At 39.5% G+C, this 72089-nt stretch overlaps 5 protein-coding genes and 1 long non-coding RNA gene across 7 annotated transcripts; 5 read left to right on the forward strand and 1 right to left on the reverse strand.

Annotated features, from left to right (window-relative positions):
* Nucleotides 1-750: 750 nt before the first annotated feature.
* Nucleotides 751-6233, forward strand: slc25a53 (solute carrier family 25 member 53). The gene is made up of 2 exons (XM_002940409.5): nt 751-825; nt 4509-6233. Exon 2 carries the CDS (start codon nt 4604-4606, stop codon nt 5453-5455), a length of 852 nt encoding a protein of 283 aa, XP_002940455.1. The 5' UTR covers nt 751-825; nt 4509-4603; the 3' UTR covers nt 5456-6233.
* Nucleotides 6234-13535: 7302 nt separating this feature from the next.
* Nucleotides 13536-15533, forward strand: LOC100488065 (cyclin-O protein B-like). Its single transcript, XM_002940400.5, has one exon. It carries the CDS (start codon nt 13583-13585, stop codon nt 14915-14917), a length of 1335 nt encoding a protein of 444 aa, XP_002940446.3. The 5' UTR covers nt 13536-13582; the 3' UTR covers nt 14918-15533.
* Nucleotides 15534-20538: 5005 nt separating this feature from the next.
* On the forward strand, nt 20539-23605 carry tmsb15a (thymosin beta 15a). The gene is made up of 3 exons (XM_002940401.5): nt 20539-20646; nt 22008-22112; nt 23413-23605. Exons 2-3 carry the CDS (start codon nt 22013-22015, stop codon nt 23451-23453), a joined length of 141 nt encoding a protein of 46 aa, XP_002940447.1. The 5' UTR covers nt 20539-20646; nt 22008-22012; the 3' UTR covers nt 23454-23605.
* A 10417-nt stretch (nt 23606-34022) lies between these two features.
* On the forward strand, nt 34023-37650 carry rab9b (RAB9B, member RAS oncogene family). The gene is made up of 2 exons (NM_001079211.1): nt 34023-34095; nt 35904-37650. Exon 2 carries the CDS (start codon nt 35925-35927, stop codon nt 36528-36530), a length of 606 nt encoding a protein of 201 aa, NP_001072679.1. The 5' UTR covers nt 34023-34095; nt 35904-35924; the 3' UTR covers nt 36531-37650.
* A 3212-nt stretch (nt 37651-40862) lies between these two features.
* On the reverse strand, nt 40863-64983 carry plp1 (proteolipid protein 1). Of its 2 annotated transcripts, none has more exons than XM_012968520.2 (7): nt 64846-64983; nt 57190-57376; nt 54399-54663; nt 52325-52493; nt 51690-51763; nt 50925-50990; nt 40863-42191 (listed from the first exon to the last, which is right to left on the reverse strand). In XM_012968520.2, the coding sequence occupies exons 1-7, from the start codon at nt 64847-64849 to the stop codon at nt 42039-42041; spliced, it is 918 nt and encodes a 305-aa protein (XP_012823974.1). In that variant the 5' UTR covers nt 64850-64983; the 3' UTR covers nt 40863-42038. The 2 variants fall into 2 exon arrangements, with proteins under 2 accessions (XP_012823974.1, NP_001027507.1); NM_001032336.1 differs by lacking the exon at nt 40863-42191 and adding an exon at nt 46693-48500 and having other exon boundaries at nt 64846-64889.
* On the forward strand, nt 49911-51167 carry LOC116406555. The gene is made up of 2 exons (XR_004219562.1): nt 49911-50089; nt 50902-51167. It is a non-coding gene; the product is annotated as an uncharacterized LOC116406555 (long non-coding RNA).
* Nucleotides 64984-72089: the final 7106 nt, after the last annotated feature.

Below are 72089 nucleotides of genomic sequence, written 5' to 3' on the forward strand. Positions count from 1 at the left end.
TATAATTCGATTGTTTGGCCCCAGGGCCAAACGATCTAATTATGATTTTTTTTAACTACACTTTCCCCGATATCGCCCACCCGTAGGTGGGGATATCGGGTGCAGATCTGCTCGCTTGGCAATCTCTACACCCTCCCCGATATCGCCCACCCGTAGGTGGGGATATCGGGTGCAGATCTGCTCGCTTGGCAATCTCTACACCCTCCCCGATATCGCCCCGATATCGCCCACCCATAGGTGGGGATATCGGGTGCAGATCCGCTCGCTTGGCGATCTCTACACCCTTCCCGATATCGCCCACCCGTAGCTGGGGATATCGGGTGCAGATCTGCTCACTTGGCGATCTCGCCAAGCAAGCGGATCTCAGCGTGTATGGGGACCTTAACCCATAACACATAGATATGTAAATACAGGAACAGGAGCACTATACTTGCAGCTGGAGACAGGCTTTCTAAAATGAAAAACTGACTTTTTCAACAGCATTGCATAAATACATATGTTTTATACATTATATAATAACCCAGAAAATATACTAACATAATATATGTAAATATGTTTTCTATTTTAGCGCACGTGCTTTGCAAAGGTTTTTTTTAAGGTTTAGCAGTGAAATAGGAAATTGCTGAATTCTCTTACTGTGCAGTGTACAACAAAAGGATGACAGACCTCCGCCAATTTGTTACGTGGGGAGGGGGGGGGGAGTGATGCTAGCATGCTCCACCAATCAATAATAGGGAGAGAATAGGGGCTGGTTTGTTAGAATAAAATCTATTTCAAGAGGAGCTGGTAGCAAAGAGGACGGAGGATGCAGAAGACAATACAGAGGTGAAAGCATTTACATTGAATGATTATTGTATTTATATGAGAAGGGCTTTATTTTAAGAATTTATCTCTTTTTCCCTGAAGCTATTACAGTTCTATAGAAAGCTGGCAGATAGACTGTGTAACAAGGGTGTTAGCACCCTGGCATGGTGAGAGTCAAGGCTCACTACCAGCTATTTGCATAGTATTCTAGATTGTAAGCTCTTTTGGGCCTGGCTCTCTTCACCTCTTGTATTGGTTACTGATTGCTTTATATGTTACTCTGTATGTCCAATGTATGAAACCCACTTATTGTACAGCGCTGCGGAATATGTTGGCGCTTTAATATGTTAATAATGTTAATAATAATATTCTAGGTAAAAGGGGATAATCCCTAATGGGACAAAATAAAATGTATTCAAACCTTAACATCACTGAAATATGATGTTATATGGGTCTAATAACAGGAGCATGCTAACATGCCCTAGTCTGGAATTGAGCTGCTTATATGTAACACATTTACCTGTGCAGGCTTCTGTTAAAGATCAAAAATAAAGATCTGTATTATATTAAAATATAAATGTTATTAACATTCGAGCAGTCATTTTACCCCCTTTCCTGTTACTTCAAAGTGCTGTAAAATGAAAGTGAAATTGCAGTTTTGTTTGCCTCATTAAGAACACAATAGCACAAGGGGAATCACAGGGGATGCAGTTACACCAGACAGAAGAAATAAGTCTAACAAGCAGCACCCAACACCAGTCATTGGCATGATACATTCAGTCCAGGAAACTGGGACTATAAATCCCAGCATACTCCAAAAGCCAATCAAGGTTAGCTGCCTAAATATCTTTATGGGGAGTACAGAAGGCTCAACTACAAGACATAAAAGTTCTTGCATTTGTGAATCAATATTTGATATTGTTCAGTTAGCGACAGGAGGATCCTTGGTAAGCAGGGCCCTAGAGGGCCAATTAGTCCCAAGATTAGCAAGGGCAGACATGTGTCTTCTCCTCTGGTAGGAAATTAGACTGGAAAATTAACTAGAACAACTGGGGAATTATAATGCAGAGTGACTTGATAGCATAATATAATATAATTCTAATCCCTGAAGAGATTTATGACTGTGCCAAATTCAGTCCATGTGGAAGAAAATGGGGTATTACTGGAAAAAAGAAGAGGAATACACATTATAAATAAGTGAATAAAGCTATTGTAACTTGATTTCATATATTATAACTGTAGTATATAGTATACAGGCTGTCTACCTGGATTGTGCATGGATGGAAAGGGAAACAGAACTTTCTATAAAATATTTTTTTAAGTGTTGTTATAGTTTGAGTGCTTATTATACTGTTGTGGTGTTAAACTCATTTTTATTGAGATATAGAAGATAATCATAGATAGAGATGGTTGACAATCGGTGATGTAGCACCAAAACAAAGGAAAAGCACACAGTAAAGTAAAGCTGTTTAATAACATGTAGAAAAATAGGACATCTCACAATATCCATAAATATGCTCCATAACAACTGAAAACAGAGGTGTGTCCAGTAGTCCCAGGGGTCAGAATTACAAAGTGGTGCTGGCAAAATGCATTTAGTGAGGAACATTAGTGGTAATGGAAGGACTATTTCCGACCCAGCCAGAAGGCAGACAAGGTTAAAAGCAATATATATTTCCAATGCATGCTGTTTGCCACTGCGTACCCAGTAGGAAGTGCTCACCTGTTGAAGTCTGCACATTATTTCAAGATAGCTGGGGTAATTAACTAAAAACAGCACCAGGTCTGATAATAAATCATAGCAAATAATTAGAAAAAATTCAAAAAGGTGTCCGTGTTTACTTAATATTCACATCAATGTGGTCTTCCTACTTGGTATTCTTTAAGGTTCCTGGAAAGATGGGGACCCAGAAAATTGCACAATGTTGATACCAAATGTTTTATGTTTCTTTTGCAATTTCACATTGCGTGTTTGTCTGGCTATAGAGAGAGGAAGCTGCATTTGTGGTGCAGGCACATCCAGTAGTTATATCCTCTATTTGGCCATGTTTGTCCTCAAACCTTCAAGTCCAAAAAAATATAACATCTATACAGCCTTTAACTCACAAACTTGTCAGTTCTTAGGATGGGTACATTTGGCCAAATCTGCCAGCTCAAACCACAACACACACTTGACTCCAGCTAGCCAATACAAACCTAATCCAATTGTATAGTAGTTATTTTTAGATCACATGGGAGAGCCCATGAATCTGAGAGATAATTTTACATGTATGGTACTACAATCAGATGGGAGTCTATATACTGGGTAACCTGGGGTATACCTGTAGATGGGAGTCTGTATACTGGGTAGCCCAGTGTATACCTGTAAATAGCAGAACCGAGCAGCGAAGCCATGATTGCTTGAATGCAAGGTTTTAATGAAAATAAAATAACAGAACAGCAACTTGCGCAAGGTGAAAATAGAAACAAATATACAGGCCAGTGACAGTAGAAATCAGCAGACAGAAATGGAGTCCAGTAATTGGGTCGGTAGTCAGGACAGGCAGCTGGCAAGCGAGTCGAAGATCAGACCAAGCGAGAAATCCACAAGAACAGAGCTAGGAGGGGCACAGGAGTACAGGAACTAGGCAGAGAAAAAGGAACCAGACAAGGACTCAGGAACTAGGAACCAGATGGGGGTCTCAGAAACAAGAACACAGGAATCACACGATGGCTAGTGCTCAGTGATCAAGCCAAGAGCAATGGCCAGGGACAGGTTTATAAAGGGACTTAATAGAATAATGAGTGGCACATGGGGCTAATGAGGTGGGCAGAGGAAAGAAAGCAGACAGCAGGAATACAAGAGATACATAGGTAGAACCGATCAGGACCAGCCATAAGAGCCTCCAGTGATTCAGTTGGTAAGTACACAGTCCCAGAAAAACATGCACCAGAGTTTGGATCCCAGCTTTTCCTGGCACTGCACATGCTCAGTGTTATGTGGTGAGAAGGTAAGAACAAACAGAAGCACACCATCCAAACGATCAAAAGCCCTGGGTGCTGGCAAAAACAATAATAAAGAAGCAGAAAGCCGCACACACAGTGACTTTGCAAAAAGATTTATTGAAAAAGATCCGATGTTTCGAGCACTAACGGTGCTCTTCCTCAGGGACAAACCATCAGTCCCTGAGCAAGAGCACCGTTAGTGCTCGAAACGTCAGCTCTTTTTCAATAAATGCTTTATCTTTTTGCACAGTCCCTGTGTGTGCGGCTCTCTGCTTCTTTATATATATATATACTGTATATTGCGGGTCGATCCTTGAGCTCAGGTAAGTGAGAGCAGTTATTGTGAATCAGTAGAAAAGAAAATGGGGAGCCAAAGAGAGCAATGATAGCAATAGTTTAGGTCTTGCTAAAAACTTATGTGCTTCACAGCACTTTTATGACACAGTGTTGTCAGCATCATATGTTTCCCTTTAACTAAGATCAGTCACATTAGCGGTCACAATAATTAATAATGAAAATGGTTTAAAACAAGTGTAAAAATATAGTCATGTTTGATCATGGCGAGGAAATAACAGAGTTGGACTTGCCTGCTGGGATACCAGTATTTTCCCTGGTAGGTTTTAGTCTGAGTGGGCCCTTTCTGAAGCAGAGATCATTTTTTCTACCAAAATTAAAATAAGATGCAGGTTTTTAATCCCATGTTTTCGTTTTCCTTGCAGTCTCAGAGCTGATGGATGATCTGGAATTACCAGTCAATTAATGGACTAAGGCAAAACACACATTAATTCTTACTTCAGAAGTAGCCATTTTAGAAATGGAGGATGGAAATCATCCCCGTAGTAGCACTTGGCATGGCAGCAGTTATTCAGTTGGGGCAACCTCCACTTTCCTGTCTACAGTCCTCACTTTCCCTATCTACAAGACTATTTTCCGCCAACAGCTTCACACATTGACCATCAGGGAAGCTTCCCAACAGTTGCTAAAAGAAGGATTTGCACATCTGTACCGTGGTCTAGCACCACCACTTGTGGCAAAAACTGTACAGGGTACCCTGCTGTTTGGCACCCAAGCAACATTCCAAAAGTCACTGTCTGGCAATGGTAAGGTGGGGCATTGGGATCGCTGCCTTTCAGGACTCATGTCTGGAGCTTTGGAGGCTGTACTACTAGTACCTTTTGAACGCATACAGAACATCTTGCAGGACGGGCGCAACAACGCACGATTCCCCTCTGCTAATTCTATTCTACAGGAATTCCAGTCCTACAGCACTCAAAATAGATTTACATTTGGGCTTTACAGAGGATTCTCTGTCATTCTTGCAAGAAATGCCCTGGGCAGTGCCCTCTACTTCTCCTTCAAGGAGCCACTGAGAGATGCACTAAGTTTAGATGGTGTCCCAGGCTGGGTGCCCTCCTTGGTATCTGGATCTGTTAATGGTGCTCTCACCTCATTAATTCTTTATCCCCTGAGTGTTTTGGTGTCTAACATGCAGGCAGGGGTGGGGAAGGAGCTGCCAAAGACAAGGGAGGTGGCAAGGGCAGTGTGGTTACAATGTGGGGGCAATGTCTCCCTCCTATACCGTGGTGCATCCCTCATCATCCTGCGCTCTTGTATCACCTGGGGAGTGACAACTGCCATTCATGATGTTTTGCGTGGACAGAACTGATGAGAGAAATGGAAGCAATTTGTTTTTCTTCTTAAAAATTCACATGCTTCACAGCATTTTTATGAAGCAGGGTTCTCAGCATCGAGTTTCCCTTTAAATAAGATCAGTCACATTAGCATTCACAATAATTAATGATGTAAATGGAATGAAACAAGGGTAAGCATAAAGTCATGTTTTATGATGGTGAGGAAATAAACATACAGTGTTGGATACCTAGATTTTTCCCAGTGGGTTCTGACCAGAGTGGGCCTTTTCTGGAGCAGACAGCATTAACTCTTTTCTTCCTTTCCCAGGTTCTGCTTGTGATTTCTTTTCTTTCCAGCACAGACAGATAGGATAGAGTCTGTTACATTTCATCAATTCATCTCTCAAAAATGGGGATTTCAGGAAGAAGAAAACATTTTAGGGCTCTAACTGGTGGGCCCTTGGTGCAACAATTTACACCATTCACAAACATTAACTAATAAAAGTTATGTCACATCCTAATGCCCCATTTGCCCACATGGATGTTAAATTGCACTGGTAAAATGCAGGCAAGCTGCTGCACCATATTTTTGTAGTCATTGTGAGTGCAAATTAAGTCATTTCAAGTGATCCACTTGGGTCAAAAAGGATGTTAGTTGGGTCAAAAAGGATGTTAGTGTGCTCTTAGCACCTTGTGCATGGTTGTGCACAATTCATTAAAGCCAGCTGAAATGGTGCATTGGTGTAGAGTGCATTTAGGCACAAGTACCTTTAAGGAGAAAGAAAGGTAAAAACTAAGTAAGCTTTATCAGAAAGGTCTATGTAAATACAGCCATAAGCACTCACAGAAACGCTGCACTGACTTCTCTGTCAAAAGATTTCTTGTGTCTATAATTCATGTGCCAGAGACACACAGCTCTCTGCTCTCTCCTGCTCCCCCCTTCCTCAAGAATGCTAAGAACTCACCCCCCCCTTAGGAATGTGGATCTGAGCCAATCAGCAGGAAGCTGACTCATAGTCTAACTAACTGAGCATGTACACTTGGTCTGGGTCTCAGTGCAGGAGAGAGGCATTATGGGAACATTCTTTAGCTTGAGATTAACTCTTTATTACCTTTCCTTCTCCTTTAAGAATTTAAGCCTGCACATTTCTGTGTGCATTATTTGCAAGCTGCACTTGTTCATGCAATGATAAATCAGTCTTTAAAGGGTGTGACAATCCATGCTACAAAGTGATGGTAATTTTAAAGCTGAGATGAATACAAAGGTTTGAATTAAATGTGGCCTTATAAGTATATTTTGGGCAATACTATCAATTTCCCTTTGTTAGATGCTCCTTATAAGCTAAATCCTCCTTATAATACTATTACATTCCCCCCAGACTTTTAGGGGTTATTTTAAAGATGAGATGAATACAAAGGATTGAACTTAATGTGGCCTTATAAATGTATTTTGGGCAATATTATCAATTTCCCTTTGTTAGATGCTCCTTATAATCAAAATCCTCCTTATAATACTATTACTATCCCCCCAGACTTTTGTTTTCTTTACATTAGTTTGGGACGTTGTGGGGAGGGGGGTAGGTATTAAAAAAAAAAAAAAAAAAAAATTCTAATGAGATAAACTGTAGCTGAAGCCATTACTTAAAAACAATGAAGTGGGAAAATGGAAGGCCATTTAATGTTGGGAGTCACCTATACAAAGGTAGCACTGCCATTTTTTACTGCGGCATGCTGGGAGTTATAGTGCTGTTCTGCGCAAGGGATTGCCGGGCATCACAGTGCACTTCTATTCTAGAGTGCAAAGTATCATTTTATCCTGGAAGTCACAATGCTGTTATATTTTGGGTGCTGTCTGGGATCTCAGTGCTATGCTATGCTTGTGGTCACTGTCATTTTTCTTTATGAAGTATGCTGAAAGTAAGAGTGTTGATCTTTGCCGCAGATTGCTGGGAGTAAAACTGCTGTTGTGCTATGCTGGGGTTGTTTGTAATCAAAGTGTTATGTTCCAGATCACAGCATACTTTTATACTATGCCACAATGCCATTATAGTATATGCAGTGTTTGCTAGTGCCATTACATGTTGTGGGTCACTGGGTCATTTCCGGCACCCCATGTGTTAGACAGAGGGCATGTTTTTTATTTGAAATAGTTACATTTGGGGCAACTGCTGCTTGTAGGACAACGTCATTGTTTCAAGCATTGAGTCAGTGCCTGTAACAGTGTGTCAGATTCTCAAGCATTATGTAGTGCAATTGCAGCATGAAATTGCTACCAGCAGTACAGCCATAGAGTATTAGTGTCTGTCCCGCCCTTACATAAATCCCTTAAGCAATATATAAAACAATATGTATGCATACCGATTTTCTAGCTTTAAAGAGAAAGGGTCATTATACAGGAAACTGACTTCTAAGAAAATATTATTGTGGTTTTTTTTTTTGGTTTTTTTTTTACTCAAGAACACAAACATGGTACATATTGACTGTTGCTTTACAAGTGATATGCCTCAAAAGCGGGAGTTACCAAAATACAGCAGGCATGAATAAAAAATTGCTCATGCCCTTTGTGCGTCACATACCACAGCCCATTTGTTTGATGCATTTTAACCATTGGATGACTGAATATCTTTAAATGACCAGAGTTAACCTCTTCAAAACTGACACTGTTATACTCAGGAAAAATAAATGTTTATACCTTTGTATTATTATAATAAAGTGTTGATGTTTTGATGCTAACTGTGTACACTTCTGTAAAAATTTTAATCTGGATGTTGGTTTTAGGTCCCTCATTAAAACGTGCGATTGATATACAACGTTTATCGTAAGACAACTAAAATCTGAAAGTGTATGGCCAGCTTTAAGAATGCTCAATAATTATTTTTCTAGTCAACCCAAACATCTATATAGTATTTCTCATACAATGCTACATGATCACTGTATGGGCAGAACTATTTAGGCATACATTTGTCCAGTAGTAAAAAATGCTAATTTCACCACCAAGTTTCAAAATGTCTCTGGATGAATACGAGATGAATTAGAGCACTTAAAGACAGGCCCGATCCCTGCTAGGGTGTAAACCCCTGAAACAAATGTAAAATTGTTTAGAGCACTTTTCGAAGCATTCGTGCGATTTTCAAGTATTCAACGATCCAAGGCACGCTGCCTATAAGCTGTGGAGAAGTTGTTACAATTTGTGACAATGTTTTAGTCCCTCCTCCCGTGCCAGGATTTCAAATGATGCAAAAAGAGAACAACTGTTTTGCGGCTGCATATAAAAATGGCATTTATTCATATATAAAAATTTACAGATTACAGAGATAGATATATTAGGGGATTCTTTGTCATGTGTGGCTTCTTCACATATTTTGGTTCAGAAGCCAGAGTTCCTCTTTAATTTCCAGCTGACTTTAGCCAGTCAGTCAAAATGACCAGCTGGTTGCACTGTTGTTCTAAATTCTAAATATTAGAATTTAAAACTTATCTTACAAAACTAAAAAAAAATTTTTAAATTGGAGAGCCAACTTCTTTAAATACAGGCCCCTGGATGCACTTTCAATTTACAGGTTTTACTGTAAGTTCTTTGTGAATGACTAAAGGTAATGGACGACAAAGGAGATAATAGTGTTGTACCTACTGTATCTACTGTGCCAAAATCTGTAGTAGTAACCTGTACCACTGTACCACTTTATATTTCAGTGTTGTCTATCACCACATTGCCCCATATATGTTGCGCCCTTTCCAGAGGTACACTGCCCTACTTTAGCAGATAAGCCCTTTTTGGGGCCCATCCACACAGGCACCAGATATTTTTCAGGAATCTGTAACTGGGCTCATTGTTGTTAAATTAAGCTTTTTCTAGGTATAACATATTTCTACAAATCTATTTCACTTGTGTTTTATAGACACCACAGAATTGGTAAGTCTTCTAATACAAAGGAACTGACTCTTGTGATTCTTGGTGGATGGAACCTAAGAACTTATGAAGCTGCTTGGAGTAGTGAAACATCCTCAGTGATAACCAAGCGAGTCCAGGCACTCTAGATTTACTTCTACTTTATACTGAAAGATATAATTATATCATTCAAAGGTGACTTTTGACTTTCCTTCTCCATTAAAGGGGTAGTTCACCTTTAGGTTAACTTTTAGTGTGTTATTACTGAATACCGTTTTCTTAGCAACATTTTAACTGGTCTTCATTTTTTACACATTTTAAATTATTTGCCTTCTTCTTCTAACTCTTTCCAGCCTTCAAATGGGGGTCACCGACCCCAGCAGCCAAAAAACTATTGCTCTGTGAGGCTATAATTTTATTTTCATTGTGACTTTTTATTACTTATCTTTCTTTTTAGGCCCTTGTCTATTCATATTCTTGTCTCTCTTTCAAATTAATGACTGGTTGCTAGGTTAAACTGGAACCTAGCGACCAGATAGCTGGAAAAACTGGAAAGCTGCTGAAAAAAAGCGAAAAACAGCAAATAATAAAAAAATTAAAAGCAGTTGCAAATCATCTCAGAATAGCACTGTCTACTAAAAGTTAATTTAAAGTTGCACAACCCCTTTAAGCAGAGCAACATCACAAAACATGCTTCCTCAGGAAATGTATTTTTAGCCAACTGTAACTAGTAAAATGACCAGCAGGTAGTGCTGTTGTTTTAAATATATTATATTATCGGTTTTAAAAACGAAATCCTGTAATGTTTAACTGCAAGCATGAATGGACACGTGAGATGCAGAAAATCAGTACTGAAGAAACAATGGAGCAACTAGTAGCCCAACTGCTATCCCCTTCAGCCTTAAGGTCCCCGTACACTTTAAGATCCGCTCGTTTGGCGATGTCGCCAAGTGAGCAGATCTTCTCCCGATATCCCCCACCTACGGGTGGGCGATATCGGGAGAATCCAGGCTAATTTGATCGTTTGGCCCTGGGGCCAAATGATCCAATTAGAACGACAGGTATAGGCAAAGTCGGTTCGGGGTCCGCATCAACGAGCCGACGCGGTCCCCAATCCGACTAGATTTTTAAACCTGCCCGATCAAGATCTGGGCGATTGCAGACCAGATATTAATCAGGCAGGCCCGTCGGTAGTGCCCATACACGGGCCGATTAGCTGCCAAATCGGTCTAAGGGACCTTTACCGGAGCCTCAGTCTGCTGATGAAGGTCCTCTGCCTGCTCTGCCAGAAGAGACAAAAGGAAGGAAATACCTGCCCTGTAGCGCTTACAATCCTAGTGAAATTTTTATTCTACTGTAAATGTACAAATATGATGCCTAGAGGCCTGAGAGAGTTGACACACTCGAAAAAAGGCAAGGAAAATACATGGGGCACTTAGACAGACTTTTTTTCACAAGTTAGTACTATTTTCTCCAATGAGAAGCACTGTCTCAAGGAAACAACATTTCTAACCTTGCCTAACATTTTGGCCTCCCAGTGGGGGCTTGTTCCTTATCTGAGGGGGACAGAATTTGGGTGAAAGATTAATACTGTATATGCTGTAAAATACTGTACTAGCACATTTGTATTTACATGACAACATGATGCAGCAGGTCAGCACACGTGTGCGCCAGAGGCATGGCTGCTCACTTTTCATTCGCTGCTGGGTTGGAGCAACAGCTTGTTCAACCTACGGGTAAAAGAAACAGCCACTTTATTTTAACATTAGTTAAGAAAACACAATGAATATACATGACAAATATTCTTATTGTGCTCTATGGTCACAAAATCAGAAACTTGCTTTAGATTATAGATCCCCGCCAGCCAATGGTTTGTACTTTCCTTTGCAAGAACAAAAAGAAAAAAACTATTTTTTCAGAATCACATTAGGGCATTGCACATTGTTTTAGAGCACAAAAAAATTAAACATTTTCTGAGGATAGAGTTTTTCTATAGCAACTTTCAGCAGAGAAAATGGAGGCACCTACACTAGTACCATTGCAACTTATTATTCTGGCTCAGGAAGTTTCTCCCAATAAGGCAGGAACAAAAATAAAAAAATCAAGTTCCTTGTGATGCATGATACCCAGAAATGCTACTATGCCTCACACCATACAAACCTGCATCAAACGAGAACCCGCTTATATTTATTGAGTGGCCCATTTATATCTGTGGGCCTATCAGACTGCAGAGGATGAGCCAGACTCCCTGTAACACCAGTTATATGCAGACTGATCGGGCCCTGAACAACCTTGATCTTTTCTTGATTTATTATTTTTTTTACCTTTTCTCGCAAGTGACACATCTTAAATAACATTTCAGTCTTGTGCATTTCTTAGTTTTAACTTCAACTTTCTCAGACACGGAAATAAAATTGTTCTCGGTTTGCAAACCTGTAGCTTTCCACTGAAAGTGGTTACTAATATAAGTGTAAAAGTTCTCCAAATCCACTGATAGATTTTACAAATGATGTGTAGCTTACTGGCACTATATGAATAAACGATGGTGATCCTGGCGTGTATTTTCTTTCAGGTCCCAAAATATTTAGGAAAGAAAACGCAAGAAAGAAAATTGATAAATTTACAGGGAAATCTCCACCTACAAAGATTTTTTTTTTTTTTTTTTTAAATCTGCCCCTAATTGTCCATTCTGAGTTTCCCTTTTCCTTTCTGAGAACTTTCTTTAATGCTTACAGTACTTCTGACTTATCTTTTGGTGAAGTGTCAGCTTTTGAAAAATATGGCCGGAGGTGAATAATTAGGACCACCATATGGGGTTTTTGTAACTAAAAACCCTGGCTCTTGTTAATACATCCACATACATAGATAGTAAATTATTAGGGGTCCAGGGAATGCGCACTGATAAATCCCCCTCTTCATTTGTATGGGTCTCTTAAGGTGGCCATACCCCTTGAGGATTCATCCGATCACTTGGCCTTTGCACCAAATGATTGGATCACATTGCCGGAATAGAGGCCTTCGGGAAGAGGGTTTTTAAACCTGCCCAATCACCATCTGGCTGATTTTCTGCTAAATTTCAGTCAGGTAGACCTGTCAGGGGGCCCCATAACAGACTGTTAAATTGCCGGAATGTCAGCAGCTTTTATCGGCCAGTGAACGGCCTCCTTTAGATAGACCCTAGTTGTTTGCACAGTGATTCTGTATATTAGTATATTGGGGTGACTCTGTATAACAGCACATTGGCACTCTGTATATTAGCATATTGGGGTGTCCCTGTATAACAGCACATTGGCACTCTGTATATTAGCATATTGGGGTGTCCCTGTATAACAGCACATTGGCACTCTGTATATTAGTATATTGGGGTGTCCCTGTATAACAGCACATTGGCACTCTGTATATTAACATATTGGGGTGTCCCTGTATAACAGCACATTGGCACTCTGTATATTAGTATATTGGGGTGTCCTGTATAACAGCACATTGGGCACTCTGTATATTAACATATTGGGGTGTCCCTGTATAACAGCACATTGGCACTCTGTATATTAACATATTGGGGTGTCCCTGTATAACAGCACATTGGGCACTCTGTATATTAACATATTGGGGTGTCCCTGTATAACAGCACATTGGCACTCTGTATATTAGTATATTGGGGTGACTCTGTATAACAGCACATTGGCACTCTGTATATTAGCATATTGGGGTGTCCCTGTATAACAGCACATTGGCACTCTGTATATTAGTATATTGGGGTGTCCCTGTATAACAGCACATTGGCACTCTGTATATTAGTATATTGGGGTGTCCCTGTATAACAGCACATTGGCACTCTGTATATTAGCATATTGGGGTGTCCCTGTACTTGATTTGGTGAGAAAGAAATACGGGATAAATGTGGGACAGTTAGCACTCAGCTACACAGCGAGCATATATACCCTGACATATATCTGCTATCAGTTTATGGGAAACTATTTGTAAATTTAAAATCAATATATGGATCATTTTTGCATTAGATAAGCTTAGATATCAGATTTTCTGAAAGCAACTGAGTTTTATTCACATATAAGAGAAAAAGGCTGAAGTACAAGGCAAGGCACTAGAAATAAAAGAGAAGTTAACTGACAGAGCAACCCAAGGATTTGTACTTCAGATTCAGCCAATCAGCTGTTCACATGCCCAGCCAATCAGTGAAGAGCAGAGGTGACTTGTGGTTAACAGATCCTTGGTCCCAACAGTCTTATGTGACAGTTGGTGAGAGAGGAGCTAAATGATGGAGATTCTGAGCGTTGGCAAGCGAAAAAGAAGAAGAGAAGAAGAGCAAGAAGAGGAGATCATTTCCCCTGGGTGCAGCCCTGAATTCAAAAGGGCCAAGCCCCAGGGTGATCTGCGTGGGACCAGCACCCCTACAGCTGAGGAACCGGTGCCAGAGGGGGAGCCATGGAACACCCTGACCAACCTGGCTGATGCCCTGCAGACCTTCAGGGAGTATGGAGAGGAGTGTTACCTCTATAAAAAAGGCCTGGAGGGAGATTATCAGCTGGAAAACTTCCTAGAAAATCAAAAGGAAATAAATCCTGCATCCTGGAACCACATCACCACCCTAATGATTAATGTGCACAGGTACCTGAGATTGGACTTTCAGACCCTGTGCCTGGGTATCAACTTCCTGGAGCGGTATGTGTCCTGCACTCCTACTGACCCCGACACCCTAACAAGAGTGGGAGCCACTTGCCTCTACATGGCTTACAAAGTGGCTGAATTAAGGTACCCCCTCCCCCCCAAGCTCTTCCTACCTCTGTTTGACTACAGAATGACACCAGCTGAAATGCGTCACCTGGAGAGAACCATCCTAAGGAAGTTGCTGTTTCGCCTGGGGGTTCCAACCATCGATTTCTTTTTGGAGCACTTCTCCCTGTTGAGACTGACCAACCAGGAGGAGTGTTCCCCTGCCCAGCACACAAGAGCAGCCAAAAGCCTAACAGCTGCCCGAGGCATCGCAGCACTGTGCCTGAACCAACATCATGAGTTCTACAAGCACAAACCATCTCTCATGGCACTGTGCTGCCTCAATGTGGCAGACAAATTGTTTCATTACAACAACCCTGTCAAAGTGGCCCCCACTGACTACCCAGAACACCAAATTGAGGAGTGCATGGAAAAGATCTGCCATCTAGTCTCTATAGGCCGCTACTTTTTACATCCACTGCTGCCAGGAGTTTATCCAGAAATATTTCCAGCATTTAATCCTCCCACCACAAGGCCTGCAGCAACACCTACCAACCAACATCTACCTGAAGGCAGAGAGAGAACACCAGAGGTGGCATCAACATCCAGGGACACAGCAGGTTCCCAGCACTTAGAGATGGCAGAAAGATCCAGCCATTCTCAGGACATGGAAGGGGCCGGTTATGTGCTACACAACACATACTGGCCTACTGATCCATACAGGCAAGTATACATGCACCCCTACATGCCAACACCTCCATACTGGCACCCATACATGCCCCCAGATTCCTACTGGCACCCATACATGCCCCCAGATTCCTACTGGCACCCATACATGCATACACTGCCATATGGATACGTATTTCCTTACTGGTAGACACACAGGCACACACTGAGGCCTACATGTCCATACTACTTACCATTTAATACAAGTGCCACTATTGGGGATCACTATTTCTGGTAAGACCATGGGTGGGGTGCAATTTGCCTTTCCATCCATCTATAGTGACATTGAGCCCAGGACATTCAAGTTATGATTGTATTAGAATGCATTCATGCTCATCTAATCTCACAGATACAGACAGACATTTCTAAACTGACAGATCCTCACATTACGTACTGATGACTGATATTCAACTGACAGCTTTAGTTTTTGCCAAAATCCAAGAACATGTTTCCCTACAGACAGACATCAGGATTTGCAAGCGGTGTATTGATCCTGGGAGTAATTCCGATTGCCATTTAGGAGTCAGGAAGGAATTTTTGCCTCTAGTGAAGCAGATTGGCCCAAGCTTCTCTCTAGGTTTTTTGCCTTCCTTGGGATCAAACAGCCCTATGTGGTGGGGTTACCAGACCCTCTGGTGATGGGAGGACACGTATAGAAGGTGCATTTATATTGCAGCGTGCAGCTCTTTCTATATGTGCCCTCTGATTTCCAGTGATCTGATAACCCTACAGTGAGCATCACATTTCATAAATTATATTTTTAATAAAGCTGTTATCTTCACAGATTTAACATAAAGTTGTTGTCTGCGTCATTATTTATGGGTTCTGAGTACTACAGGATAAAGTCAGATTTAATATACTGAAACATACAGGGAGAAGGAGTATGAGACTGGATAAAATGAGGAATGAAGAAATAATAAAATACATAATGATCATAATATCACAGTCTGTGTATTTTTCAAGCTGTTGTCTCTGCACTCCAGTAGGATATTCCCTGTATGTATAGTTTCAGTGTGTGTAAAAGCTAAAAGTATCAGTGAGGGGTTACCATGCAGCCATTTCTTTCTGTATGCAGGACAGTACCCAGAATGCATGAAACCCAATGCAAAGGCTTCCATAGGTGCCAATGCCATGATGGTTTCCCAATCTGACAGTTTCCGGCACTTGTAGGCCACCTGCAGAAGGGAACTCGGCAGTAAAGGATTTCCACTAGGCCAAGGAAAGCCTGCTTTACTGGGCAGTGCCTTAATGTTGGTACCCCTCCCCCCCAGGGAAAGAAATCCCTACATTTTTCATGGGCTGGTGCCCTCTTCTGAAAAATCTGCCCAAGCTCCGCACCAGCATTTACTTGCCTTCTACTTGTCCACACAGGGGCTTGGGCATATGTGCCTGTGCACTTTCCGGGTTTATGTATGTATATTTTTTATATAGTGTTGTTTAAAGGAGAAGGAAAGGCTAAGTCACTTGGGGGTGCCAAAGTGAAAAGCCGACTTTTTTGTTAAAGCGCATGAAGACAGAAGCAGTAAGAGGAGACACTCGCTGCAGCTACCCCGGTCTGGTGTGGTTTTCTCTTAACAGGGGCACCAGCCCGGGGTAAAAGGTAAGTGATTAAAGTCATTGCCTAACAAGGGGGTGCCTAACATTTTGGCGCCCCCAAGTGACTTAGCCTTTCCTTTAAGGACGTAGCACAGAATACAAAATTGAGGAAAAGAAAATTCATACCCAGCATTGATTCTGAAAGGAAGTTGGTACTCTGTTCATGCAGGATATTCCTTACCAAACCTGATAATTCTAGCAGACAGTTGTCATACATAATGCTCAAATTTTTCTGCTAAGTAGGGCAATGGAACATTTTTTACCCAGGGGGGCTGCCGAGTGCCCCTAAATGACATCTCTGCCCTAGGCCTACCAGTGCCTATGTATAGCAAACTCTTTCATTTTTGTATAATATTCCCCTATGTTTGCCAGCATAAAGTAACCTTAAAGTATACCTGGTAAACTACCCAAAAAATGGGTGAAATGGTCACCAGTCACTTCAATACACAATACACTATATCATATCAAATATCCAAATATAATTAAAGTTCTATTTAGGACATTGAACATTGGACTTAATAAACCTCAACCTCACAACTGAACTTTAAAAAAAAAAAAAAAAAAAAAAAAAAAAATATATATATATATATATAAAGCAAGAAAAAAGAGCTGCACTCACCAGGACTTGGCAAAAATATAGTAAGTTTATTTAAGCAAAGAGATCCAACGTTTCGAGCACTAACTGTGCTCTTCCTCAGGGAAGGTTTTTTCCCTGAGGAAGAGCACAGTTAGTGCTCGAAACGTTGGATCTCTTTGCTTAAATAAACTTACTATATTTTTGCCAAGTCCTGGTGAGTGCAGCTCTTTTTTCTTGCTTTATATTTTTTAGCCAGCACCCTGGGCATTTGAATTTCAATAGGGTGTGCTCCGTTTGTTCTTGCTATATATATATATATATATATATACAGTGGCTTGCAAAAGTATTTGGCCCCCTTGAACTTTTCCACATTTTGTCAGATTACAGCCACAAACATGAATCAATTTTATTGGAATTCCACGTGAAAGACCAATACAAAGTGGCATACACGTGAGAAGTGGAACGAAAATCATACATGATTCCAAACATTTTTTACAAATAAATAACTGCAAAGTGGGGTGTGCGTAATTATTCAGCCCCCTTTGGTCTGAGTGCAGTCAGTTGCCCATAGACATTGCCTGATGAGTGCTAATGACTAAATAGAGTGCACCTGTGTGTAATCTAATGTCAGTACAAATACAGCTGCTCTGTGACGGCCTCAGAGGTTGTCTAAGAGAATATTGAGAGCAACAACACCATGAAGTCCAAAGAACACACCAGACAGGTCAGGGATAAAGTTATTGAGAAATTTAAAGCAGGCTTAGGCTACAAAAAGATTTCCAAAGCCTTGAACATCCCACGGAGCACTGTTCAAGCAATCATTCAGAAATGGAAGGAGTATGGTACAACTGTAACCCTACCAAGACAAGGCCGTCCCCCTAAACTCACAGGCCGAACAAGGAGAGTGTTGATCAGAAATGCAGCCAAGAGGCCCATGGTGACTCTGGGGGAGCTGCAGAGATCTACAGCTCAGGTGGGGGAATCTGTCCATAGGACAACTATTAGTCGTGCACTGCACAAAGTTGGCCTTTATGGAAGAAAGCCATTTGTTAACAGAAAACCATAAGAAGTCCCGTTTGCAGTTTGCCACAAGCCATGTGGGGGACACAGCAAACATGTGGAAGAAGGTGCTCTGGTCAGATGAGACCAAAATGGAACTTTTTGGCCAAAATGCAAAACGCTATGTGTGGCAGAAAACTAACACCGCACATCACTCTGAACACAACATCCCCACTGTCAAATTTGGTGGTGGCAGCATCATGCTCTGGGGGTGCTTCTCTTCAGCAGGGACAGGGAAGCTGGTCAGAGTTGATGGGAAGATGGATGGAGCCAAATACAGGGCAATCTTGGAAGAAAACCTCTTGGAGTCTGCAAAAGACTTGAGACTGGGGCGGAGGTTCACCTTCCAGCAGGACAACGACCCTAAACATAAAGCCAGGGGAACAATGGAATGGTTTAAAACAAAACATATCCATGTGTTAGAATGGCCCAGTCACAGCCCAGATCTAAATCCAATTGAGAATCTGTGGCAAGATCTGAAAACTGCTGTTCACAAACGCTGTCCATCTAATCTGACTGAGCTGGAGCTGTTTTGCAAAGAAGAATGGGCAAGGATTTCAGTCTCTAGATGTGCAAAGCTGGTAGAGACATACCCTAAAAGCCTGGCAGCTGTTATTGCAGCAAAAGGTGGTTCTACAAAGTATTGCCTCAGGGGGCTGAATAATTACGCACACCCCACTTTGCAGATATTTATTTGTAAAAAATGTTTGGAATCATGTATGATTTTCCTTCCACTTCTCACGTGTACACCACTTTGTATTGGTCTTTCACATGGAATTCCAATAAAATTGATTCATGTTTGTGGCTGTAATGTGACAAAATGTGGAAAAGTTCAAGGGGGCCGAATACTTTTGCAACCCACTGTATACAGAGCACACCCTATAAAGGCTCAAACGCCCAGGGTGCTGGCAAAAATAATAATAGTATACAGGTTTGTCCCTGAGGAAGAGCACAGTCAGTGCTCGAAACGTTGGACCTTTTTTTCAAATGAACTTTTCATTTTTTGCAAAGTCCTGGTGTGTCCGGCTCACTGTTTGTATATATATATATACACGCAGCGCAACAAATTTTTTTTTACCACGCCCACTTTTGTGACCACGCCCCAATTAACACATCCCATTTTTTTTTCAAAAAATACTCCTTTTATATAGTTGAAATTGTGGAATCAGACGCAAAATATGCTATACCCTCATACTGTACTGCCTAAGGAAAACAATATAGCAACTCCTACATATAAAATACAAATATAGAGAGAAGGCAGTCAGTTATAAGTGAGTTATAACTATGTACCAGTTTTGCCCCCCTATATACAGTGCCCCCAATGACCCAATAGACAGTACCCCCCATACACAGTGCCCCCATAGACAGTACCCCCATACACAGTGCCCCCCATAGAAAGTGCCCCCAATTGACCCCATAGAAAGTACCCCCATACACAATGCCCCTATAGAAAGTGCCCCCATAGCCAGCACCCCCCATACACAGTGCCCCCATAGACAGTAGCCCCCATAGACAGTACCCCCCCATACACAGTCCACCCCATAGATGCTCCTTCTTCTTCTATGGCTCTGCTCCTTATGCAACGGCGACAGGCCCGTTTATAAGGTTGCGCCTCGTGCGTACGTGTGATGTCAGTATGCACGGGGTGCAACCTTATAAAAGGGCCTGTCGCTGCCACACAAGGAGCCGCATACGGAGCAGTGGGGAGAAGTCCTCATTGCTCCGTATGGGAGCAAAATTTTAAAAATTTGCCTGCGGCTTGGTGGCATGCCGCCCCTATGTTTGTGCCGCCCATATATATATATACTGAATCAAACACAACCAGCACCAAGGGTCTTGTGGTTCAAATAAATATTAGTGTATTATAATTGCATGTACAATCGACGTTTCAGTCCCTTTTGGGACCTTTTTCAAGGTAAAAAAAGGGACAAACGTTGGTTGTACATGGCAGCAATCTTTGGAGTGTGGTGCTGTCGTGTAGACTCTTTCATATATATATACATATACAGCTACATACATATATGTATATACAGCTACATACATATATAGCCAAGGGACTAAGTTTTACCTGCAACTTACTTGCTTTCAAAGTTAAAACCCCCATATGGTTGCCCTTTTATTGGCTCCACAGAGTTGAGGTACCATTCATGCTTGCAGCCAAACATTAAAGGATTCAGTTTTTTAATTTATATATTATCTATTAACATTTCTGGACTACGGTCTAGTTAACTACTTTTCCTTGGGCCACAACAACTTTCCCAAGGACCACAATAATGCACGCAATTCATGGTCTTCATAGTACCAGAATACTACATTACATGGACGAGCGGCAGAGGTCTAGTGCAAAAATTCAAGCTTTCTCTACATCGAGGTTTATAGCCTCTGTCCTCCAGTCACAAAGGCCGTATCATACAAAAAAAAAAGCCCCCCTTTCGTGTTCTGGGAATGGTTTGTCCTTTAAGTGTTTCACTTAGGGGGATGCGTTATTAATAGGCGGCGCTTAAGCGGGCGTGTGCACCTGAGCGCAATCGAAGGGGTGTAGAGATGGGCGTCTCCTATTGGAAGTATATAATGGCATCTCCTGGGGCGCGGTTTCAGAGCTGGTTGAGTTAGTGAGTGAGGTGCTGCTTGTGCGAGACTGCTTACAGGTTAGTGTTTGGATTATTTTTAATGGGAGCGGAGAAAGGATGCTGAGGATAAATGTGGGATTGTATTGTTTTATTAAATGCATGGCGTTATTTGTTATGTAAGAGCTTTTAGGTGTGAGTGGTTAGGAATAGCTCCGTATGCAGCTGACTGCTGAAGGGTGCCACGCCCAATCTTTGCGCTGCGCGGCTGGAATTGTTTTTTTCCCCCTGCGGGCACGTATCCTGCCCTTGGGTAGCACTAGCAGCCCTTGCACTCATGGAACAGCGGCTGTAGGGCTATGGCTTCTACTCAATATAATGCCTCCCACATTGGCTTGTTAGAAATGGTCTGTGTCTGTAACATTATTTTATAGCTGCTCAATGCTTGAGTGGAATTGACACGCAAAACAACCTTTGCCTTTATAAGGAATATTACTAATATTAAATCCATGTATTCAGTTCACTTTGAAAGCAGTGTTTATCCCATACTCTGCACTGGTTCTAAGTCAGCTGGATTCTGCTACATTGCCTAGGCAGTCAGAACAGCAGAGTATATAAACTGTGACTTATAGCTTTCCTGTATTAAAGGGCCACTAGTGGGTTATTGCTCATCTCCTGAATGACTGCCAGTTGGGCTACCTCCTTTAGCAGCATTGCACTTTTATTTTGCTTTTGGCCATGTGAACTAAAATAGTTTTCTGCAATCTGGCTGTGCAGGGGTGTCAGGAGGTCTAAATAAGTTAAAGATATGTTTATCACCATTTCTTGTCCTACCAGGTATTTGGGTACAAGGGCACAGCTTAAGGGAACTTGAGTGCCAGTGTTGCTAGTTGTGGCTCGTGCAGCTTGTTTAAGTCTCTTCCCTATGGCGGGTCCCTATAAAGAACCCATAGCAGCTGTAATGTGTGCAGTGTGGCAGCCACACCCATCCACATGCCTGCATGTCCTGATCTGTTTCCCCTAAGGGCTACCCATATGGTTTGGGCTGGGAGAAGATAGTTGGGCTGTTTTGCAATACTCTGCACTGGCGACTTCTCATAGGGTGCCTCCAGAAATAAAGCTGCCTCCTTTCATTTTTATAATTGACTTTATAAATCATTGCATCTAATATTGTGCAACTTCTAGAGCACTTGCAACCTGTAGCACACCCCCAGCTTTCCCTGACGGCAAGGGTAATGTTTGAAGAATTTAGCAAAGACCTTTTGTATACCTCCAGTAACTGCAGTGATTTCTAATTTACTTGTGATCCAGTCCTTGCATAGTGCGCTTGTTGGGCCTTTTGTAATTTAGTCATGTTGTACTGCAGATAATAAGCCTGTTGTACAGATTGCAGGAACCAGGGCCCTGTCTGTGGTTACTGACTAGTTATATTTGTCATTTAGTAATCATGTCGGATAAGCCAGACTTGTCAGAGGTGGAGAAATTTGATCACCGCAAACTGCGCAAAACTAACACAGAGGAGAAGAATACGTTGCCTTCGAAGGAAGGTGAGTACACTTATTGAAGATCGTGGAACTTGTGGTTGTGGTGGTTGGACTCGGCTACCAGAACATGCTCTTGTCCCAATTGGTGTAAACATGTTGGTGCTTGTTTGCCCTGATGTAACTATCTTAGTAGGACCCTAATTATTAATGTAAGTTCTTAAGTCTTCCACTATGTGCAAGTCACTGAATAGTGCTACTTTTTGCTTGCTTTAGGGCAATGTCTACTACGTTTACCTTGCTCTAGGCTAAATACTACGTTTAGCAGGTAAATGCCTACTACTCCATGTAATGGAAGCTGTAGTTAAGCAATGGCTTTAAGGGTATTTATGCTTTTTTACATGGCACAGGCAGAGTTAATGTTTTCTGAGCTTCATAGGCAGGGACTTGGCAGAAACTTGACCATTTTATTTATACTTGAATAAACAGATTGTATGAAATCAGGGGAGGGGAACTGGCACAGATCTAGTGTTCAAGCTGGAATTCAGGGTCAGTGCAGCCTTCTAGCAGGGCTGGAACAGGAGCAGTTCCGTGTAAACAGCTTGAAAATCAATGTTCAAGTCTCCCACTCCTCAGTTGCTGTCTAAATAATTGAATAACCCATTGTAAGTCATTTTAGCTTTTTAAATTTGCACACTGTGCAGAATTTACCATGTAAACAAGAGACTGAATGTTTACTTAGGGCCAGTGATACCAGAAAGTAAATGTCTTCATGATTCATGTAATTGCTGTAAATTGTTCCCTGTGCTGTTGCCTCAGTAGCTGTTAAAGCAGTGTATGCAGAAACTTCTCAATAGCACTGGAGGCTCCCATTCAGGGCCTGTTTGGTCCCTTATTGTATTGCATGGCAAAAAATAACTAGAGATGCGCAGTGGTCAAACACCCTCCTTACACCTATAAGATAGTATTTCTTATATGTAAAGAATAGCTGCCAAGAAACATTACTTGAGTGCCAAACAGTTGGTCTGTATCAAGTAAAGCTTGTGTTGACCTTTTCAGAAGCTACAAGATAGGTTGTTTTTTGGGTATTGGGTCTATTTACAGCTTCATATTAAATGCATACCTAACAAAATGGTACCTAAAAGGTGGGCACCATGACAGTAAGAGCCTAGATAAGTAATTTCAAGATATTTTTTACTTGGTACGTGGTAAAACTTTAATAGTGTTAGGAAGTGTGCAGGATCTTTCCCTACATGTTAAGTATTTTTGGCTTTACCCTTCCCAGCAGATTTTCTCAACTGTAATTATGATATTTTATAACTAAGTTATGAACTTGTCCCACTAATGCTTGTGCTTTACCCTGCAGTTATTGAACAAGAGAAAGCGGCGGGTAAAGATAAATGTTGACCGGAACTACGTGCTCAGATTTTTCAAATTTCCTCTGGCGTCACTGGCTGTGGGACATTCTAGCAATTACAGACTATAACCTCTGTCTGCAGAATGAACTTGTTGTAAAAATGGCATATACTGTTTAAAAAATTAAAATCACTTATATTTTCTCCATTGTGTCCTTCCTTTGTGCTTTTGATGGATCTAAGCTTTCAGTCATTATGGAGGTCATGGGGTGGGGGGTGCTAAAATGTTGGGCATCTGGTCTGGTGCTCCTGTTAACTAAACTGCACTGGACTGGGCTATTTATGTAGGATACTGGTTGCCATCTTGAATTTTTTTCAGTCTTTTATTTCCAGTCCGGACAGGTGCATGTACAGTAGCAAAGAAGCCAAACTTAGATGGCCAGCTTTTCTGTTACTGTGCCTGCAGACAATTTATACAGAAATATCCTGGGTTGGTACAGGCTTCTGCAGTGGCTTGAGGTATCTGTTAAGTGATTATAATTACTGAGGGGTGCCTGATATTGGGCTCCCCCTGTGATTTATCAAGTGTATTCGGTGTCAGTGCAGTGGCCCAAATGAGGCTTTGTAAGAATCTGCTATAGGGGTTATTACGCAAACCAGCATCTAAAACTATAATCTTTGAGTTGCTTTGTTTCTGTGGATCTTTACTATGGATGAAATTACCTCTCCTAGGTGCACAAGGCCAAATTCTGCCACCACAAGTGAAGGAAATACATTTGCCTTGATTTCATTAGAGATATCCAAATTAATATAAAGGGACTGCTTTACTTTAATAAGGGGGTAGAGGATTCCGTTTCCTTTGGGCTGCCCTTGGAGCACTATTGGGCTATAGTGTATCTAATAATAGAATTATAGTTGAGGTTGCTATACTGTTTAGCTGCTTATTCCAGTATAACTGGTGCCCTCTCACATGCTCCACATTGTAAACCTGTGACACCTAAGTATTCTTAGCAGAAAGCATTCATATGTATGAGGAAGTGGGGTGACTTGCAAAATAACTGTAAACCAGTTACATAATATGAAACTACACTATTGAACAAAATACAACAGATGGAAGCTTGCTATATCTAACTTAGAGCTTGCATTTTAAGTTTGGTGCATTTTAAGTCTAATTTGTCAACTGGATAGTCAAGTAAGAGCATAGTTTATTGCCAGGGCTGACTTCAAATCCAGTGCAAAAGCTGAATGCAAACTTTTTTTTTTCTTTACCTGCAATTTTCCAGAGTTCCAGTGTAATTGGAGGTGCCCTATATGACAATAGATGTAAATCAAGGTGGCCATTTCTAATAAAGTTTTTAAATTCACCTTTTCATGACCCTCTGCCTCATAAGATTATCAAAGGTAGTTTAAATTTTGTATGCAGAAGACTTGTTTAGCAAGCACTGCTTTGCCTGGGCAAGCTAACACAATGTCCATGAATGACAAGCCATGACAGTGTTTGCCCTCCTATTATATAGGTGTGGTGTTTTCAATCCTGGTGAGGCTTGTAAGGCTGCGCACAATCTCTCGCATTAGATCAGGAGTTCTCGAAACCTTTTGTACTATGGGCTTGCTTAATTATAACAAGGCTACCACCTCTGAAAATGAATAAAGCTTACAACCATCTAAAACCATTACTGTACTGCAAATTGCCATATTGCTCCAACTGGAAACCACATAAAACACATTTTCTATGTCATGGAGCAATTTTAAAATATATACTGATTAAAACTTTTCTACCGTTTGTAAGATTAAAGTGGTTGAATTTCATTTGTCAGCCTTATCACCCACTGGAGCTCTGTGTGCGTTCCCACTAAAGTTCACTGGCCGGCTGTTACTAGCCACCAATTAGATTTGTGTAGGCATGTCTGGATATAATGCGAGTCCGTGCAGAGTGCACATAGAGGCACGCCTGCTCTATTCTTATTGGCAGTTGGGAAAAGCAGGGAACAGGGACTGCCTGTAATTAAGTTCAACGCTGATATGCAGACTAAAATTTTTCCCCGACGAACGAAATTCGAGCAATTCAGTCTTGCAAACGGTAGATTAGCTTTAATCAGTATATGTTGCAAAATTGTTCCACGTGGCATAGAGAATGCATTTAACAATTATTAATTTTTGCCTTTATATCCCCTTTAACACAATCTACCCACAGCACCATAAATGAGATTTATTCTACTTGCAGCTGGCCAGCTCTGAAGTTTCTACCAAAGAAAATTATCTGAGGTTCAAAAGTTTATTTACTTTTCATTGAGGCAATAGTATTTTTATGGGATGGAGCAGCATCTTAACGCTAAATCTTATGTTTGTCCTTGGTATGACAGGTCAAGACTCTGATTTAGTTTTCTCATTTTTAATGTTAAATGTTTTGGGTGTAGGAAACCCTTGTAGCTTTAAAGGCAGCAGAGCTACAACTCTGTTATTTCATATGTTCTTCATCTGGTTTGCTGTCATTCACTAAGGTGCATTTTAACATCATCATTATACTCACCTAAAACTATATATTAAAAGTTAACGTGAAGTTGAACCACCCCATTAGGGTACATTTTTAATAAATTATACTGAGACATTTTGTCAATGGTCTTCTTTTTTCTATTATTTGTGGTTTTTGAATTATGTAGTGTTTTTTTCAGAAGCTCTCTGGTTGCTAGGGTCCTGTTTTAGGTCATAGTCCTATAAAAATCTAGAAAATTCTGAAAGGTTCACAAACATTCGAGAAGCACTGTACATATTATTCTGAAGGTGATTTTGGTAAATCTGGAAGATAATCACCTATTATGTTGGGCCTATGACACAAACAATGCTTCCTGGAGTTTGCCTCACCTATTTTCCCCCTTCTTGAACACTTACAGGAATCCCCCTCCCAATATTCAGTATTTGTTATGGTTGTTGTAATCAGCTTAAGCTTGTGATTTAATATCAGAATTCCTATTGGAGTCTTTCTGAGCCATTGTGTTACTTGCACAAACACTTCAGAACAGGAGATAAAACATGGCATCTGTCCCAGAATCTTTAGCCTGGATCCGTGGCATAGAAAGTGCAAATATTCCAAGGCTGCCGCACCCTCAAAGCACGGCACACCTGCACAAAATCCTTTATATACAGTCAGTTATATACCAGCAGGGAATTACTGGAGTAGCCTATAAGATTTGTTTGCTTCAGCATACTTTACTGCTGTATTCATTATTATATGCATATGTGCTTTCAATATGTATTCAGGGGCCACCTTTACAAATCAAAAGATCAAGAGATTTTAGCTCCTAAGCTAAATCCACTCCAGTCTTGCTCTGTCCTTCTTATTCTGTCTCTGTCAATACCTTCCCTAAAGAGGAATGTGGGGCCTGACAGATCTGTTAGCAGCACCTTACTTGCAATAACCTGCCCCTACAGGTACTGAATGCCTTGCAGCAAAAAATAAAGAATCTTGTGTGTTTTACACAATGTTTGTGTGTCCAGTTTTCTTTGGAAATTAGGCTATATATCTACAGTACCTTTCTCTCAAGCATTTTAGTGACACCAGATGAATATTCACCAATGAGCATAACAAATCATAGGTGGGTAAGAAAAATATCATATGGAATACAAAGGAAATATAAGCATTACATGTAGATGTATGTATAAGATAAGATTCTGTTGGTTTGCTCTTTAGTATGTCTCTCTAGCCATAAAATGACCATAATAACATAATGTAAAGATTTTGGCAGTACAGATTTCTAATGGGAGGCAACAATATGGCAGTTATTACATATGTAAAACTGAGATGCAGCTGGATGTTAGACAATATTGTTCATGCACTGAAAATGCACTGAAAAGTTGTTGCTCATGCAGGGCTGAAGGCTCAATTCCAGCAAGGAAACTATACAAGTATGTTCTACCCATGTCTGCATGGGTTCCTCCAAGTACCCCAGTTTTTTCCATACTCCAAAAACATGGCTCCTGATAAAATTGTCCTAGAATGCAACCTTAGAGTGTAAGCTCCACTTGGACAGGGACTGATATAAATGATGTATCAATTCTGTAATGCAGAACCTTATGGATAAGAGAATTTTGAGTGTTATTAATAATGAAATTAACCCGGGAGCTGCAGTAGCACAGATCTTTTTCCTCCCCTTCTCATGTTCTCACTAGCCAAGATTAGTAGGATCAATGAAATCATATCCCAGCATGATCAAACAAGATCTGTATATCCTACAGAAAAAAAACATAAGGCAAAAGTGACACAATAGATATATGATGCTCTAATGCCATGAATATACCTTATAAAACATATCCTAAAGGTGCTTAATGACTTCATTCTTGTCACATAACTTGCATGTACACACTTTATTGCAACAATGGTTATAATTACACAAGCTCCCTTAGTAATCAGTTGCGGGATTATGGCACAATATAGCCGTGCAATTACAATATACCTTTTAGGATCCCCCTAAATATGAAGTGATTATTTTATCACTTAATCACTTATTTCGTTTTTTTGTACTTAACAATATCACCCAGGCATTTTCGTTATTTAGGAGAAACCTCCAGCCTTTCATAGGAACAATTTATGAAGAAAAACTGAATTGGTAATTTAGTTTGAATCTTTGAAGCCCACCTAAATGCTAGTTAGTCCAGATGAAACTGAAAAACCCCATCTGAAGCCTCACCACTTTGCCTCAAAAGGGGTAAAGAATTTCTTCCTGACTCCAAAAAATTAATCAAATTAGTCCCTGGATCAGCATTGTTCTAAAAGCCAAATTCAGTAATCCTGCATTTTCTAAATTGCAATCCCTTTCTTGAAGCTTTCTAATGTATCTGCCAGTAGATATCAGGGAGAAAATTCCACAAGTTCACAAAACATTCCAAAACACCCTTTTCAAATATGATGGTGAAAGTCTCATTTCTTCTAGATGGATGCCCTTGTGTCTGTGTAGCAAGGACCTACTGGTGAATAAAGCAGTTTATTGTATGGTCCCCTTATATATTCATACATAGTTATATCTACCCTCTTCTCCAGTGTAAACAATCCCAATTTAGTTTATTTGCCCTTCTTTGGACATAATTGAATATTACATTTGAGCACTGAAGACCAAAACTGCATTGAATATTAGAGACAGGGCCTTGCTAGTTATTTGTAAAGGGAAAGAATAACCCATGCATAACTCCAATGAATCTATACCCCTTTTAATACAGCTTAAAACCTTGTTTGCTCTTGCAGCCGCAGGCAGGCATTGCTTTCTACAGCCAAGTTTAATGTCCACAAGTTCCCCTAGGTCCTTCTTCATCATGGATTTGCTTAACATAGCTTGCATATTTTTACATCCCAGGTGCATAACCGTATATTTATCAGGTTTTACTCTCATTTTCCACTTAACCACTTGAGTGCCAGTCTGTCAGATCTCGTTGCAAGATGGAATTAACTGGCCTTCATACCTACTAGATAAAGGAGAGTCTCAGAAAACCAAGGGTACTGAGGGGTGTATTCCATCAGGCCCTGTTGTCTTATTCCTATTAACTTTAAGTAAACACCTAAAGCAGTTGATCATATTAAAATAACTTTTAGTATAATGTAAAGCTTAACATTCTAAGACAATTTGCAACTGGTCTTCACTTTCTATTTTCTGTGTTTTTTTTTAAAATTATTTAGCTTTTTGTTCAGCAGCTCTCTAGTTTGGAGTTTCAACAAGTATCTGGTTGAAGAGTTCAAATTACCCGAGCAACCAGGCAGTTGTTTGAATTAGAAACTGGAATATGAAGAGGAATGGGGTAAATAGATGATATGTAATAAAAAGTAGCAATAACATATTAGTAATAATAAAGAGCAATAGTTTTTGGCTGCCGGAGTCAGTAACTCCCTTTTGAAAGCTGAAAAGAGTCAGAAGAAAAATGCAAATAATTAAAAAACTATAAGAAATAAAAAATGAAGACCAGTTGCAGTTGGAAAGTTGCTAGTAACTGGTCATTGTAACATACTAAAGTTACCTTAAAGGTAAACCACCCCTTTAAATACCATATCTTGTTTCAGCCATTGACTTGATTGATTCCTATTGTTTCATATTGTGTACACCGAAGAAGAGAACATTTGCTCTTTCCTTTATTCCATTCCTTTCCTTCCTTTACAAAGTTATTTCCTTTTTTTTGTTGCTCCGCTCAATAATTGGTTTATTAAAACCCCCTCATTGCCCCACTAGTAACAGGAGCTAAGCATCTTCCTCTCAACTTACATGAGGAGGTCTACAGCATACCCCTACAATTAAATTGGCAGATGCTTTACAATCTGTTAACAGTTTGATAAGGATTCAGTCCTCTCATTTTCCACCACATCGTCTTCATTTATTTATGTTTCCTGTCCCTCAGAAACAATGTATAGCCCCCTATAGTTACAGCCCAGTGCCAATGACTTATTTCTCCAGCTATCCAATTTTAACAGCCAGGCTTATTGCATTTGTAAACATACATTTAATACTGGTACCAACTTATAACATGCCCTTCCACCTCTCTACCCTGCCACCTCTCCACCAGATGCTGATGAACCCTTTATTCTGCAAATTTACTCACTGCTACCTCTTCCTCCATGAACAGTTTAAATCTCTACCAACCTTCTAGCCATCCCCTGCTAGACAGTTTTGGCTCCAAGTGGGGCTGAATCACGGTACATCTGGTAGCTATCATTATAATACAGCTATGACTGTGGGACTTATTTTCATAGTACAGTCTTACTGCCATCTCTCCTTCTCATCTCTAATGGTGTATAAACATCTGTGAATAGTGTCTCGCTATTACATGGTAGCATTTACAGACACCTACCTTTTTTCTATAGCTTGACATACATGAGAGGTAATCTGCCAATGCCATTGTTTCCTCACAAATATGGGCAACCATTGCTTTGTGTGAGAGATCCTTGTAGTAAATGATGGCCTCTATTAGCTTTGAAATGAGATATGTGCAGTCTGGCCCTGCAGCTGTGTGCCCTATGGACCAAATGACTGGACTGTACACCACTGGCTTAAAAAGCTTTAGACCCCACAGCCAAATCATTTTAGGCTCTCCTAAACTTTGTAAATAAGACATTGTTCATAAATATATATTGAAGCTGCTTGTCTGTCAGTGCCTTACCTATGCCATTGTACTCCTGCTACAGCCTGTCTTCAGCCTGCATCCTCCGAATCCCACAATTCCCTGCACACTTGACGTCAATAAGGAAAGGAACATCATTGTGCAATGCATTGTGGGTTATGTAGATCCTGCATGGTGTCTGTTAGCTGTGGAGAAGTTGTTACAATTTGTAACATCAGTGTTTTAGTCCCTTCTCCCCTGCCAGGATTTCAGATGATGCAGAAAGAGAAGAACTGTTTTGTTGTCACTGGATTTCACCATAAAAATGTTGAGTTCTTTAACAAATTTTGGTTTGGTAGCCAGAATTCCCCTTTAGTGTATTTTTATGAAGAGGCAACTATTCCACTACTGTTAGTACTAGTCTGTATACATCAAGCTACATTCTACATTTTTCTAAGTTCTTAGCCCACTGGTCAATACTTTTTGCCAATATGGCAGCTAAGCTAAGGGTAAGGGGGGTTACCCATTTGGCATCTGATTGGCACATGGACTTTGATACATATGATAGTGGGATAGGAGTGGAATAGGGGAATGTCTAGGGTCATAACTGTATATAAAATTCTGTGAGGCTACTAGTTAATCAGGATTCTGAAAGTTGTACAGTTGATCCAAGATTTTACATTTACTAGGCGAAGGTGTCAAAATGGCATAAATTCCTGGAAAACACAAACTCTGGGAGAAAAAGACACAGCTTGTGTCTTCTATAGCTTGACATACATGAGAGGTAATCTGCCAATACCATTGTTTCCTCACAAATATGGGCAACCATTGCTTTGTGTGAGAGATCCTTGTAGTAAATGATGGCCTCTATTAGCTTTGAAATTAGATATGTGCAGTCTGGCCCTGCAGCTGTGTGCCCTATGGACCAAATGACTGGACTGTACACCACTGGCTTAAAAAGCTTTAGACCCCACAGCCAAATCATTTTAGGCTCTCCTAAACTTTGTAAATAAGACATTGTTCATAAATATATATTGAAGCTGCTTGTCTGTCAGTGCGTTACCTATGCCATTGTACTCCCCAGCAGTTGCAAAATCTCCTTCATATATATAGTTACACCCCTTTAATAATGTCTATTAGTTTGTAATCAGTGCAGTGAATAAAGTTAAGTATGATAAAAAAAAAAATATATAAAAAAGGTGGTGCATGGATGTGATCATCCATTCCTTCTGGCTTCACTGACATACTATTCTTAAACTCTGCTGGCACAGAATTTACAGGCAAGGAACACTAAAACAATAGGAAATTACATGCCAATAAATCCAAATAAAGTAGCTATTGTTGCATGTATACAGGGTGACTTAATGTTTTTAACCCTCTTATGGCAACCTTTTAGAGCATTAGCACACAGCACATTTTTTAAGCATTTTGCCTGCTGCAGGTCTGTGCTTATGCAAGTGAGAATCATCTAATAATTGCTTAAACTAGCATGAATATCATAGAGGGCACTGCTGGGTAATTTCTAATGCTTTGGCTACATGTGATTTGTTACAAATAAATGTGGCAGGCATACCTTCCAAAACCATCCAGTTTACCATTGCCCTCAAAGTGCAAATAAACGCATGCCACAAAACTTCCCTATATAAATTACAAATTGCCAGATATATAAGGGGGTGTGCAGAGCTAGAAAAGGGGAACAGAAAGATGTGAGGACAAGACTGAGAAAGACTCTGTAGGGCCTATGCGTAATTGGAAGTTTACTACAGCAATATAGAATACATAATTTACATATATAATTTCTACCCTCCATGTAAGAACTCCCTTTAAAGAGTTAACTGCACTGTGTTTTTACTACAGGAAACGCACAAAGACTGTCAATACAGTAATGGCATACCAAGGTTACAGCAGTAGAGGGCTCTGCAATCTTTTAAAATTCATTTGTTGACAATCAAAGCATTTCCTGCTACATTGTAGATTTAATTAACTGTGCCCCCCCAACTCTAGAGAATAATCATTGGCTTGGCTACTCTCTTCGCCTACTCCTTACATGCTTTGTTTCAAGTGCGATGAGGTTAAAGCAGAATTATGATGTATATCTCCTGCTTTATCAAATAAATTGGGCCATTCAATTAACTTTATAATTACAAGTAGCAAACAGAGTATTAAGCTGACCATACACGCACCGATAATATCGTATGAAACCTCGTTTCGTACAATATTCGGTGCGTGTATGGCAAGTTGGCGAGTAGACGGATATGGCAGGAGGCTGCTGATATCGGTCGACTCGCCGATCGGCCAGGTTAAAAGATTTTGATCGGGCGCCATAGAAGGTGCCTGACCAAAATCTGCCTTCAGCGCTGAATCGGCAGAAGGAGGTAGAAATCCTATCGCTTCTACCTCCTTATCTGCCGTTTCAGCCCTGAACGGTTTGTGGCTGATTGTAAGATCGCAAATTGCCACGTGTGTGGCCACCTTTACCATGCAGACTGTGTTATGGTGATAAATTTTTAAGTATTGCTGTTTGCCACATTATAGTAGGTCATACATAGATTGTAAGCTCTACGGGGCAGGGACCTCCATCCTCTTGTGTCTTTGACTCTTAACTTATTGCAACTGTATCTTGTATTTATTTATATTTATTGTTATACTTTGTATTTATCTTAATAACCCTGTTTGTATTAATGTATTCTCTTGTACAGCGCTGCGTACATAAGTAGCGCTTTATAAATAAAGATATACATACATACATATAGTTTAATGTCCTGCAGTGTGTCGGGTACCTGCAAGAAAAGTGGCGACCCTGGAGGATTTCAAGATGCAAGTATATATGTGGGTTGGCAGGTCAGGTTGTGGGTCTTATCCTATCAATAACAAGTATATTACCTATATTTCACTAATTTCAACAATTTTTGGAAATCAGTGGTTTATATTCCTCAGGGATATGTGCACCTTCCAGGCACTGTTCTCTTTGTACACAAACTTTAACACATCCACACACTAAAGCACCTACAAACACACACAGCGCCCATAAAACATGCATACACAAGTCAGCACTCGCCTCACCCAGTGCAGCCAAAACAAAAGCACGTGATTAAGAAATTCCAGGAAACATTACTCTTGAGGTTTCTCTCAGACCAAGGAGCTGAGTGCATACCCAGAGTCTTTATCTCCACTGGGGGCTTCAGAGGGCTTTGGGTGCTCCATTAATCATATATAGACGATTTCTACATCGCATGTGCATAATGATAGCAGAGCTTCTGTTTCAACAAAGTATTTTGCGCCAGACCCCACTCCTTTCTGTTTTTCTGTGTCCTTTCCATTCTGCGCCCCCGGCTCCAACACTGACATATCCTCTACATCCTGTAGGTGTCGCTGCCACGTTTGTGCCTGCTTCCCGCCGTTGCCATGGCTCCCTGTTTATTTCCTCGCAGTACATTTCCTCAGCAGCTGAACACTTGCTGGGAATATTGATGCTGCTGACTATAGAAATCTGCACATTCACTTCTCTGTTTGTTAGTGGATCACTTGCGTCCGGAGAAACCTACTGATTCCTTCTGATCAGCACAGTAATTGTGTGTGCCTTTTCCTGCGGGTATTTCTAAGGCTTCCAAATGCAAAAGGTGAGTAGCTGCTAGGCAGTGGCTGTACATACTGTATATATATCTGCAGCAGCTCAGTATTAATGTGCTCATTACTTTGCTCTTCTGCCAACAACTCAGAGCTGCGCAATTAATGTCCTGCCTGCTCCAAAGGTTCAGCCTATGTGTGTATATCTGCTATAGTATGCCAAATTATTATTATTTCTATTATTAAAGGGGAACTCCACCCTAACACAACTTAAGCTTTTTGAACAGTAAACATATTTTTTAATGTAATAATATTATTCCCTAAGCCTGTCCTCCTGTTCCCCTGCTGATCTGGCTGGCTACTTTGGGACTCAAATAAAATATAACAGTAGTCGACTGTCCTCAGCCTGCCTTCAGCCTCCATCCTCCGAATCCCACAATTCCCTGCACACGTGACGTCAATAAGGAAAGGAACATCTTTGTGCAATGCATTGTGGGTTATGTAGTTCCTGCATGCTGTCTGTAAGCTGTGGAGAAGTTGTTACAATTTGTAACATCAGTGTTTTAGTCCCTTCTCCCCTGCCAGGATTTCAGATGATGCAGACAGAGAAGAACTGTTTTGTTGTCACTGGATTTCACCATAAAAATGTTGAGTTCTTTAACAAATTTTGGTTTGGTAGCCAGAATTCCCCTTTAGTGTATTTTTATGAAGAGGCAACTATTCCACTGTCTGTTAGTACTAGTCTGTATACATCAAGCATTCCAGTTACATACAAATATGTAACAATAGGTTACAAAGGGTTCTGTTTAATGGAGCTAACAATTTAAAATGAAAAGGGGAGTGTGAGATAAAAGGCTCATTCAGAGCATAGATTCTGCCTATATTTACGTGTGTCTTATTGTTTCCAAATAATACATTCGAAATAGTTTTCTTTTACTGAATTAGTTTTGTTCCCCTTCCATCAAGTTCGCCAACTTTCCGGACTGTTACTATATGGTACATTGATTGTTGGCAGGTGTTAGTAGCAACTCAGAAATGGCACCAACTAATGCACCGAGTTGTAAGTTGGTCCATTACAGTCTTTAGTAAGAAATGGGGAGAGCATGTTCAGCTGGGGCCCGTTTTTTGTGTTTTTTGGAGTACACTCCCACTCCTCTGTACACAACATTGTACATACAATAATGTGTGCACGCCCATCTACAATAAATTAATGGAAGAATGGACTGGTAGGGTCATATTTCTAAATATGCACCCAATGGCTCCATACCAAAGGGAAGCAGCCCTCTGTTGCTTATATAGAAACATGTTTACTTCTACATTTTTCTAAGTTCTTAGCCCACTGGTCAATACTTTTTGCCAATATGGCAGCTAAGCTAAGGGTAAGGGGGGTTACCCATTTGGCATCTGATTGGCACATGCACATGGACTTTGATACATATGATAGTGGGATAGGAGTGGAATAGGGGCATGTCTAGGGTCAGAACTGTATATAAAATTCTGTGAGGCTACTAGTTAATCAGGATTCTGAAAGTTGTACAGTTGATCCAAGATTTTACATTTACTAGGCAAAGGTGTCAAAATGGCATAAATTCCTGGAAAACACAAGCTCTGGGAGAAAAAGACACAGCTTGTGTCTTCGAGAAAACATTAAATCCAGTATGTAAAATTGGGGTTCTACTGTAGTTTACAACACATGCAAAGTTACTGGTGGTATATCCCAATGCATTTTCTTTATCAGATTGGTGATCCAACACCAACATCTGCATTAAATAGCATTCTTAATAATAGTAAGATAAACTGTTTAGGCTTTATTTCATTTATGTTATACCTCTTTGCAACCACCCCTCTCTCTTCCTTGCAGTGAATTTTAAGGAGGACAGCAATGAGTGGGAAGTCTTTGCTCCTCAAAGTTATCCTTCTTGGGGATGGTGGAGTTGGAAAGAGCTCACTTATGAACCGGTACGTCACAAATAAATTTGACTCTCAGGCTTTTCACACTATTGGAGTGGAATTTCTTAACCGGGACTTGGAGGTTGATGGCCGATTAGTGACCCTACAGATATGGGACACAGCTGGTCAAGAACGCTTTAAGAGTCTGCGTACACCATTCTACCGTGGAGCGGATTGCTGTCTGTTAACCTTTAGCGTGGACGACAGGCAGAGTTTTGAAAATCTAAGCAGCTGGAGAAAGGAGTTTATTTTGTATGCAGATGTCAAGGAACCTGATAGATTTCCTTTTGTGGTACTGGGCAACAAGGTGGACAAGAGTGAAAGAGAGATAAGCACTGTGGATGCCGAGACCTGGTGCAATGAGAATGGTGGATATCCATACCTAGAAACTAGCGCCAAAGATGACACAAATGTGGATGGAGCATTTGAAGAAGCTGTAAGGCAGGCATTGGCTGTGGAGGAGCAGGTGGAGCATTCTGTGCTGGGTCGTACCATAGATCTCCACAGCAGCCAGAGTTCAGGGTCATCCTGTTGCTAAAGTTGAAAGAGAGGAGAGGCGAAAAATCTGGAAGAGCCATTTGGGAGATATTGAATGCCCTTACCTGATGGGCTAGCACAACCAGAAGAAAAAGAAAAGTTCAAATATGGGTAGATAGGATCTACCCTGTGTTTGGGTCAGTCGTATTTCAAGTATAGATATTACAATTAAAGGGACAGATTATGGTTTATATCAACGTTACATAACCTCTGCTTCAAAAAATAATAATTTCTAATTGTGAAAGTTGTAAAGGTGTATGCTGCCCACACTGAGCAAAGGGGAGTGCTACAAGGTGATTCTTGTATTGGAAATCTAAAAGTATGAATGAAAAAAAGAAGCAGAAAATGATAACTGCCATATTTCTGTTGCTTTTCTAATTTCATCTGATGCAGATGGAGAACTAACAAAGATCAGGTACAAAGTAATAAAAGCAGCTTTTCTGAAGCTGAGGAAAACAGAATGTGATAGCAGATCTGGGGAAGGATCCAAAGATTGGTTTAGTTATTGGCTTGGTACTGAAAGGCTCAAACATAGGATCTCAAGGTTTTCTTAACTAAATATACACAATTCCTGCAGCAGCTTACACACAGCATTTATCTGCATCGCAAAGCTATCGCCGGCTGCTCACTATTGTGCAATAAGTGGAGTTATTTCGGTACATTTTTGGCAAGCTCTGCTTCAAAGAGTTTAGACAGTATTTATCCGTTGTCAAATATATGCTTTTTCTACCTTGTGTACTTCATAATGTAATGTTACACTTGACTTCCAAGCGCACCATGGTAAAGGAACTTTTTGATGTGGTACAATGTTCAAGGACAATTTATGAGCCTTCTGTATTTGAGAGGAACTGTTATTAGAAAGCCCTGTGATCATGCAGTTTGCAGTAAAATGCAGTGGCCCAGAGGTTTTTGGTAAATGAAGATGGTTGCTAATTGTATCTGGCACGGGTAAGATAGCACAATATAGAGAGGACACTCACATGGGCACTCTATTAATACATTGTAATTAAGTGGTGTTTCTGAAAATATTTTCATGCCAATAAACAGTGTATTTGTGCCGGTCATACCCCTCTCATGTATCTGTTTAATATGTTTACAAATTAAACATTATTTAAATATGGTATCATTTCTCTTTTCCTTGATTGCCTCTGTGGAAGAAATGGCAAAACATTTTTAGTGATCATTTTGAAAGAACTATATTGGTTTATACCCACAAAGCCTAATGGTAAGCCAACAATGCCTTTTTTATACCGAATAGGCCAGCTATTGTTCATTTGCGGTATAGGTATGGGACCTGTTATCCAGACTGCTGTGGTTTTCCAGATAAGGATCTTTCCATAGTTTGGATCTCTATACCTTAAGTCTGCTAAAAGATCATTTAAATATTAATGAAACCAAATAGGGTTTTTTTGCCTCCAATAAGATTAATCATATCTTAGTTGGGATCAAGTACAAGGTACTGTTTTATTATTACAGAGAAAAAAAATGTAAATTATTCAATTATAATGGAGTCTATGGGAGATGGCCTTGGGTCCGTGAGGCAGAGGAGCACGACTGGAATGGATGTGTGCAGGGTGGGACGGCAGACAGAGAAGGACCGGAGAGGGACAGAGGGAGGGTCAGAAGGAATAGGACGTAGAGCAAGTGAGACTTTCGTTTGATGGATGGAGGGTTGGAGCAGGAGAGGGATAGAGGGTGAGAGAGAAAGCAAGAGCTGAGAGGAAAAGAAAGTAGGAGCGAGACTGGAGAAGGAGGAGGAAAAGAGCGCACAATTTTGTAAGAGTATTTTTGATAGGTTGGTCTTGATAGACATGGCTTTTCAGCCTAACTGATAATGTTTTTTCTTCCCAATACCAACCCTTATATATCGGGTTTTCTTCTCACCAGTATAAATGCAAGTGAATCCAATGGGAATTTACTTTTACATCTGACTCTCACTACATATGAACTTCAGACTAACAATTCAACAACTCAAGCAGGGTGTGACTTTGTTCTTTAGACAGAAAAATATAGCAGGTGGTTCCTGATGATTTTATTTTGTGCATAATACTTTTGTCTTGCCAAGTGACTCATTGTGGTTGCTGAGAGATGTTCCTTGTTCCCTAGCGGTCTGAATGGCTTCACAGAAATATGCTGGTGGGTTTTACTTGCCCTGCAAAGGCTAAAGGTCTATGGAATGGTTGCCTTCATCTTCATTACTGTTTCCCACCAGGCAGCTCTAGCATCATCTTTCATATTCCATAAAAATCTTTGTAACCTTGTGCATATCTTGGTTAAAGAATAATAATTTGAATACAGTTTCATAAAAAGGATCTTTTATTAAATGTGAAAAGTGCAGGAAAGAGCAGCATAATTATTGAACATCTTACTTTAGCATAAAACCCTCTGAAATCCTGCAAGTTTTATTTGTACTGAACAATTAGGGGGCGCCAGGCCTCTCCTGCCTACCCATAGTCTTCCTCCTTTGTCATTGCCCCCACCGCTTGTCATTAGTGGTGGGGGCAATGACCCATTGCATCGCACACCCCTGCCCTGCGCGCCAAAGCATGGGGGGGGGGGGGGAGTGTCTAGAGGCTGCTCTGTAGATGGAATAGTTCAGTGATAGCTTTAACCTAGTATGTTTGGGCTTAAATCACTATGACAGACCTCTTCACATTCCATGTCTTTGGAAAATAATGACAGGATATACAGTTCTCTTGGTTTTAGCAATGCTTTATTTTGAAGACAGATGGAAATCTTCATTTTAAATCATTTTATTCGCTTGATCACACTATCAGATAGATCAGTGATCTTAAACCCAAAAAATCACATCCATTGACCTAAACTATGTTTAAAACATGCAATCGAAAAAAGCAATTGAGATATTTCTTGTCCTGCTGTTATCTCGTAGTTTAGATTGATAAATGGCAATCGTGTATGGAATAGGTGTTCATTTTTGACCCTGGCCTTGCTAATGTTAGAAATCCCTCTTAGTTAAGAAATGAATCTGCATGAAAAACAATATATCCCTTTTTTCCCTCGGCTATATATAGATACACATAGTCTTTATAGTCCACTCATTTAAAATAGATGTGACATGCAGAAACAGAGATTCTTTTAGTTAGAAAACTTAAAAATTCAGTTTTGGCTTCATCTGTTATTATCTATTTTTGTTCAGCAGCTTTCCAGTTTAAAAAAAGTTCAACAGCTTTCTGGTTGCTAGGGTCCAAATTACCCTTGCAACCAAGCAGTGGTGTAAATGAAAGTCCTGAACAGGAGAGGCCCAACTAGAAAATGTGATAAAGTGTAACATTAAAATCATAGCCTCTCAGAGCAATAGTTTGGATGCTGGGGTCAGTGACTAGGAGTTGCACGTTCTAAAATTAATTTAGAGGCAAACTACCCTTTTAACACCAAGGATCCTCCTTGTTTTTTTACAAAATTTTAAAACCAGTAAATATGCAGGACTGGACCCAGAGTGCATTTAGTTACTAATTCCATTATCCATTAAGCACTTGAGTATGCATTGCTACATATTTAGCAGGCAGTTTTAATTTCACAATATGATTATACTAGTTTGAATTCCTTCTCAAGTTACCTCATAGTGCTTGTTTGTCTGCGGGCATATTGCCTCCTTTTTTTATACATCATAAGAAGAAAAACACCCTGACATAGATAATACTTGGGTCTTTTTTGTACCTGGGGGTGAATGGCAAGCTCAGCGTGCCATTGATCAGGTTAATCAACAAATATGTAATAATGCTTATTGCTATTTTGGTCAAATTAGCAGAACTTTAGCAATATAAAATTGTGTGAGTATGTGCTAACTTAATGCTGGCTCAGTTTTTACAAGTGTCTTTTTTTTATTCTGACCTGTGTGTTTCAGGCCTCCTGACAACACCAATTATTTTAGTCTAAAGGAGAAGGAAAGGTAAAAACTAAGTAAGCTTTATCAGAAAGGGCTATGTAAATACAGCCCTAAGCCCTCTATCAAAAGAAACACAGGATTTCTTGTCTCCTTTTTTGTAAACACGTTCTTCTGTATCTGACTACCTCTCTCAAAAAAATCCTTCATTCCTGGGGCCAGAGTCTGCGAATTTATTTCCCCTCTCCTGCTCCCACCTCCCATAAGAATTCATAAAACTCACTCCCCCCTCCCTTAGGAATGTGTAGTCTGAACTACCAAGGCTAGAGCTGCAAGCAGGAAGCTACTTAAAATGGCAGCTCCAATCTTAAACAAACAGAGGGAGCTTCTAAGGCTGTTTACTCAGGTATGGGGTAATGCTTTCTGCAGAGTAAATATAGTGTTCTAGGTGGCACTAAGGTGGCAAATCTATTGGCAGTAAAATGCCAAAATGACTTTCCTTCTCCTTTAAAAGTCTTATCTGACTCTTTGGTTTGGGATTCTGGTGTGTGATCTCACATGCTCAGACATGAACAAATATAAATTCCTTGAGATGCTTCATTTGTAGGTTTTCTGGTCCTGGAATTATTTTAATATAGAAGAAATGTTATCATGTACAGTAAGGAAGCTTTATCTTTGTTGCCAGTTTTGGTTGGGTTGAGTTTGAAAGGATAATAAAATGTGGCAAAAATTCAAACTAATTTCCACCAAGGTTTGGCACATTTACTAAACACTCACCAGTAGCAATGACCTCTTAACAACCCAACAATTTGTCTACCCTGAAAACTAACTGGAACTGCCTTTAATGTAACAGAAATCAAATCAGAGGAAGAATTAACTATCTGAAAAAGATCTTGGTAAATCTGACAATCTTTATTTACTGCAGGTCTTTGGTAGCATTAGACTAATGTAAAAAAAAAAAATGAATATGCCCCTTTGTCTAGAAGTAATTCTATATTATGTTTTGACCAAACAAAAATCAAACTTACAGCCTTTATTATCATTTTGGCCATTTGTCTTAATCTTGTGATTGAACGTCTTCCCCTCCCCAGACTTCTTCCACACTCCCCTAGGCCACACTTCTAAACTTGTATTTACTAAGTCGATTTTCACTCTTGACTAAGAGTGACAGGAGGAGTTGTTGGAAAAGGAAGTTGAACAATCAGTCTCGACAAGTTTAACTCTTTAGGCTAGGCAATGAGAGAAAGACCTGTATAGAATCCAGGGAAGCCTTATTGCAGGAATAACACAATACCTTCATCTCTGGTTATTTCTATGGGTACATGCAAAGAAAAATGCAGAAAGAAAAGCACATGTATGCTATAGTTATTTAGTCATTGAAAAATAAAAAATAGCTTGGCTTTATTCAAATTTATTGGCATGATAACTGAAGTTTAAAAAAAAGGTTTCAGTGTAGGGAAATAGAACACAAATGTTGATTTAGTAGTTTAACATATTAAAAAAAAAAAAGTAAAAAAAAGATACAATCATAGAAAATCGTAATAATCATTGATGTACATCATGAAAAAACTGGTATATGATCAATAGAACTGCCCTATATAATAAATAAAACTGCCAATGCAAGGCTTTCTCCTAACCTGGGACACCCCAAACATAACAGACATTCTACACCAGGTTCTCTGCGCTCCTTTGGGGGGGCTCTGGCAGAATCTCAGTGAGTTCTGAGCTCTCAGCCTGTGGTGTCTCCTGGCTTTTCCCCATCTCTAGGACGCGCTGTTGATACACCCTGTTGGCCGACAGACACATGAGGGCGTGTATCTGAAAGAAAAGGGAGACCAGTGTCTGCCTTTGGGTTCAAAAAATCCCATCAAGAAGCTCCCTCTTTTTAATGGAATCACTTCAAAAATAAAACCTTACCGAAAGTCGAAGATGCTCCTTAGCCCTATCTCAAGTTCAGGAGAAATTCATCTGAAGATATTAGTCCATGGTTGAACTTATTGGTTATATTAGTTGATATGAAAGGAGCTTCATGATGAATTTCTCAAAAACGAATGTAAGCCTCAGTCTGATGAAAAATGAACTTTAAATTAATGCAAAAATGAAGGGGATTTTTATGATCATTTAATCCTTGAGTTCAGGTTAAACAAAGTCAGAAAACATTAGTGAGTTTATAAACTTGCTTGTGTTTTTTTTTCCATGAAATAAGCAGTAAGCACAAGCAAGTAACGTGTTTTTTTTTTTGTTTTTTTTTTTACTTTGTTTTACCCAAACCAAAGACTGAAGGATCATAAATCAGCCCCTTAATGTGCTTTATTTATATTCTGCCTATGTGTATCCCTATTTGACACTACTTATGGCTAACATATATAAATGCACAAGTTTAATGTACCATAGACAACGAAAAGGAAAAATATACCCTAATTCCTAAAAAATTGTCATTATCTTTAATAAGGCTGAAAGGGAAAGCTTACTGTGTGCATACAACAATCATCTGTGCACATTTACATTTCTCCATATGAGAGTGAGCTGCCACTTGCTTGCAAATAAACAATCACTCTTCATAGACACTGGTAAGATTGCGCCAATTGAAGTCATAAAAGGCAATGTTTCAGATTCTGTCTATGAAGAACATTGAGATTTATCTCTGCTGAGGCATAAAAATAATTCTTATGTCAGTATGCAAAGGAGGAATGTTCAATGCACAAAATAAGCTATCTTCCAGTAATGGTAGAAGTTAAGTTATTTTACCATGGTACTGGATATATCTATAAAATTAAGATTTAAGGGGGCCCATTATAGTTACATGAATGCATCCACATTATCGGTACTGTGGTGGTATTCACATTCTCAGTAGAAATATCACCCACGGTATACAGGTATGAGATCCCTTATCCAGATACCCATTGTCCAGAAAGTTCCGAATTTTGGAAAGGCCATCTCCCATAGACTCCATTATAAGCAAATAATTCTAATTTTTCAAAATGATTTCCTTTTTCCCTTTAATAATTGCCTTGTACTTGATCCCAAGTAAGATATAATTAATCCTTATTGGAAGCAAAACAATCCTATTGGGTTTATTCAATATTTAAATGATTTTTAGCAGACTTAAGTTATGGAGATCCAAATTATGGAAAGATCCATTATCCGGAAAACCCCAGGTCCCGAGCATTCTGGATAATAGGTCCCATACCTGTATTAATATATTTTAAACAATAGGCACAGCCCTCAGATCTCTTCTCTTTAACATCAATTGGAAGAACTACGATTCTGGTAATAATATAATGTGCAAGGCAACTCAAGGTGTAATTTTGATTTTTACACCCCACGTATGTCTAATTAAGAATCTTCTTGAGCAGTTTGGGTTTCCTAGCATTAAACTATCATAAAATAAGTAAAAATGAAAGAAGGATAAATGGTTGTTGCAGATTTGAGCTTTACGATTAGGGTCCTGGAGAACCTTAGTTGCACTTATTTTGGTAATTTATATGTAATGGAAATTCATTTGCTAGCCTTTTTTTAAATGGATTTTAATATACATTTTGGTTTCTTAAAGTAGCATACATTACACCAAATATTCTTTTAAATAAGAAATAAGATGTGCAGTTATATTGATCATTACAAGTTAGATTCATGATCTACAAATTTATAAACTGAAAATGGAGAAATCGTTTTAGAACATACAGATATACTTCATATTTTTGATATAACTTCTGAGACAGTGAACATGCAACTGCCTCATTTATATGCTAAACATACATTTTGTCTTCCTTCTAGAAATGTATAGGGTTTAATATGGTTATTTTAGATGTTTCCTGAAACTGAAATGTTAATAAACCAAAAGGGCAATGCATATTAAGTGACATTACATTCTTAGGTGACGTATTCCCATAATTTAGTATATTGTAGTCATGTGAGTCCAGGCAAATTTCAGTATCCAAAATGATATTCACATGTGAATAAAATGACTTTTTGGCACTTGACTCCATTACTTCAGATGCTCTGGAATCTCACCTTCCCCTAATTTCTTTTCACCTGAAAACATCTGTTTTCGATATCATCATTAGAAATGTCAGCGAAAGGAAAGCGTAGGATTGTATATACTATTCCTACTAGTGCTGATCACCCCTTTTGTTAGCATTAAGAAGAAGCAAGTCTACAAACAAAATATATACAGTTATTTGCTTGGATTTGCACATGACTGGAGGGTTAACAGAGGTAGAGAGGAAGGCAACTTAGCATTAAGAAGAAGCAAATATCTCTTTTAAGCAGGCTAAACTCAAAAAGGACACTGAAGTTTACAAACACAATATATCCAGTTATTTGTTTGGATTTGCACATGACCGGAGAGTTAACAGAGATAGAGAGGAAGGCAACTGGCAGACATGAGGAAATATAACAGACATTTCCAATCAGCATCATCTGACTGTGATAGTATTCATTCCAGACACAAACTAGCAAACCACAACCCTCATGAAGGCATGCAGATAACCAATGAAGGCACACCAGGCAGTGAGCTTACAAAACAGGCACTAGCAAGATGAAAATGCAATGGCACTGAATACCATCAGAAAGATCCACAAACCCCTAGGAACACCTACCGGCAGACTAAATATTTCTACGTCAGTGACAACTTTCATTAACCCTAAGTTCTGATATCTTGTGCTAATTGTACATTCATGCACACAAGGTTCCATAAATATAATAAGTCAACATTTGGAATCTTAACAAACCCAGCCCACATGAAATAAAAGCAGAATCGTGCAGTTTAGCCCTTTACTTCAGAACAGCTTCCATCCATATTCATCTGCAAATAGACAATTTACAAACTCCTTGCAGATCATTCCCAGTACCCACTAGAAAACCCCAGCGCTTCAAGGCAGCAGTGGTAAACACTGAGCTACTGTGTTGCAGAGATTGTTTTTTTGTTTTCTTTTACTACATTTTTATGGTAAAACAGAATTGCCAGAGACAATCTTAGGGTGCTGAATCTGAAATCTAATATAAGAGGATGGTAGGCAGATAACTGGCAAATAGTTATAAAGACACTCTTGTTCAGTGACAATATAGAGCCACATGCGCCTCCAACATGCCCCGAACATGCCCTTAGTCAAGACAGAGCTGTCAAAGAGAACAAAGATAATACTTTCCCCCCACACACAGTTGTTTTGCCAGGAATTGGGGGTCTCTTGGGTAAAAACGAGTCTATAATAAATATAGAGGATTCTTTGGTATTTTGTAAACAATGAAACCATTAATGAGTGCCAATAAAGGATGCTCCCTAAATTAGATCTAGCCATTTTTAGAAGCAGGGTCCTCACTCTAACTGGCTCCCACTCCTAGAAAGATATTCTACAGATACTCAGATTGTGCTTTATGAAGGCATACGGTAACTTGCATTGAGTTGATGACGGTAATTGTCTATCCAATCAGCATCACTCTGCATACACAATTGACTTGTGCTGTGTTTGCAACATGGCTACTAATCTCAAAAAAAGTGGTGGCATTTTATGGATCTTGCCCATACATGAATGATGCTTACAATCTCTGAAATCATCAATATTTTATTGTAGTAGGGACAGTAACACCGTCTTGTAGGCAAGTTTAATTGATATTGCTTTTGGACTTCACATGTTGAACGTATTTGACTATTTTTCTCAATTTCTAAGTTTTTTTCTCATTCTACCTTTCACCACTCTACTGTGGTGCACTGTCTAACTCAGCAAAAATTAAAACCACCATTATCTTTTCTCATTGAGGACAACTTACCAATAGGAGCCACATGCTTGCTTTCAGTATTCTGCCTGCAGCAGTCTGATTAAAGCTAAATGCTGGTTGGTTGTCAGGAATTAGTGCTCAGTCTCGATAAATAAGCAACATGTAAGTTGGACTATACAATGATTCCAGAACCTTCCATGTGCCTTCCCATTGCATTTTGCTCAATGTAATAAGTGAAAGGCAGTTTTCAGCTAAGTGAAAAGGCCAGTAAAAAATAAAAACTAAAAAAATAACTCTTGACGTTATCAAAATGGATCCATACTACATGTTTTTAATAATGTCACAGCCATCATGTGCTGCCCACATTTACTGTACATGCATAGGGAGGGTTTATCTACAATTGTGTTTGCTGGTGACCTAAATGAGCTAAACCTGGGCACAGGTCCACATCTGGCCTTGCAATATCCCAGTATTGCACAGGGGACTGAGCAACTAGTCAATGCTGGCTTCTTTGATTTGCTAGTTATAAAATGCCACCGAAATGAATGTTGCCTTTGAATGCTATTGCTTAGTATGCAAATTCAACCAGACAGACACGTCTGAATTTTAATACAGAAACTTTTAATTACTTTTAAACTCTTACATTTTACAATTAGCAATTTACAGGAAAAATGTAGTGCCCATTCTCTGCCAGAGAGAAAGACCCTTGGATATGTGTGCATGTTTGTGCCCACATACAGAAAGAGCACCATTTGAAATAATGACCCTATCAGTGAGTCCTGAAAAAACTTCTTTACCACGGTGAAAGCCTTTCTCTCTGGCTTAGAGAGGGTTAAGTCATCTGTGGATGTTACCACTTGCTCAACCCATTTACTGCCATCTCTTTGCATAAAATATCAATATTCTACTTGCATGCCACTTTTGTTACTAAAGGATAAACAAGGCAGTTTAAACTGAAAAGGGACCCACACACTGAACTCAAACAGAGTGCACGGAGTATTGTGCTCACCTCAGTTTCACAGTGCTGTGTGTCCCTTTACCAGTGTAGTTGACCTCTCCATAGTGCAATTAATTATTGTACCCTGCATCAATAATAGGCGGTTATAGGGTCCTTAAAGCCAATATATTAAACATGGTTAGAGAGAGGGGATGGAACAGTTCAAAGTTTGTGGGCTCACCCCCTTCACAGAGATTCCTGGCCCAAAGCCTGTTGTCCCCCTGCCCGATCATAGTAAACACATATACAACTATTTCTGCTTCTGCCCAGAGTCTCCCTTCTCCTCTCAAAGAACAAGGGAACAGCCAGTTCCTAGAGGGTTGTTGTCAGACCCTTACGATTATGAAATACTGTAGGGATAAAACATCATAGATTGAATGATGAAAATGAGGCACAGGAAAAGTGAAATTCAGTTTCTGTATTCTTTTTTTCTTGTATTTTATGTCATCAAAGATCAAGCTTCTATTGAGAAGAATGTAAAAATTGTAAATGTGTATTAGATTCTTTGGGAAGAGTGAGTATATATATATATATATATATATACACATACGCTATATGAGAGATCAATATACGGCCTACTGGGTCTAGACAATATTGTGTATTAAACTTAAAACATTGCGAATAGGCTTTGCACTGCTGCATGTTCTGCTATGGAAATTGATGGAAACCTAGACATGTTATTAGTGATACAGTTCTGTACATAAGGTATAATTTGGTTTACAGTACAGATGATTGAATAGCTCTATTAAAATCATGCAGTTAAATCTATATTAGCATTATGTCATCAGTTATGATTTTATCTGGTTTCGACTACCCTACTGTAAGAAATTTGCCGAAAAGAAACAGTATTTTCTTGTCTGTAATAGGTTTTAGAGATCTCTTTAAACAACAAATACGACACTGTTGTAATTCATGTCCCTCAGACCTGGAGTATTTTGATGTATTTGCTCCTGTCAACTGTTAAAAAGGAATTTTTTGGTGACAAGATTGAGTAGAAAATGTTAGCCTCAGTCTCATTTTTGTAACTTCTAGGTGGCAAATGTGCGGTCCTACAGTTGTTGCTGACTCAGAGATATGAGTGGTGGAGAATGGCATCCCTGCTTAGTACACTTTGAGTAGTTCCTACTTGTTCTATTAGATTAAGCCAAGAGTTTAGGGAAACCAAGGGCAGATACAGATTTTCCATGGAAAGCACCAGCCATGTTATCTAGATTCCTAAGCAAACAAACAAAAATAAGAATTCAAAAACAAAAGGAAAACATGAACATTATAATCATATAAATAAAATCATGAATTCGGGATTCTGCTTTGGTTTTTATCAACCACAGACTTGAAGTCTAAAACTTTGAGCGATCGCTCCGGCCAGTAACTCGAAGCACAGCATAGTTGAATGATGCGCCTACCATATAAGTGAGCTGCAAAGAAAATGTACAGGAGAGAAAATATACAATATATCAATATAATACATAATTATATATGATGTTATTATCCAGTTATGGTTTAAATAGAAACCATAGAAAGTTCTTGTTGAATGGGCTTAGGATACATCATTCCAGGCCAGAAAAGCTATAAGCAGTAGTTTTTCCATGTTAGTCCATGGAATATTAGAAAATGATATGCCTTAGTTAGTATTCTTTCAAAGCAGAGGCCTATCCTACATTTTGTCACATTTACCAATCTATAGTTCCAAGACTAGCAAAAACAGTATAAAATCATTAGAAATCTCACCCGTACTAAAAGATTAGTGGAAGGAGAGGGTCATACTTCAGAAAGACGGGCTATGTTGGTGTTGTTTACACTGGAAAAATGGCCCTTAATATGATAAATATGTATAAATATAAGGGGACCATATAATAAACTCTCTGGTGCTTTATTAACCAGTAGCTTATTGCAACAGACTTTAGGACACCCTTTGAGATTAGATTAGAATAGAATAGATTAGAAGGAGGTTCCATCTTAATTTTTCTAATTAAGATCTGTGAAATTATGGAAGTGGTTTTACTACTACTCATATATTAGATTTATGAATGAGTTGGATGACTTTTTAGAAACTGAGAAAATACAGGGCTTCTGAAAATAGCTTTTAGTACAAGTCGATCCAGAGACTGGTCTGATTTGCCATCTTGGAGTCAGGAATGAATATAGTCTTTACTTTATATATTTCACATTAAAAGCATGCACGCCTACTACAAAAAAAAGCATGCCCCACTAAATGTTAAACAAATCGACACAGTTAGTAAATAAAAGCAGGACTACACTGATAAGTTTTTCATTCTAGGTTGATATGGAAAAGTTGTATGAGTGGCTGTTTATAAAGATACTAGATTATTAAATTCCATGACGCAAATTTAAGCAAGGTTGCAATACATGATAGCACCTTGGAGCAATTTTTTATCAAATGGGTGGAAAGCATTTTTGGCCCGTGGGCATTATATTTCTGTAATTGTCTGAAATATTGTGTTACACACTCAGAAGAAGAAGCATTTATGCTGTATTATAGCAGTTATAGGGACACACACAAGACAACAGGGACATATGACACAGATATATATATATATATTGTGGTAGAGTGACTCAACAAATGAGAGAAAAGGTGAGTTTTCCCTTCAAGTTCCCCATAGTGGGAGATGATAAACCGAGAAGGTTTGCTCTGTTTAAAAGGTTGTGCTGTCTGGCCCTGAAAGCTATAGGGTTCTGGAAGGAACAAACGGATCAGGCGATCCATTCCAGTAGTCCAGCTCACCTATTGGAGCATACTTTCCACAGGAAGGCTGTCCTGTGGAAAAGGTATTTAATGGTATAGAAAGGTGTGAGACAGTCTCTCAGAGCAGAGCACAGAGCAGGAAGGACACCTCTCTGTGTTAGGACTCCCAGAGGGGCTGGGGGTGCTGCCTGCCACTACCAGAAGCAGAAAGAGCCCAGAATTGAGAAAGCTGCCAAGAGACTGAGGATCTAAGGAGCTAAAAGGAAAGCCAGGAGGCTGAGCTAATTCCCCAGAAGTGTTGTGAGTACAGGGGTGACCCCAACATTTGTGTTTTCCCACTGGTAGTCCACAAGGGGCCCAGGTTAGTGAGGGAACTAATCTAATGTGTGAAGGTAGCGCCCAGAGGGCAGGATTTATTTTTATGATTTGTTTTGTATGCTGCAATGGGCACCCCTGTGTAAATAAACTGCCTTAAAGCCAAGAAAGTGTCTGTCCTGGATCCCGCTAGTTTACAATAAATATATATATATATATATATATATATATATATAGGAACATTATCTATCTCTATATCTCTATTACCCTTCCTATGCCATGCAATATATGAGACATGATAGCATAGACAAATATCACAATACATAGTAGGTGTTCATAGGAATTTACTTCACTTCATTGTGAAACAAGAAATTCTTCTTTCTGTGAAACAATAGGTTTACATTCCATTTATAAGAAGGTTTTATCTTGTGACTTAAATTGACACCATGGGATTTAATACATTTTGTGCTGAGAACATTCCTTAACTGCATATTTGACACTTTAACATACAGAAGTGAAGTTGCTCCTGAGGTACAGCTCTGTATGAAATGCTGCAACAGAGACTGCTATTGGTCTTACAGACCCTCGTTATGGAGAAATGTCAGGGTTGCCTAAGAAGTAGTTAGTAGCATGGCACCACTCTTTCATACAAATAGTGCAGTATACAAATTCATATATGTAAAGTATTTGTAGACAGTGCTGTGCCTTCATATTTATGTTATATTTAAAATAAATTACACAGGATATTAAAAAAGTGTGTTTTCCATTTAAAGTGTACATCTGTATATTATTTGCAGGGCTAAGTACAAAGTAAACTCACCAGGGCCACAAGAGTTGCAGCTGCACCCACAAATGCCGCAATGAAAAGGTGAAATGTCATCTGGAACTGTAAGAAAACAAGAACAGTCATCACCTTGTAGCAAGTATGCAAAATCACTAAATTCCATAGGGTTCACAACCTGTGGGGTAGGGTTCAAGGTGCAAAAAACAAGCACAAACCGCCATGTTTGGTTTTCACACTTTGCACAATGAATACAGGTTAATAAAGAGATGTGTGCATTCAGCAGTGCTGTATTCATGAAGGATGGGCTTGGAAGGGATGTAGGTGCTGCACAGGTCAGGACCTGCAGCTCAAGCAAGTTCAGGCCAGACTGGTTGTGGGCCCATAGCAGGTTAAAATCTGTTCTAAGCCACATCCTACCTGTGACATCAGTGCATTCCAATTCCCAACAAACCAAGGGGAGATACTGTGAGGCTCAATAATAAACACTGGGCAAATTTGCACCTGGGCAGTAACCCATACCAACAAATCAGCTGCAAGTTGAACACTGAAAGCAATCATCTGATTGGTTGCCATGAGTTTCTGCCCAGGTGCAAATTTGCCCAACGTTTATAAATGACCCTTGTGTGATTCATTTTAAGCAGTAATAGGAGATCTATAGAGTTGTTCTGTTGCATTCACAACAGCAGTCCCTATTAGTATACATTGTTATTTGGATAATTAGAACATTATAAGGCAATAGGCATTAAAAAGGTGCATAACATGGAACACAACTGACAACATGAAGTCTGTAATGCTTCTAACCTCACTGGTCTTGCAGATGGCAAGCAGGCTGGTCCCGCACACTTTCCCTGGGAAGGCATTCCATGGCAGAACACCTGGGGGCCAAATCAGATAGTACAGTATTCAGTACAACTCTATACTTTTAACAAGGCCTTTTCTGCAGAATAGTACAAAGAGATCCACTTTAGGGGATATGTAAAGTCTTGAGGAGCTAGCCCAACTATGGAGCATTTCTTTTAGTCCCCATTTAACTGGGTATTCCCTTTTCTGGGTTTCTTGCTGGGTAATTATAACACAATAGGAGGACTCTGGAAGAGTTGCATCCAGGCACAGCCTGAGAGAAATTGGCACTTGAGGCACTGATAAAATGGCAAACTGAGCCAGCAAATATTTCATGGAAAAATGCATGAGCCATAATTAAACTTTCACAGCTTGAAATTGCCTTGTTAGCCAAATACAAATGTAAATTATGGAAAGAAGGTGCAGTGATCCTGTTTTTTCAAGTAGTCAGATACATACTATACTTACTTACATTATTATTAACATTTATTAACATTTATTTATAAAGCGCCAACATATTCCGCAGCGCTGTACAATAAGCATAGCACATAGTCATAATAGAAATCATCCAAGGGGGCCAGGGTAATAACACTTACCATACATCCGAGCATCTGAACACAGGGTACTGACACTGGTTGTTGTTTTCCCTGGGAATGCAATGGACTGACAGGTGACCCAGGTGTTGAAGTAGATGTAGACGGGAACAGCAGCGCAGGCAAAGATCAGAAGCCACAAAATAGTGATAACGTAAGTGACACCAACAAGCTACAAAAAAACAATAACAAAATTGTAGCACAGTGAGAAGACCATCGTGGGAAAACTGGGTTAGTCCCTTACGCCATCAATTACTAACCAAGGCAGAGGTAAATACTGGAGCACAGGAGCCACATAGCCGGAGACATAATGCTAGTTTGCTCTTGAAAGGATTTACAAATAATGCAATGATAAGCCATGTGTCATCAAAGTAATGTTCTACTCATGGTAAAAGGTTTTCCAATACTTTAGGAAACTTACAGTTCAACAGTGCTGGACTAAACCTCAAGAGAACCTAACATCAAGGGTCTATTCTCACAGCAATTAGATATAGACAATACTAAATGCAATAGGTGGCATATGGGCTTATAGTGGGAGGACTGAGGTAAATACTTGGCTGGCCCCATTGAGAATTGTTCCAAATATGCTTATTCAAATTATGCATAAATATATCAAAGATTGCTGCCATTATACACAAGGAAATGGCCCTCCCTTTCCAGTGAGCTAATGCCTGGTTAATCAGTTCAGCTTACATTCTATGGTTAAATAGCACAGAAGGTTCTTAAACATAATTTTACAACACTTTGTAAAGCTCAAAGCAGTTTAAAGGAACAGTAACACCAAAAAACTAAAATATAATGTGCTGCTGCCCTGCACTGGTAAAGGTTGTGTGTTTACTTCAGAAAGTCTACTATAATTTATATAAATAAGCTGCTGTGTAGCCATGGGGGCAGCTATTCAAAGGAGAAAAGGCATAGGCACATAGCAGATAACAGATAAAACACTATTGTATTCTACAGAAATTATCTGTTATCTGCTATGTAACCTGTGCCTTTTCTCCTTTTTTCCAGCTTGAATGGCTGCCCCCGTGGCTACACAGCAGCTTATAATATAAATTATAGTAGTGTTACTGTAGCAAACACACCAGTTTTACCAGTGCAGGGCAACAGTGCATTATATTTTTATTACTTTAAAGCTCTTTCATTTTTTAGTGTTACTGTTCCTTTAAGGACACATCCTTCATAAAACTGATATTAAAAGTGTCAGGAAAATATCATTATTCAACCCTTTAGGCTATTAAGCCTACAACAGTTCCTACAGGTATTTATATAATGTGTATTTTGTATAGCAGTAACAGTTTAAGCTGCAGATTTACTAAAAAAAAAATATTTATTGCCTCAAACATCACCAATAAAAAGACACGCCAAAGGCCTATATCTATAAAGGAATTAATAGTGTTTATTCCAAGATTGTAAGCATTTGGATATCAATATACTGTAAATGATTGGCCAATAAAAGATGTGCTGCCAAAATAAAGTCTGCTAATTAATCTGGTTCTATAACATGTCTAAACGAATACAGTATTATGTAAATGATTCATAAAATGTATCATGTTTCAGAGTGAAAACACTGGTTGTGATTTGGGAATGAATAGTAAACTTCTAAGATACATCCCACATTTTCTGTGCTGGAGTATTTTAGCCCCCCCCCCAATACCTCCCCAGCTGCCTCCCATCCACTTGAATGGGAAACATGTGATGTACCACTGCTTACTAGAGTATCTTTGGAGTAAAAAACACCAATTCTAGTGGCCAAAGATTAAGTGATCAGTCTTTGCTGTAGGCTCTCATGCTAGAGACCCTGGTTCTATTCCTTGTTGCCCTGGACAAGTCATTTAACCTCCTGGAGTCCCATTGCTTTCAAACAGGAGACCAGGCAATGCTAGCTGCTGGCTAGTTTCATTGGGCTACCAGAACTGTATCAAACTATGCATCAGTCATTAGATTACAACCATTATCTAAGAAGTGCCCTCAAGGCACTGTAATTTAATTGGTTCTACTGAAAAATCTAGAATGTTTCGTAATGCTTGTAACTCTGCAACCTGATACAACTTGCTGTCTTTTCTTCCACTCTCACCTTATCAGGGTGTCCAAGCCACTTTCCCAAACAGCGGCAGATAAGCTCTATGGTATGGACTGGCTGCCTTCCCCTGGGGCTTCTTCCTTTAGGTGGTCCTCCAGTCACTGTAGAGATGAGCCCACCCTTTATAGCTGGGGGTTTAAACTCTCCCAGGATGTGCTTGATGGCAGTTGTTGTGTAGAATCCCTCAGCCAAAAGTATTATCCCAAATAGAAAGAAGAAAACGGCAATTCCGTAGATCACATACTGAAAGGCATTAATCCTACATAAAAGAGAAATGTTTCAGTTATAACCTTCTTTGATAAACAATCTTAATGCAGCATGTTTCATGGTTTATTAGGTTACTAATATGTCTTGCAACTTGAATTCCCTTTGTTAAGTTAAAGGGAATGTCTAATCAAAGCATGAAAACGTACTTATCTATTTATTGCATAATTAAGTGCTATTCTAAGCAACTTCCCATAATTCATTAGTTACAAATGATCTGTTATTTTAAAGGAGACATATTGTGTATAAATCAGTAATGTGCCAGTACATTATACTCCTCTAAATATAGAAGGAATGTGCAGAGCAATGTAGTGTTTTGGGTTTAAAGTAATTTGTAAATAAGATTGCTACTGAAAGCAGTATCTACCTGTCCTCTGCAATTTCCTTCTCTGCCTGCCAGACTATAGAAACATTTGTTGCTCTCCTACCCAAAACACACAATTGTTGAAATCGTGCAAACCAAGGGACAAATCAATTGAAATGTGAAATTCCATCTTGTCTGTCTTTACCAAAGTTTGTCAATACAACAAGAACATTTATCAGTGATTTACTAAATTTCATACTTTTGCCACTGCAAGGTGAAAACAAGTCACGTAATTATACCATATTGTTCAAGTGGCTAATATGGTTACAGACAGGAAAACACTGCTGTATCAGTGAGCAACATATTGAGAATAGATGAGGATGGCATATACAGTATGTGCTTACCCACAATTTTACTATACAGACCTTGTGTCTCAACCCTTTCTCCTTGTAGATTGTAAGCTCTTTAGGCAGGGCCCTCTTCACCCCTTGTATCGGTTATTGATTGCTTTATATGTCCAATGTATGAAACCCACTTATTGTACAGAGCTGCGGAATATGTTGGCGCTTTATAAATAAATGTTAATGTAATGTAATATACAGCTGTAATGGAATAATGTAATAATAGAGACTATCTTTATTACAGTGGTGTAGACATAACACAAAACGTCTTCCAGGTCTCTATACCACCATGCCACACCAAAAACACGTTACTATATTGCAGATGTATTGCAGTATGGTAATTATTTTTGATATTACAGGGAAAAGTGTGGAAAGGAGATTAAAACTTCCATATACAAAAACCTATTAACTGAAATATCACATTACTTGCAAGGAGTTTTCCTCTCTATGGAAAATTTACAGATATCTATTTTTTTAAGGCTCTTACAGATATGTAATGACCATAAAATAATGTGAAGCCTGATTGCTTCCACTGTTACAATTGCTCTACATGTAGCATGTAAATAATAGAAGGGGAGACATTTGCTTATACATATACATGGGAAACTAACTAAAGGCAGATATAGATGTCATAACAGCTTTTATGAATACCTACTTAAATATTCACATTCCTTGGTATTTATTAGAAAAAAACGGTTTTACCATTTAAGAAGAGGTTCTACTGTATGTATACAGGTTGTATTATAAAAGCTGTATGTGAGAGACTGAGTAACGAGAAAGCTTAAAGGGGATGAGAACCCTGTAGTCCTGCACCCAAAACATTCATTCAGTTACTGAGAGCAATGGTTATTGAGCAAGCACCTAAATTGCACAGGGGAGCTGAAAGGGCTAATCATAAATCATACTGGATTCAGAGACTGGATACAGTTCAACCAAAATGTCTCAATACCTATATTTGAAATGTTTTTTTTGAAAGTGAGATAATTCATATGACTATGAAGGTTTTCCAGAGCAAGTGGATTACTCATGATTTTCTACTGATTACTCAACAAGCCTAGTTGCTGTAGATTTTCTCCTGTTTGTAGAAATTAGCAACCTGTATATTATGTTCATATCTATCTGTAAACAGTTAATAATACTTGTATATACGATTCATCCATTGTAAATTCATAAGCATGGTTACTAGTAATCTGTAGTCTGTATATATGCTCACCAATGAATCTTCTGTAATAAGTACCTATAGCTCTACCTGCACATATCCCTTTAAATGCACTTAGAACTTATACCTTTATCCTGTACTTTCTGCTAATTGCACTTCTGGTTAGACCTAAACTGTATTTCGTTGCCTTGTACGTGTACATGTGTAATGACAATAAAGTTGAATCTATCTATCTAATCTATTTACTTATACTTGATAGTTAATTCATATATATTCAGTTCATGTGTTAATTTGTTTTAATGAATGTTGGGGGTAGGAAGCCTTTCTGAGACAGCAAAGGACCTTCCCAAATGAGAGAATCCAGGAAAGCTGTTGGAACATGTACACTATAAATGTTTGTACACTTGTGATATGTGATTGTCCTGATGAAAACATCAGATGTTGATGTTGAAAACGTTGACATAATAAATGTTTTTTATACAAGTCCAGTGTGCTTCAGATTCTGAGTAGCAAAATTAATAGGAATCAGCCTACCATTGCATATAACCCAAATTATTACCTACCATGAGTGTGACAATATAGATTTAGTATTATTCTGTTATTAGTCTCTAGATAAACTCCTTCACCCACTGGTTGTGAAATGATTCCGGCACTTACACATGAATGAGGTATTCATACTCCTGGTAGTTTTTGGAAAAATATGTCTCAATCAACTTCTCTGTTCCACTCAAAGCCTCGTGCCCACAGCCACAGAATAGGGCCACTCCGGCAAAACACAGGACTGTGGCAATGACTGAAGCAAATGGTACCCCTACCATGCAGCGTACGCAGCCATCATGCCAACCTGGAATCCAGAGGGAAAAAGAAAAATACATTAAAATAGGAGATATTTCAAGGTAAGTGGATTATAGAAATGTTGAAGGAAACAAATTAAAGTGAAGCAACAGGAAACTGGAGGAGTTAGTTTAACAACAATTCCAAGTCCATTGGCTGAAACACCACAAAACTGGAGAGCTTGTGTCATACATTGGGAGACTCTCTGCCTTCACATGCTTTAGAAGAGGTTTGGGGGGCACAAAATTGTTGTAGCATGTCTTTATTTCTGAAATAATTACTGAAACTATAAAACAACTATACTATTAAATGTAAAGTACTAAATGCCCTTAAGCCTTTCTTCTTGTTTGAACATAGATTACACTTTTCTGTCAGGAAATATCTGATTAGAACTTACCCAATAACCAAATAATTGGCAAATGGTATGGGCCCGGGCAGGCTACCAAATCTCACAGGGGACCATCACTTCATATTATGAGGGTAAACAGAGAGAAAGCTGAAATCACAGTTTGAAGTAGTGGAGAACCCTAACAGAGTAAATGCTTACTTGCCACTCACTACAAGCTGGCTGACAGATCTGGGCCCCAGGGTGCCATGCCACCACGTCTATATATTTGTATGTACTAGGGTGTGTCAGTTGTTGTTTCAAAATCCTTTATATCTTTCTCATAACCACAATAAAGGTCCCCATACACTATAAGATCCGCTCGCTTGGCGATGTCGCCAAGCGAGCGGATCTTTACCCGATATCCCCACCTACGGGTGAGCGATATCGGGGTAGCAAGTTGCTTTAAAAAAAAGCCCTGGGGCCAAACGATCGGATTACATTTGCGGCCATGGGCAGTCGGTCCCCGATCCGACTGGATTATCTAACCTGGCCGATCGATATCTGGCCAATTTCAGGCCAGATATCGGTCGGCCAGGCCGCTCGTTTCTGCCCATACACGGGCCAATTAGCTGCCGAAACGGTCCAAGGGACCGATATCGGCAGCTTCCATCGGCCCATGTATGGGGGCCTTTACATTCTGAATCACATGCTATCAGGAAGGGACACACTGGCATGTTGGCTGGATCACCTACCAGAACATAAAAGGTTACTGAAAGCTTTGTCTCTCTGAGCTGCAGCTGCTGACATTAGGGGATCAGATTAGATGCAACTGAAGTCAGTGGATGTTATTGCTAGTCTATTTCTTATGCAAGAATGGGTTGAGCTATGTGTTGAACGAGAACCAACTCACTAGTGTGAATGAGGTTTAAATGTTTTCATGAATTAAAATGATAATGTTAATAAGGAGCATTTGTGCTAAGCCTACTGTAGTACTGTACTACTAAAATATTAGGCACCCCCCAGTGATTGTAATCGCTTACCGGATACCCCACGTTGGTGCTCCTGTTAGGAGAAAACTGCACCAGCCCGGCGAAGCTGCGAGACAGTGATCCTCTTACTTCTGTCTCTTTCTTTGTGATCCCAGGGCCCGACGCATCCACAGTAGAGTGAAAAAGTCTTTTCACTCTCCTGAGCATGCACAAGTGGCGTGAATACAGAAGAAGGAAGAGGATCGCTGGCTCACAGCTACCCCGGGCTGGTGCAGTTTTCTCCTCCTTAAAAACCCCTAATGTACCTATCACTGTAATCTGTTGATCTGCACCGTGATGTTTCTTTCTTTATTGACATCACATGTGCAGGGAATTGTGGGATTTGGAGGATGCAGGCTGAAGGCAGGATGAGGACAGTCGACTACTGTTACATTTTGTGTCTCAAAGCAGTCAGCCAGATCAGCAGGAGAGCTACATGGATGGCTAATACAGGTATGGGATCCCTTATCTGGAAAACCCATTATCCAGAAAGTTCCAAATTACAGAAAGCCAATCTCCCATAGACTCCATTATAAGCAAATAATTGTAATTTTTAAAATTGATTTCCATTTTCTCTGTAATAATAAAACAGTACCTTGTACTTGATCCCAACTAAGATTTATTAATGCTTATTGGAGGGAAAAACAAGCCTATTGGGTTTATGGATCTTTCTGATCCAAATTACAGAAAGATCCCTTATCCGGAAAACCTCAGGTCCCAAGCATTCTGTGCTTTTTATTTTTAGAAGGTACTTCCCTCAGTTTCTTTTCTAAAGCATTATCCTAACTCCAGTCACTGTATGTGTTATTATAATCCTCCACATCTATATTATCTCCTAGCTCTCCACTTATCACGAGTTCTTGGAATAACTCTCTGTTTGCCTCCAAATCATGTGTAAGATACAGTCAAATGCCTCTGCTCTGCTCTGTTCTGTTGACATTGTGTCTACTCAGCAAGGTTTAACTTTCCATATTTATTTCCCAGTCATGCGAATCTCCCAGCAATGTATTAGCATTACTGAAAAAATGTTTTACTCATCACATCCCACTGGCTCAGCTTCTGATATCTTTGCTGCCAGGTTTCTTGCATGAATTTACGACAAGATGCAGTAGATTATGAACCAGAATTTCTATCCCCATTAGGGATGTAGCGAACCTCAAAAAAAAAGTTCGCAAACGCGTTCGCAAACTTACGCCAAAAAGTGCGAATATTCGCGAACTTTGCGAACCCCATAGACTTGGGAAGGCGAACTTTAAAACCTATAAAAGCCATTTCTGGCCAGAAAACTGATTTTAAAGTTGTTTAAAGGGTGCCACGACCTGGACAGTGGCATGCAGGAGGGGGAACACAAAGGCAGCTGGCAGACCTAGCGGAAATACGCTGCGTTTTTTGCTATTTTGCACTATTAGCACCATGGAAACGGGATTTGCTGAAAAACGCCATGTGTGGCTTGTGCGGCGTTTTTAGGCTGAGAAAAAACGCAGCGGTAAAACGCCACGCGAACCCAAATTGCGAACATATGCGAAAAGCTCGCGAACTTGCGAACACCCGATGTTCGCGCGAATTAGTTCGCCGGCGAACAGTTCACTACATCTCTAATCCCCATAGCTTTTGCTCTCTAGTGCTTATTGTTGTCTTTGACTTATTTTGCTCTTTATTCCCTGTGCCTCCACGGAGTTGTTCTCTGTACGCATTAATTAGTACTGAGCAGTTTTCCCTCTTATGGCTGTGTACAGATCCATACCAGATCCATATGGAACCAGTAAGCATTGCCAGCCTCAATATAATGCTGAAAATGTGTAATAAGCACAGCTATGTTTACATGGGATACATTTTAAACTGAAAATGTAAACAGAATGACTGTATAGGGATGTATTGGCTCTGTCCTTCCTTTTTGTATCCAGATTACAGTTGTATTCACAGTATAGGCAGCATTGGGCAACATTATTTAATGTGTAAATAAATATAATATATACTTGACTAATCAGTTTCTATCAGGAAAGACTTCAAACTGCCAGCAGAGATGTTTCCCTAAAGTTATAAGTCACTGAGTATGGCAATGAGTAAGTCAATGACCATGTATAGGCATGAGGCTTAAAGGAGAAGGAAAGTCACAATCATTTAGGGGTGCCAATAGTTAGGCACCCCCCAGTAACAGTATTTCCTTACCCGAGTGCCAGTGCTCCTGTCAGCAGGAAAGAGCCCCAGCCCAGGGTTCTTCATAGCAAGTACCATAGTGCAATCCTATTCTGCCTCACTTTTGGCACCAACCTCAGTGATTGTTGACTTTATTTCCCCTTTAAGGCCTGAGGTGACTTCTAATATCCTCATATTTTACAACTGAGGCAACATTATTTATTATAATATAATAATACAATGGCTCTTGTTTATTATATATTCATATAATGGCATTATATTCATGGTAGTGACATGGCTTAGTGACTTATTATATCCTTATATTTTACAAAAGGGGGTATTTTATTAACTATACCGAACAAAACATCAATGAATGACTTGTTAATATAACAATATAAATGGTGTTTAGTGACATACTTTCTGTCACATGACTCATTATGAAAAATACTTTACACCCTGCTGTAAAAATGTACCTTACTTGGAATCTCATAACCTGAATAAAACACTTGGTCTGCATCCTTGTGCCTTTAAATGGTCATGGAACTATTTGGTGACTATTGGTGTAAATTATTTTCCTATATTGCTATATATATATTTGCTCACATTAGAGAGGACTCCATAAACTGTGTGGAGCTATGGTGCTTATATACCGCTCACCTTATGAGTAATTAGAACTGGAATATAGTTTGCTTGTGGATATTGGCATGTTCTATGGTGTTTGCTAAAGGGATCTGACCTGCAGCCTCTGTATGCCTGGTACTGCTCAGTGGGTTTGAATACATTTAGCTGCATTGTATAGTATACAAAGTGTGCTTTTAAAAGAGAGAATTTATGCCTTTATCTCTGTATCTATCTGCAAGTGGATCCGTACAACACATACATTGTTGCTAACAATACACCCACATACAGTCACACATACACAACAATGACGCTCTGTCACACAAACTGGGGATAACGTGTCTGACATGCCCTGACACTGCTTCTCTTCCCACCCCCAAACAATGAAAGAAACACATTTAGTCTAGTGAGTGTTTACTATACACTTAGAATAGACTGGCTCTATTATGTAATATCAGTAGGTATGTAAACACTGCGCCAGCGTCAGGGTAAAATGACTCTTCTTTGTGGCCTTCAGTTTAGTTGCAAATGTTTAACATAACATGTAACACTGTATTCACCAGCAGAGCATCTGTCTATATAAATATTGCCTATACTGCTACATTCTAAGTGGCTAAACGTTCCTTGTTTAATGGTATGTACAAGAATGGGGATGAGGATAGGAGACAAATACATCCTCCTTGTTATGTGAGTGCACTGGGAAGGACAATGGAATCTGACAGGGAGAGGTCTCAGCAGAACTATCTATATCTCTTATTACATATTACAGAATATAAAAGTTGCCCATGTAAGCTACCATTGCAAGTGCAAGAAGCAAAGTGGCACTCAAAATGTAAGTGCTATCAAAAGGTACTTGTGTCAGTTCAAGCTCCTCTATACTTGCACCTTATGCTGAAACACTGGTTATGCCTGCTTTGTTGCATAAGGTGCAAATACAGAGTTCATGGGACCCAGTAACTAAGAGCCCTGGGATGGAGTTATTACTAGTTCTGTTGCACCCACACATGACTCACACACCACCTCCCTCTCGGGCACTCTCGGTCATTGATGTTTCAGAAATTACACAATTTGCATACACAATATGTACAGTATTTAACATTGTGGATACTAATTTATATCTGCATTGATAAATCTGGCCAAATTAATGTAGGATATCTGCAATTACACTGGAATGTATGGATTTAAAAAAGACAGATTCTATGCACATTTTGCATTTGCTTTATAATAAGCCTTTCAATTTCTCAGGGGGCCCTAGATTCAAAAACATTGTTAGTTCCTTCGGCCTCTATATAAGATGTTTTTCTGTGTACTCAAGGTTCTAAATTAAGATTGTAAACTCTGTAGAATTGGGCATAGCAGTGCCTAGAAAAACAAAACTGATTAGATCTCTATCAATTTAGTATCACTATTAAGATTAGAAGTTTTCCGTACTGGGACATGCAGCGTTCTATATTTACTTTAGATTCCTATGCCCCATTTTATAAATGGCCTTTTTATTTTGTGCAAATGATACATTCCTCTTAGAATGAGATGACACCCAAAAGTCTAAACATTGCTGTTTCAGGCAAGTCCTAGCAGAGTAACAGATTGATTAATTTGCCTGTTTTATCTGGAGAAAAGGCAAAGGAGGGGACATGATTACTCTGTACAAATACATTAGAGGGGATTATCCCATAATAAAAAACAAATTACCAGAAGTCACCTTTAGACATGAGCAACTGAGCTTTCACCTAAAGCAGCACCACAGTGAGGGCAGTGCGGTTGTGGAATGCCGAGGGATGTGGTAATGGCAGATTCTGTTAATGCCTATAAGAGGGGCCTGGATGAGTTCTTGGACAAGCATAGTATCCAAGACTATTGTGATGTCAAGATCTACAGTGAGTTTAGTATAGGTATGTATATATATTTTTTATATATGTGAGTATATTGATTGGTTGCACTGTGGATCATTTGGAAGGGTTGAACTTCATGTACTTATGTTTTTTTAAACCCAAATTATTATGTGTAACTATGCATGGAGTGTGATCTCTCACAGTGACTTGCACTATGACTTGCGCAAACTAGATGACAGAGAGAGTACACCTACAAATGATGGGAAAAGAAAAGCCTTGATAACACTGGGTCATATTCAACTAATCTCCTAATTAAATTCCATTTTCCCCAACCACTTCGATTCATGTGGTAAACCATGGAATCCGGCCCATTATTTGCTATAAGTTCCTGTACTGACATTCTGTTGTCTGTCACAAAATCTCTTTCAAAGAATAATGTAGAGGGGACTGTATATACCAAATATAGTATTCCAAAGCACGGGAAAAATTTACCAGGTTAGTAACCCCCAAAATGGAGAAATGGGAGTGTACATGAAAATTACACTTAGTAAATACATTTTTTGGCAACAGGGCATTACATGGAATTCCAGTCAGTGCATCCCTTTACTGTTAACAAAGAGCATGCACCATATTGCACATTGCGCAATTATTCTCTAAAATCATTAATGCTTGTATTTAGCTGATAAGCTCACTAGAGTGCACCATAAGCCTTTTTAACAGTGACAGGAAGCAAATTGGGCATTGCAGGGTAACCTGGTGGTACAGTAGCCAGTATTCCTGCCTTGCAGTGCTGAAGTTTTAGGTTTGTACAGAAACATACTGTACATGTACTGCAGTGATCCCCAACCAGTGGCTCGAGAGTAACATGTTGCTTTCCAACCGCGTGGATGTTGCTCCCAGGGGCCTCAAAGCAGGTGCTTATTTTTGAATTTCTGGTTAGGAGGCAAGTTTTGGCTGCATAAAAACTCAGTGTAATGCCAAACAGAGCTTTCTGTAGGATGTAAGTCCTCGTAGGGGCTATTAAATAGGCAATTACAGCTTTTATTAGCACCCTCAGAAAACTTTTTCATGCTTGTGTTGCTCGCCAACACTTTTTCCATTTGAATGTGGCTCGTGGGTATAAAAGGTTGGGGATCCCTGATGTACTGGAACAGATCAACAGAAGGCCAGCCGGAAAAAGCTCAGAAGCTTAGAAGAGACCGGAATTGGATACAAGAGACAAAAGTCCAATAGATTTTTGTAATGATAAAATAACTTTGCAAGGACACTTAACACATTGCAAAAAAAATATACTAAATATTTTACCAATAAAATTTGTTTTTATACAGTCTTCATATATCCTTAGCCTTACACTTCCCAACCATACATTTGCCATAGTTTCTCCTTAGTCTAAGCCCTTTTCTCTTTTCTAATACATACATAATAAATCATCACATGGTTGCTTCCCTCATATTATTTTGTGTATATTAATCAAGAATCCTGGCTGAGATGATTTATTCAACAGACTCAGGAATGTAAAGTAGAAATCATTACTCACCCATAGTTGTAGAAATAGACTTGTTGGAAGAGGACCTGTTTGTGTGGCTAGCCCTGATTCCTCTCTCTCACTGACTGTGCTTGCAGCCAGTGTCCCTGAGTGTCATTAGCCTCTATCAACTGCTGTGCCAAACCCCTTAACCCCTCTATTCCCAGATCTATAGATATGCCACACAAACCGTTTAAGATCAGTGTGTGGAACCCTTCAATCCCCTATGAGGGTAGGGGTTAAAATGAACCAAGGGTGGGCGCTTGCTTCTTGCTGCCAACTCTACACCCCGCTCTCCTGACTTGTGGGTGAATAAAGACCCATTGTGAGGGAAAGAGATGCAGTGTTAGGGTATAGTAGTGAATGCACACATCTACATGTTATTTTATATTATATTATTATATTATAAATATATATATATATTCTACACATGATCTTTCTTGTACAGGTATGGGACCTGTTATCCAGAATGCTCGGGACCTGGGGTTTTCCAGTTAAGGGATCTTTCCATAATGTGGATCTCCGTAACTTAAATCTGCTAAACATCATTTAAATATTGAATAAACCCAAAAGGCTTGTTTTGATTCCAATAAGGATTAATTATATCTTAGTTGGGATCAAATACAAGGTACTGTTTTATTATTACAGAGAAAAAGGAAATAATATATAAAAATCAGAATTATTTGCTTATAATGGAGTCTATGGGCGATGGCCTTTCTGTAATTCGGAACTTTCTGGATAATGGGTTTCCGGATAAGGGATCCCATACCTGTACTTCAAAAATGAACAGAGCAATTAAAATAACTTTGGTATGGTATGGAGTGGTATGGAGATCCTTCTGGACCTGAGGCCTTTAGGTGATAAGTGTTTATTTAGTGCGGGATATTTGTATTTATTTTTAGATAAAGTTTACTCATATATGCTAATTAGTATTAAAGTATAACATAATAACAGGAAATAAAGCCATGAATGTCCTGTAAATTTTAAATTTATAAATGGTGTTTAGCGATGTCATCAGCTATAACGGGTGCTTAGTGATGTCATTTGGGGCACATGACTCACAAACTTGTGTATTATAAAAAAAAATAATGTACTCCCTCTTTAAAATATGAGAATATTAGAATATTGGAGTTCCATGACCTGTATTAATGAGGTGTAGGCCTTCTGAGTGACATAATATCCTTATAGATCCTAATAGACAAGAACCGTGGATATCCTGTAAATTATATCCTTATAAACAGTGCTTAGTGATGTTAGCAGTTATAATTATGTAATATCTGTCATATGACTCACTGAAACGTAGGAATTAGTACATGAGAAGTACCCCCTGTTGAAAAATATATGAGGATTTTATAAGTCACCTTGGAGCTCCATGACCTATGTTATATGGTCATGGACCTTATATTTTATCACAGGGTATACTTTATTTACTATATATTTCACAATAGGGGGTATATTATTCCCTACAAAACACACAAGAGCCATGAATAATATAAAATATTGCCTCATAAATAGTGTATCGTGATATCATCAACTATAATTTGTGCTTAGGGATGTGACATAATATTATAAAATGTAATAAAAAAAATAATGTATACGTAATGTACATCACCTGAGTGACTTTTAGTATCCTCATATTGTTACATATGAAATACCCGTTTTCCCAAACAGTGTTAATCTTATCCCTGTTTTGGATTGTGAATTCTGCAAAATGCCAACACAACACACAACTATTTATGTGTTTAGATAAAAAAAAATTACAGGTAGCGGATCCCTTATCCGGAAACCCATTATCCAGAAAGTTCCGAATTACGGAAAGGTCATCTCCCGTAGACTCCATTTTAATCAAATAATTCACATTTTTAAAAATGATTCCCTTTTTCTCTGTAATAATAAAACAGTACCTTGTACTTGATCCCAACTAGGATATAATTAATCCTTATTGGAGGCAAAACAATCCTATTGGGTTTAATTACTGTTTAAATAATGTGCTTAGCAGACTTTAGGTAGGAGATCTAAATTACGGAAAGACCCCCTTATCCGGAAAACCCCAGGTCCTGAGCATTCTGGATGATGGGTCCCATACCTGTACTAATAGGGTTATTTGTTCTGCCTCTAAGGGGCTGATTTACTAAGACACGAATTCCGACCGAATTGGAAAAATTCAGATTGGAAAACGAACATTTTGCGACTTTTTCGTATTTTTTGCGATTTTTTCGGCGCCTTTACGACTTTTCGGAAATTATCGCGACTTTTTCGTTACCAATACGATTTACGCGAAAAAACGCGAGTTTTTCGTAGCCATTCCGAAAGTTGCGATTTTTTCGTAGCGTTAAAACTTGCGCAAAAAGTTGCGATTTTTTCGTAGTGTTAAAACTTGCGCAAAACGTTGCGCCTTTTAAGTTTTAACGCTATGAAAAAAGCGCAACTTTTCGCGCAAGTTTTAACACTACGAAAAAATCGCAACTTTCGGAATGGCTACGAAAAACTCGCGTTTTTCCGCAAAAATCGTATTGGTAACGAAAAAGTTGCGATAATTTTCCAAAAAAAATCGCAAAATACCGATCATTACGAAAAAAACGCAATCGGACGCATTCGGCCCGTTCGTGAGTAAGTAAATGGGCCCCTAAGTGTACAAATACACAGGGAGGCCAATGAAGGAAAAGTCAAGTTACCAGAATCTTAAATGATTTAGTAATCAATTCTAAAGCTATAAAAGGTTGGAGGTAAATTTATTGTATCAGTTTTCCATTATGTAGGGTAAGTTTTTTAGATGACATATTAAACATCTTATAGAGTGGTCTAGTTAACAACATTGCTGCCCCATAGAGCTATAAGTACAGCCTTTGCCACTTACACTAAGTGCACAAATGTATTCACAGTGCTCTCTTGTGTCCCTTTTGGCCGGGTGACAATGTGGGTTGGAGCTAACTCCACGGACTGTCAGTTCCTGACACTGCTCAGCACCCAGAACTACAGATAGGGACCAGCTGGGGACAAAACAAAATAAGGATTTTAACAAAATAGATGGCCACAGAATGCAAAATGAAGGAGATAAAGGAAGAAAGAGTGGCTAGCAATAACAATGCAACTTAAAATAGAAAAAGGAAGAGAATAGCTAGAAACGAATGCAAAATAACCGAGAAAAAGAAAGTTTCTAGGGACAACGGAATGAGGCTGTATGTATACCTAGAAGTGTAATGGATTTTGAAATCCCCTGGATTCTGTGTGCTTGTGCTAAGAGTGAGGCAAATAGCACAGTGATAGAAAACCTGGTACTTCCCAATAGCGATCAGCAACTCCCAGCATCCTGACTCCAGTACTACTAACTCTGGCACAGCTAATGGAATGTGTGGGAGATGCCTTTGGGGGGGGTTTGTGCACAAAAATTCTTATGAAAGAATCCCAGGTTTGCGCATTGTTTTAGTTTTTGTTCTGAGTTTTAATTTGTTTGTTCAGATCTTTTAATAAACGACTAGACATTTGTGGTTTCGTGGAAATTAGTTTAGTGGTGGTCAAAAACACCACTAAAATCATTATGTTGATAAATGACCTCAAGGAACAACTCTGTATAAATTGCTAAATATGCTATATAGAGCATAAAAGTAAATAAAATATCCATTTTTGACAACATGCACTTAGATTTGCACTGTAATTTGCAGACATGGTAGCCATGATTTTAGTAGAGTAGCTACAGGGGTTGCAAAGGCACCAGAGTCGTGGGACCTCAGTTTGCTAGACATTTGTCTGCATCTGGTGTAGATTTAGTAACTGGGTTAAATGGCAAAAGTCTGGTGCTTTATTTTAGCTTGCTGTACTTTAATAAATGACCCCATGGTGTCCAAAAGACCCTTAAGTGACTGCACTACTAAACAGTTTTTACTGTATATAGCAAAATTCTATGTAATCCAACTACAGAAGTAGGGAGTTTCCTATGGGAATCTGTAAAAACAATTGCTAGATATGCAGGGGGCTTAAAAAGGAAATAATATGATCACAAATCTTTTAAAGGAGTAGTTCACATTTTATTATTCTATAGACAGTGGTGTGCTACAACAGACTGATTTTTAGGTATTTTGTGTTTTTTTAATTATTTACATTTTTTGCTGTGACCAGGTGAAAAGGTGCTTTGAATAGGTCTACCTATAACTTACTAAACCCTAAAAATGAATATGGCTAGAAATGCCATATTTTCTATACTAAACTTATTAAACCAGCCTAAAGGTTCAGCATCTCTATAGTAGTAATGATCCAGTACTTCAAAGTTGGCACAGAGGGTCACCATACTGAAATCTGTTGACTGTCTGTGACACTCGCACTCAGTGTGTTCTGTGCAGCTGTTGATAAGCTAAGCTTGTTATTAAGCAGAAAATTAGGTTTGTCTGTCATAGAGGTTGATGCTACAGGGCTGATTATTAAGTTATGATGCTAATTACCCTGGTTTCTGAGCTGCCATGTAGTAATAAACTGTATTATTTACCAATCGGCCTTATATCATGACATTTATATTTTGTATATATGGTATACTGTTTATATACTAAGCTCAGTAAGTGACAGCAGCATGTGCAGGGAATCAGCAGAAAAGATGGGGAGCTACTGGGGCATCTTTGGGGGCACAGATCTTCCCTGCTAAAGGGCTGTTGGTGCCTTGGACTGGTACAGAAGCCAAAAACATAATGTACAGCATTTCTAGCCTACATCTTTAGTTTAGCTTTATTTCCTTTTCAAAGGTAAAATTTCCCTTTACTAACCCCACTAGCATTTTTTCTGGGCACTTGATGGCCAATGACATCAAGCACATAACAGAAAGTCACAAATTAATCTTTTTATTCATGGGTTAATTTACTTACTTTATTCCATGTTCATTGTATCACTTTTCTTCCTTGGCCTCATATGAGATCATCTTTCTTTTAATTTATGACCTATAAAAAATATTGTAATATACTAAAAATATTATTTAAATTACTATAAACTTTCTGAAAACCGTTGAAATTCTGAGCTGTTTGTACATAGGATAATGTCACAAGGTAATACCAGTCATAGTATAAATATGTCAAGTGATGAGATATGACCACAAATTATTATGTGTGCAAGTTTGTAAATAATAAAGCATCTCTCCAATAAACTAGAATAATGGGTCAAAAAAAGGAACAGGCGGAACACATCTGACATTTTACTGACTGGAAAGTTCCGTCTCAGAAAGCCACAGTGCATTTGTCCTGCCGATATTTAGGTCAATGTTATTTATGCAGAAAGAAAAATATCAGAGACAGGGTACAAGGTACCAGACACAGAAACCCTTCAGGCTGTAGGCTAAGCAGATATTACTGGTTAATATGTTTATTACTTAGGGAACCAGAGGGTCAGTGTAGCCTGTAGCAAGATCACTCTGCCTACAAGGAGCCCTTAATATTCAAAATAATTGAAAAGTACCAATTTGGTTTTAGTGAATAAAATTGCATACTTTTAACCTGGGTTTGTACTGTAAAAAAAATGCACCAGCCGCGGTTATTTTCCTTCTGAACGCCACCCCGCAGGCTTGTTTTCATAGGAATCCATTTTGTTGCACTGGGGTGGCACAGACACAGTACAGTAATGTTGGGAATTGCACAGTGCATGTGTTAGTCCCTGGGAAAACAAAACTAGATTTCAACTTCATAGGCAACTAGAAAATCAGCTTCAAGCAGGAGATGCTAAGAGAGTTAAGAAGAATTTTAAAGATGGCTTTCATAAGGAGGACTACTGTAATACTACCTTTTTTGTATGGAATGTTGTTATATAGTCTGTGAGTATACAGAAACATCAAGGTTGGAGTGGAGATCACTTAGTGGGTATTATCTTTGCCTCACCTAAACCCCTCACTACCTTTTCTGGTTATTCTAAGTTACACTATTATTTAAAGAAAGTGTAGCATGTCTAAAATGATCCTTATGGTATTTGGTACACAAAATTGTCCTCCCACAGAGAGGGAAGTACCTGGAGCCTTTTGAATGTTACAAGAGTGCTTATGTGTACAAAGATTTGGGGTCCAGTTAGTCAGGGGAGGGCCAGGCCAACTAGGGCCCTAGGCAATCTGGTTGGCCACCACGCCCCCCCCCCCCCCCCGCTCACGTGTGCACACAGGCACAATAACATTGTGGGGAAGGTGGGGTGGAGCACACTGTGTGAGGTGCCAGGAGCAAGGCTGCAGACTTGGGGTAGGCAGGAGAGGTACTTGCCTGGCACCCTCCCATTGTTGCACCCTAGGCAGGTTCTGGTTCTGGCCCTGCATTTAGTCGCTTTTCCCTGTGTTTTGCTTTCTGTATTATGCCCACAGCAATATCACAGTAATTCATGCACCTGCCCTTAAAGGAAAAAGAAAGCCAAAGTCACTTGGGGGTGCCAAAATGTTAGGCACCCCCAAGTGACTTTGACCACCTACCTTTTACCCCGGGCTGGTGCCCCTGTGAGGAGGGAACAGCACCAGCCCGGGGTAGCTGCCGGCGCTTCCTTCCTTCTGTTTCGCTGCGCGCGCATGCGCAGTAGAGTGAAAAGCCGAACTTAAACATTAAAGTCGGCTTTTCACTCTACTGCGCATGCGCCCACCGCTGGCATTCCGGAAAAGGAAGCCAGAACACGGAAACGATCCGCTCCAGGTGCCCCGGGCTGGTGCTGTTTTCTCCCAACAGGGGCACCAGCCCGGGGTACAAGGTAAGCGGTTAAAGTCACTTGGGGGTGCCTAACATTTTGGCACCCCCAAGTGACTTTACCTTTCGTTTCCCTTTAAGGCCAGGGTCGGACTGGGGGGGAGGGGCCATGTCCCCTGCAACCCTTAGGGGCCCCGCTGCACCCCCTAACCACCTGCAGGGGCCCCCGCTAAGCCTCCCTAACCCCCCACAGGGGCCCTCGCCTGACGTCCGGGGAGCACCGGAAAGGGTCAGGGAAAAAACCCTGTGGGCTCTGGCAGCCCAGTTCAACCCTGCTTAAGGCCATTCCCAAGCATTGCAGTAGGTGAAATGCCGGCCATAAAAATTCATATGCACTCAGTACTGTAATTATAAGGATAGACACAACAACTTTGAGGAAAGGCCTTGGGGAGTAGGGGACCACTGGAATTCATAGTAATGATTTGAGACAACTTTCAGACATTATTGAAAATCTGCTAAATTTAGCAAACCATGCAGTTTTGTAGTTTGGAGTAGAAAGACATATTTACTGTTTTTTAATTTATCTTTCCTAAAACATACAAGTCCCATCCCTGCGCCTTTTGAATGACA

Source organism: Xenopus tropicalis, chromosome 8 (assembly GCF_000004195.4).
Source record: "Xenopus tropicalis strain Nigerian chromosome 8, UCB_Xtro_10.0, whole genome shotgun sequence".
NCBI lineage: Eukaryota > Metazoa > Chordata > Amphibia > Anura > Pipidae > Xenopus > Xenopus tropicalis.

Coding starts and splice junctions, on each gene's coding strand:
- LOC100488065 (XM_002940400.5), top strand. CDS start 13,583: ATGATGGAGATTCTGAGCGTTGGCAAGCGAAAAAGAAGAAGAGAAGAA.
- slc25a53 (XM_002940409.5), top strand. CDS start 4,604: ATGGAGGATGGAAATCATCCCCGTAGTAGCACTTGGCATGGCAGCAGT.
- plp1 (XM_012968520.2), bottom strand. Junction 54,664..57,189: donor TATGAATACCTCATTCATGT/GTAAGTGCCGGA, acceptor TCTTTTATGTAG/GATTAATGCCTTTCAGTATG. Junction 42,192..50,924: donor CTGCAACTCTTGTGGCCCTG/GTGAGTTTACTT, acceptor CTTTTCTTTCAG/ATACACGCCCTCATGTGTCT.
- rab9b (NM_001079211.1), top strand. CDS start 35,925: ATGAGTGGGAAGTCTTTGCTCCTCAAAGTTATCCTTCTTGGGGATGGT.
- tmsb15a (XM_002940401.5), top strand. CDS start 22,013: ATGTCGGATAAGCCAGACTTGTCAGAGGTGGAGAAATTTGATCACCGC. Junction 22,113..23,412: donor TACGTTGCCTTCGAAGGAAG/GTGAGTACACTT, acceptor TTTACCCTGCAG/TTATTGAACAAGAGAAAGCG.